Source organism: Lepus europaeus, chromosome 13, assembly GCF_033115175.1.
Source record: "Lepus europaeus isolate LE1 chromosome 13, mLepTim1.pri, whole genome shotgun sequence".
In the NCBI taxonomy this organism is placed as follows: Eukaryota; Metazoa; Chordata; class Mammalia; order Lagomorpha; family Leporidae; genus Lepus; species Lepus europaeus.
Window position 1 is genome coordinate 25,484,176 of NC_084839.1, and position 65,986 is coordinate 25,550,161.

Consider the following 65,986-nt stretch of genomic DNA (forward strand, 5'->3'; position numbering starts at 1 on the left):
AGGCACATTAACAAGGAGCTGGATTGGAAGTAGAGCAGCTGGGACTTGAACTGGCGCTTATATGGGATGCCAGAGTTGCTGGTGGTGGCATAACCTGCTACACCACAGTACTGGCCCCTGTTCAACCAACTTTAATTGCCTTACAGTTAGTTCTACATAGCCAGTTAACTCCTTCAGTTACTAGGCATTTATTTTGCAAATAGTTTATTTTGAAGGGTATTCTAGAGAATTTAAGTTAAAATGCTCCACTTGAGTGTGTGTGTGTGCGTGTGTGTATTGGCAGCTGGGAGCCCAGGAAGGTAATTTGCCAAGAAAGGAAAAGAGGCATTTGGTTATGTTCATTTTGTAAGTTTTGGGGTTACAATGACAGAACAAGTCCTCTGGCTCAGCTGACAACTTTGGCACCCTGATTATTCTCTCATACTGAAATGAAACCATGGCTAAATCTTAAGGGAAAAAAATCTTGATTCTGCCTGGTGTATCATCTAGGCTTGACAGAGGTGGCCTCCTACCCTTGTCTGGTTTGTCAAGTTTCTTGAGTTGAACTGACTACCAAAGCCTTAGGATATTTGATATAAAGAACAACTGCCAGCTGGCGCAGCGGCTCAATAGGCTAATCCTCCGCCTTGCGGCGCTGGCACACCAGGTTCTAGTCCCGGTCGGGGCGCCGGATTCTGTCTTGGTTGCCCCTCTTCCAGGCCAGCTCTCTGCTATGGCCCGGGAGTGCAGTGGAGGATGGCCCAAGTGCTTGGGCCCTGCACTTCATGGGAGACCAGGAGAAGCACCTGGCTCCTGCCTTCAGATCAGCGTGGTGCGCCGGCAGCAGTGCACCAGCCGCGGTGGCCATTGGAGGGTGAACCAATGGCAAAAGGAAGACCTTTCTCTCTCTCTCACTGTGCACTCTGCCTGTTAAAAAAAAAAAAAAAAAAAAAAAAAAAACTGCCCTCCAAGTATACCTAGTAAAATTTAAACTAACTTCCACTTATGACATATGGAAGACATGACTGAGACAGAACATCGATTCATTCATTTGAAAGCTATTTTGGATTAATCAGGGCAGCAGGGCAGCAAGGAGCTTTACAGTACATCACAACCTCCTCATTTTGCTACCTAAACCTACTCATTTTCACACCGTATTAGCTATTGGCCAATAATGAGAGTCACAGAAGAAAAACATCCCTCGCTGGAGTTTTTGCCGCATTTACTATCAGGAGTTGTAGGGCTGCGTCCCACCCTGCCTTCTTTGAGGCCAATCCACAGGGACATCTCCCTAGTCTCACACGGTGATGGTTGGGTCTGCAGCACTCGGGTGTCCTAGGCAGCACCTGCTAGTTAAGTAAACACAGGGTCACAGCTTTAATAAGACCCCCACATCATGGTGCCTTGAGCCTCTAGCAATCAGGAAGTCCACGTAAAGACCAGGGCCTTCCCCTCACAGCTTATTTCTGGCACCACTCATGGACGGTGACACAGTGACCCAGACGTCTCCCTAAACCTAGTGATCTGTTGACAGTTGTTTAACAACCACTATTCAGAAATAAGATTGCAAAGTGGTTAGGGATGGCTGTTGAGATTACGGGTGCTTTTTATATTTTCTTCATTTCAAAGTTTCTGTCAATAAACACATTTTACTCTGGAAAAAAGAGTGGGCTACTTTGGTGGCAGGTCTGACGTGAACTGACATGTGGCTGTGACTGACATGTGGTCTTTATCTTATATGCTGTGAACATTCCTATGATGGTTGGGATTATGGGAAAGCAGCCCAGAAGCTATTGAGTGTTAAGTAACATACAGGTTATGCATCAGTTTGACTTCAAAATCTGAAAGATTCTGAATTCTTCCATAATTCTTTTAGAAGGAGACTCCACCAAAAATGTTGGTTGGGACCTGAATGATAAAGCTGTCTTGTTTTTATTGTGGCCCATTCTTTCCCAGGATTCCAAGGCCCTGGGAAACCTGGTGGGCATGGAGACAGTGACAGCAGCAGGCAGTACTCCCAGCCAGCCACTCCATAGTCTCTTCTGGCCACTAGAGTTCTCCCAAGACTGGCCTCTCCCTGCCCTACTCACAGCAACCCCCCCTCCCAACGATCACTTCTCTGTGTGACCCAGTTTCCTTCGGTGTCTCTTGCCCTTTAAACAAGTCTGCATATACCTGAACCCTAATCCTGGACAGGGTTCAAATTCCATGGGCTTCACGGGCCCTGTAAAAACTGGAGGATAAGCAGACACCTATCTGAGAGCTGGCAAGCAGTCCATCCCCCCTAAAAAGGCTCCTGGAAGAGATCTGAGGAAGTAGCACACAACTCCACAGGCTGTGTATTCCAGCACCAGTCCCAGCTCAGCCAAAACCCCCACTCCACTTGTAACTGATCTTTTCCTTGGTTGCTAGAAAGCTGAGTGTCATATTTGTGACCTGACTCTAAAAAACCAGCAGAGCAGTACCTGATTCTACTCGTTTAATTGCATGTTTTTCACTCTATGGGAGGAGAGATCCTGTTTTTCTCTGTACTTTTATTCATTTACTCGGGGGGGGGGGGGGACAGAGAGAGCTCCTATCCACTGATTTACTTCCAAAACCCAGCAACAAGAGCCCTGGTTTTGCAACTCAATCCAGGTCTCCCCGTGGTGGGAGGGACTCACCTGCTGCCTTCCAGAGTCTGCACTGGCAGGAAGCTGGAACTGGGAGCCAGAGAGAGAGGAATGGTACCCGGGCACTCCAATATGGGACACGGTGTCTTAACTGGAGTCTCAGCCACTAAGCCAAACACCTGCCCCATACTCACTTGTAATTTACCTCACTGCATGCACTTATGTGAAATGTCTTAGATCATTTCTTCTGGAATAAAGCAGGGTAGCATAGATGAACACACATTAACAAAACATGAAAGGGCAATGATAAGCCAGCTCTTCACCCTTAAGCCCCTGAGATAAACTGGCAGAAATCTGCCAAAACTTCAGTGTGGGGGTCGGTGCTGTGGTGTAGTGGTGGGTAAAACCACCACCTGTAGTGCTGGCATCCCATATGGATGCTGGTTCGAGTCCCAGCTGCTGATGTTCTGATCCAGCTCTCTGCTACAGCTAGGGACAGCAGTAGAAGATGGCCTAAGTCCTTGGGCCCCTGCACTAGCGTGGGAGACCCAGAAAAAGCTCCAGGCTCCTGGCTTCAGATCTGCCCAGCTCTGGCTGTTGTGGCCATTTGGGGAGTGAACCAGCAGATGCAAGACCTTTTTCTGCTTCTGCCTCTCTGTAACTCTGCCTTTCAAAGAAATAAATAAATCTTCAAAAAAATTCAGTGCAACAGGACCAGTAGCATAGCTTGTAATTTGTTTTATGTTTACCATCAATTTACAAGCTATATCCTGAAATGAAGAGTAAACTAGGAAAAAAAAAAAAAGAAAGAAAGCATTAGCTCTGTTAAGTCAGCTGCACATTACAAGGTACTTGGTTGGACAACGGTTCTCTCCTCTTACAGAGCCACAGTTCCTATTCTATAAGCATGTGTATGTCTCTCCACTCATATGCATGGAGGCAGAGACACACATACATACATGGAGAGGAGTATATGCATACGCACATGGAATTGGAGCATTTCACAACTGTTGAAAGTACAGATTCTGGGGCCGGATGTGTGGGTTTGAATCCCAGCTCCACAGCTCCCGTGTGTGTCTGGGGCCAGGTATTCAATGCCTCAATTAATACCATCCGCAAGGCAAACTAACACCTACCCAGCAGGGCTGTTGTAGACTGCGTGAGCAAATACCTGCATAACATTTAAAGCTGTTCCAGCCTGCCTACCCTTTGGCGTGACCCTCTCTCTCCCTTCCGTGGCTGGAAGGAAGCCGGGTGACAACCTTTCCGGGGCCCCACGCTTCCCTCCCTCCTCCGTGTCAGACACTCGACGGGGGCTGCACTTCTGTCCCCCAGGAGCTGAGTCGATTGTGGGAGACAGATGCAGTCACACAGTAGGATGAGTAAGCACAGGAGGAGGTATGGATGAAAAGCCCCTGTGGAACAGCGATCTCCAGGCTGTTTATGGGTACTAACCAGACAGGAGGAGAGGGCTAGGCAGGTACTTTCATGACCTCTGGCCCTTCCCGGACCCACGTGAACGCATCTTCCACCGGGGACAGCGGGGAACCCGCCTTACGGGACGGTAGGGTATAAAACCCTTGTTGGCAATGTCAAACTTATGCAGCCTAAGTAACCCTCGCCTCCTCCACGGGCAGACCCGCCTGTCAAACACCGGCCCCTGCAGCCCGGATTCCCCGGTTAACGGAAACGTGAGGAGCGGCTTGCAAACCCACAGCGAAGCCAAGAAGAGAGAACGGAGGCGCGGAGGGCGCAACGACTACGCCGGCCGGGCGGCGGGGGCCCACTGAGCAGGGCAAGGCCAAAGCCCGCCCCGCTACGCGCGCTCTGCGTGACGGCAACCCCTTCGGCGCGGCCAAGCCCGGGCCCCTCCCGGGCGCCTGCGCCGCCGTGGGGAGTCGGCGCAGTGCGCGCCGAGAGGCAGGACCCGGCACCTGCGCGAGGGCGGCGGCGGGAGAACGGCGCCCAGCGCGCCTGCGCGGAGGCCGGTGCGGCGCGGCGGGGGGCGCCGGAGAGGACGCGCCAGGGAGCGCGCGGTGCGCCTGCGCAAAGGGCTGCGTGGCGCGGCGGCGGGCAGGGGCCGTGCCGAGTGAGTGGCGCTGCGGGTGGGGCCGTCGGCGGCGCTGGTGAGCTTTGCGGAGCTGGGCGGTGCCGAGGAGGAGGAGGTGGAGGAGGAGGAGGTGGTGGCGGCGGCCGGGGTCTGACGCGGCCCGGTTCGTGGGGGCCTCGCTTGTTTATTGATTTATTTGGTGTGGGTCCCTCCGAGTGTGCGCGCGCTCCCGCTCCTCGGCGGGGCGGGGTGGGGGGAGGGCCCGGGACCTGGGGGAGCCGCAGCCGGGGTCGAAACGCCGCGTGACTCGTAGGTGAGAGAACGCCGAGCCGCCGCCGCCGCCGCCGAGCCCTTGTTCCCGCTGCGGGGAAGGAGCGTCTGGAGCCGACAAGATGGCGGACGGGGAGCTGAACGTGGACAGCCTCATCACCCGCCTGCTGGAGGGTGAGTCGGGCGCGGGCGCCGGCGACCCCCGCCCGCCCGGGGCGGCCCCCGGGCGCCGAGGAGGGGGCGGGCGGCCGGTGGGCGCGGGCGGCGGGCTCCCGGCGAGTGGGGCCGGCGTGCGGGAGGCGGCCTCCGCGAGGGGCCCGGGCGAGGATGCCTGCGCCGGCCTGCTGTGTCCTGGACAGGTGCGCGTCTCCTCGGCGCTCTTTGTGCATTGCCCTTGGCCGCCGCCGACTGCTGTTGCGGGAGTGCGTTTTATTTTATTTTTTATTATTTTTTGAAAAAAGCCCATTCGGCTGGACTGTTTGATCTGCTCTACATTTCCACACGATGTCCTGGAGCAGGCTCTCCTAAGCCTTTGAGGACAAAATTAGCCACAGTTTACTTAGTATTCATTATGAGGCGAGCAGAAAGGGGTAGGATAACCAAATCTTGGGTCGGCTTGAAGATGCCCGTAAGAAATAGGAAATACGTGGATGGCGTTTGCTGAAGAGGTAGGCGTCTGGGTTTAGGATTTTTAGTAGGTTCTGCACAAACTTCGGACAGGGCTGTTGCAAAGCCGCTCAGATCCTCGCAGCGTTTGAGGTCTCTGAGCCCTCGTCTTTTTATTTGGAGTGGTTTTGTGGTGCTGGTGAGGAGGGGAAGAGGTGGCGGCCGGGAGTTGGATGGACTGATTCATTGCGGGATATCGGTCGACGTCCAACGCCGTCCCTTTACCCTAAAATGTGTGTCGACACCAATTGTTTGGTGTGTGGGGAGAAATTTACGCCTTTTAACAATTGAGAGTACCCGTGTCCGACACCGTGTTAAGGATTGCATGCGCGCTGCTACTATTGTTGCGATTACCTGAAGGTAATTGTTTACTACGAGGAAGCAGTGTAGTGTACTTATTTTGGAAAATCAGCAGATTGTGTGATTGGGGTGAGGGAGGATCAGTTCCTGTTCCTGCTTCCGCGGCGTTGCTATCTGAAACATCAGTTCTGAGTGTACCTGTTGGGTCGCTAAATACAGTGGACTTGCTGCAGCCGGGAGAGCCTTCCAGCATGGGAGCCAACATTTCGGCAGAAGTCTTCCTTACCTGTTCTTCACTGGTCGCGTCGTTCCTGGGCTGCCCCTGGTGCTGACGTCGCATTCGCCGCCTGGGAGTCTGTGGTCTTGTAACAGATGTGAACATCTTGACCAGGGCTTTGAAAAAAATTATGTTTCTGTAATTGTGAATTTTCTCCATTAGAAAATCATAGTTATTAAAATTTTCTATTTGTTAAATCTTGGGGAAAATAGTGGGCCTGCCACCATTATTTTTTATGTATTTTAAACTTAGCTTGTAAATTTCTACATTTTTAAAATGATATTTGTGTCGCACGTTCAGATTTTGTTTTGCATATGTTGATGTGCTTTCTAGGCATACTACACAGTAGATTTCGGGTGCTTTTTAAATGTTCTGGCTGGAATATTTTAAGTCAGATGCAATGTGTTTTGTTTTTATGATTACATATCACAAGAACCCACTTGTAGATTGTTCAACGTTGCGGGAGAAGAGGATGCTGGGGAAAGTTGTTTTGTAAATTCCGACTACATTTTAGTTGAAGTTTTTGGACAGTTTTTTGCTTTTTTTGGGAAGAATTCTAGTCCAGTCGTGTTTTCTTCTTTCACTTTGGTAGGTGTTTGCTGACCCCGCTGCCAGTCACCAGGAATGCAAAGATAAGACAGTTGAGGAGTTCCGAGTGAAGCCAGTGGCTCTCGGGCCTTTTCCTGCCTCCTGTCGGTTTCTCAATTCAGCACACTCTGTGTCAGTCAAGAGTGTCATTACTTCTGAACCTTGAGGAAGTAGATTGAGTTCAGCAGTGCCTCCCTGGGATCTTAAATATTCCTGGTTCTTCCTCAGTCTAGTCTTGTTCAATAACTTACCCACGGCAGAGTTCGAATTTTTAGTCTTCAAGGAAAGTCCTTCTTGGCCTTGCATTTCAGTGTTATTTACCTGCAATTAAATTTAACTCAAATTTAAGTGATGTTATTTTATAAAGCTGCCTAGCAGAACAGCTATGATTTTTTGTGGGATTTTTTTTTCATTTAATTAAAATTGCAAGTCGGGATTTTGCCAGCAAAGGATACATAATTATAGTCAGGAGGAATAAATTTCAAATAATTCATTGTACAGCAAAGTAACTGTTTAGCTAAGGGTGATATACTGTATTCTTGAAAAATGTGAAGAAGATACATGGGCCGGTGCCGTGGCTTAACAGGCTAATCCTCCGCCTTGCGGCGCCGGCACACCCGGTTCTAGTCCCGGTTGGGGCGCCGGATTCTATCCCGATTGCCCCTCTTCCAGGCCAGCTCCCTGCTATGGCCCGGGAAGGCAGTGGAGGATGGCCCAAGTGCTTTGGCCCTGCACCCACATGGGAGACCAGGAGAAGCACCTGGCTCCTGGCTTCGGATCAGCGTGATGCGCCGGCCGCAGTGGCCATTGGAGGGTGAACCAACGGCAAAAAGGAAGACCTTTCTCTCTGTCTCTCTCTCACTATCCACTCTGCCTGTCAAAAATAAAAAAAATTAAAAAAAAAAGAAGATACATGCTGCCCTCACAGAAATGGTAACTCTGTTGCATTTATTCGTTAGATGTGGCCACTTCACAACCATGTGCGCTTCAAAACAGGATCGTTTTACCTGCCAGTTAAACTTGGGGGGGGGGGGGGGGGACGGAATTCAGCAAGACCTGATCTCTTTTGTGGCTCGACCCTGTACTCCTGATTCTTTTTCCCATATCATATTGCCAATCAGCTTATACATGCTTTTAGTAGCTACATTGTATGAGTTGTTTTGTGTGTTTCTTTTTTAGGTGGGCATATCATTGCTGTTTTATTTGTATTTTTGAAGAGCTTTTAGGACAATTTATGCTATTATTTAATGTAAAATAATTTGAGCATTGTTTGGATTATGTATACTCTTCCAATATATGTTCTAGTGTCAGCCCTGTTCCCAGTCATAGACTTGATCCAAATATTTAAAAACTGCTGTGCCAGTTGATAATAATGTGTAGTTATTATGTATCATATATTTGGTAATTCATATGAACTGTGTTTAGCCTTTGCTTTTTTCTGATTATAAAAGTAAGATATTCTTATTGTAGAAACCTTGTGATATAGAGAAGTATAAAAAAAAAACTCCCATAATTGCACTGATGAAATTTTGACATTTTTGTGTTCACATACTTTGTAGAATTAAAATATTCCTTGCATAGCTTTAATTTTTCATCGTGAACGTTTCCCTTTGTCATTGAAATACCTTGAGAAATATCTCAAAAGCTATTTGTGTGATAGAGCAGTTTTCTTTGGTTGTCCTTTTTTGTCACAAAGGGTAATAGAATATTAGCATTGTATAAACTCCCATGACAGAGTGTGATCAGGTTTGTTTTGGGGCCACTAATGGCTTTATGAAAATCTTAGAATGTGTACTTATTTTAGTAATCCATTTTTCACTTGATTTTGACCTGTCAGATGATTGAGTTTGTGAACTGCTCTAATAACTTAGTGAGCTTTCCCTTTCCCTACTTGTGGACCATGTACTCTTTAAAATTTGGTTAGATTGACCAAGCAAATAGGAAATTTTCCTCTTTTGTGTCCTTTTGAAGGTTAAAAATGAAGGAACGCACCTGAAAAATGAACTGAATTAATAAGGCCAGTGAATCCACCCCCCCTTCTTCAATGACAGCTTTATTGCTGTGTAATGTACATACCACGCAGTTTACCTATTTGAAGTGTGTGTGTGATTCAGTGTTTTTTTAAGTGTAGCCACAAAGCTCTGCCGCCATCACCACAGTCAACTTAGAACATTTTCTCTGCCCCTCTCTTTCTCATACTTGCACCTCAAAAAGTCCTGTTTTCAGTAGCAGGCACTCCCCTTTTCCCTTCCCTCCAACCCTAACTAAGGCAGCCATTATTCTGTTTTGTTGCTGTAGATTTGCCGCTGCTTTTCACATAAATGAAATTGTGCAGTGTGTGGTGTTTGTCACTGTTTTTCTGTGTTTCCGGGTTTGTACATGTTGTAACATGCACTTCATTTTTGTGTGTGTGTGGCTGTGTAATATCCCATGGTATGTATTTACCACATTTTTAATGTGTCCATCAATTAACGAATATTTGAATTGTTTTCCCTTTTTGGCTGTTGTAAGTAGTGCTGGTCTCAACCTTTGTATTTAAGTTTTTGTGTGGACTATGTTTTTTATTCCAGAGAGAGAATATATATGGGAGTGAAATTGCTGGATCATATAGTAACTCTCTTTAGCCTTTTGAGAACTGATTAAACTGTTCGATTATAGCCCGGCCATCTAGAGGTTAGGCAGTTTGAAGGAAGTGCTAGTTGTTCCTGGCAGCCTCAACTTCCACAGGAACAATGTTGGTACAGATCCAAGGGCCAGACCCGTTAGAAAAGAGCAAGTGGGGCCAGAGGGGAGGTCGCCTGAAGGGTCTTCTCCTCTATTGATGCTTCTCCACCAGAGGCTGGAGGAAGCATATTTTTTGGCTAATCAGAACTGGGTGGGGGAGGGTCCCTCCTTAATTAGTTCCAGCCGTGTGAGGGAAACTTCAGAGATGTTTTTGTTTGATTGTTTGAATGCAGAACTGGAGCTTTTCTGTTACATGTTTAAATCCAAGAAAAGAATTCATTGGGATTTAGAAATTTAAATTTGAGTCTGGATATATAGAGTTATCTTTAGAATTAGTGATGAAGATAGTAAATTGCATGCATAGTTTTTTCTCATGCTTTTATTATCCATATTTATCATTTAACAGATTTGTGCATTCCAATGTTGTAACAGAGGTAAAATAATATTGGTGTTTAGGAATGTCAGGATAGTTGGAAATATTGATTGAAATCCTGTTTATGTATTTCTGAAACAAGAGTATTCTGGAAGTCTTGAGATGTAGGAAGGTAAAAGAAAGCAATGATTTGTAAACGTCAGTAGGCTTTGTGGTGATGTGTTGGTGGATGGGGACTCCCAAGGGAGCCTCCTGAGTGAGTTTTTGGTTTGCTCCAAATTTATACCCTCAGGCAGTGAGCAGTGTTCTAATAACTGTGAATAGCCAGTTCAGTGATTACTCTTCCTGGAAATATGGAGGATAGTGAGACGAAGGGAGAACAAGATCAAGGTCACAGCTCTTCTTCCTGTAGCCCCTTCTCTCTCCCTCTCTCTCTCTCTCTCTCTCTCTCTCTCTCTCTCACACACACACACACACACACACATGCACGCACTTTAACTTCCAAGATTGTATCAGATTACCTCTGAAGTTGTGGTTATTAATAGGTGAAATGTAATTTTTTTACACCGCATCCTCTGAAATATATCCAACAGCAGGGACTTTCCATCTGATTGAAAAGATGAACATATTTTTGAAGACAGAGTCTTATTCTGCAATTAGAAGATTGAAATTAAATTCATCTTGAAGTTACTTAAGGATAAATAACCAGTAGCTAGCCTTTTCCTGGTTTGGTGGAAAAAATCGGTCCTTGGTATAGGTGGGCCTTCCCCTCTCTTTTTCAAATGAGAGGCAGAGAGACACACACAAAGCTGCCTTCCACTTGTTTGTTTCCCCAAATGCCCACAATGACCCTATGCCAGTGGTGGGGGCTGGGAACTCAGTCCAGGTTTTCCACATGGGTGGCGGGGACTCAATTGCTTGAGCCATCACTGCTGCCTTCCATGGTCTGCATGAGCAGGAAGCTGGAGCCAGGAGCCAATTATCAAATCAGGCACTCCAGTATGGGGTGCAGGCATCTTGATCACTAGATCAAATGTCTGCCTGCCCATGCTAATTTTTTGAGCAGGCCTGTCCTTGTGGGTACCGGACAGATACTGTGTCCTGTACTTCCTATTGTATACAGTCAGCATTCTCATATCTATGTATATTTTAAAATTTCTGTTGTTTTTCCATTATCCAGACTTTATTGTTTGACATACATATAATGTTGGTGCTAGCAGATATTTCTTTTTTTAAGACAGTTCTACATATTCAAATGTCTTTTTTTTTTTTTTTTTTTTTTAAGATTTTATTTATTTGAGAGGTAGAGTTACAGTGAGAGGGAGAGTCAGAGAGGTCTTCCATCCGCTGGGTCAACTCCCAAATGGCCACAACAGCTGGAGCCGAGCCGCTCTGTAGCCAAGAACCAGGAGCTTCTTCCAGGTCTCCCATGTGGGTGCAGGGGCCCAAACACGTGGGCCATCTTCTACTGCTTTCCTAGGCCACAGCAGAGAGCTGGATCAGAAGAGGAACAGCCAGGACTAGAACTGGTGCCCATATGGGATGCCGGCGCCCCAGGCAGAGGATTAACCTATTGCGCCACAGAGCCAGCCTGCTAGGAGGTATTTCTAGTCAGAATAAAGTGGTGAAAAGTGATTCTGGGAGATCTGTCATATGCTTTTCTTTTGGCTATGAACTAGGATAGTGGATCTCAGGCTTTGAGTGTGGAGGCCATTTACACACAACTTTCTCACATTTTTTAGAATAATTGAGGACACAAACTTTTACTTATGGGATACTTATAAATACTGTGTTAGAAATTGAAAATGAGAATTCTAAAATTTCTTAGCTTTTTTTTGTCTTCCTATTTTTTTTTAAAGCTTTTATTTAATGAATATAAATTTCCAAAGTACAGCTTATGGATTACAATGGCTCCCCTCCCCCCCATAACTTCCCTCCCACCCGCAACCCTCCCCTTTCCCGCTCCCTCTCCCCTTCCATTCATATCAACATTCTTTTTTTTTTTTTTTTTTTTTTTTTTTTGACAGAGTGGATAGTGAGAGAGAGAGACAGAGAGAAAGGTCTTCCTTTTTGCCATTGGTTCACCCTCCAATGGCCGCTGCGGCCGGCGCATCACGCTGATCCGAAGCCAGGAGCCAGGTGCTTCTCCTGGTCTCCCATGCGGGTGCAGGGCCAAAGCACTTGGGCCATCCTCCACTGCCTTCCTGGGCCATAGCAGAGAGCTGGCCTGGAAGAGGGGCAATCGGGATAGAATCCGGCGCCCTGACAGGGACTAGAACCCAGTGTGCCGGCGCCGCAAGGCGGAGGATTAGCCTGTTAAGCCAAGGCGCCGGCCAACATTCATTTTCAATTCTCTATATACAGAAGATCAGTTTAGTATGTATTAAGTAAAGATGTCAACAGTTTGCCCTCACATAGCAACACAAAGTGAAAAATACTGTTGGAGTACTAGTTATAGTATTAAATCACAACGTACAGCACATTAAGGACAGAGATCCTACATGATATTTTTTTAAAAATTGATTAATTTTCTATGCAGTTTACAATTTAACACCAAGTTTTTTTTTTTCATTTTCAATTATCTTTATATACAGAAGATCCATTCAGTATATACTAAATAAGAATTTCATCAGTTTGCACCCACACAGAAACACAGTGTAAAAATACTGTTTCAGTACTAGTTATAGCATTACTTCACATTGGACAACCCATTAAGGACAGATCCCACATGAGACGTAACTACACAATGACTCCTGATGTTGATTTAACAATTTGACACTCTTGTTTATGGCGTCAGTAATCTCCCTAGGCTCTAGTCATCGAGGCTATGGAAACCTTTAGGGTTCGCCAACTTCGATCTTATTCTGACAGGGTCATAGTCAAAGTGGAAGTTCTCTCCTCCCTTCAGAGAAAGGTACCTCCTTCTTTGATGGCTCCATTCTTTCCACTGGGATCTCACTTGCTGAGATCTTTCATTTAGGTTTGTGTTTTTGTTTTTTTTTTTTTTTTTCCCCAGAGTGTCTTGGCTTTCCATGCCTAAAATACTCTCATGGGCTCTTCAGCCAGATCCGAATGCCTTGAGGGCTGATTCTGAGGCCAGAGTGCTATTTAGGACATCTGCCATTCTATGAGTCTGCTGTGTCTCCCACTTCCCATGCTGGATCATTCTCTCCCTTTTTTATTCTATCAATTAGTATTAGCAGACACTTGTCTTGTTTGTGTGATCCCATTGACTCTTAGACCTATCAGAGTGATCAATTGTGAACTGAAATTGATCACTTGGACTAGTGAGATGGCATTGGTATATGCCACCTTGATGGGATTGTATTGGAATCCCCTGGCACATTTCTAACTCCGTCATTTGGGGCAAGTCCGATTGAGCATGTCCCAAATTGTGGTAGCTTTTTTTTTTTTAACTTACTTGAAAAGCAGAGTTGAGATTGAGTTGTGCTGGTTCACTCCCCAAATGACTGCAATGGATGGGGTGGACCCAGGCTGAAGCCAGGATCCTGGAACTCCATCCAGGCCTCCCATGTGGGTTGCAAGGGCCTAGGTACTTGGGCCATCTTGAGCTGCTTTCCCACTGGCATTAGCAAAGAGCTGGATCAGAAGCAGAGCAGCTTAGACTCAAATCTATGCTTAGAAGTCCTTAGCTGATTTAAAGCAACTTCACTATTACATTTTAGCATGATGTTTTTATGAAAAAACTTTCTATACAAAATTGATGAGAAGAGTGCATCATTGTTTTACATTTAGGCTAATCTTTTTAATGTCTTTGTTAGAAAGCAATTGAATTCTCATCTCTACTTTGCTTCAGTATTGAAGAAAATCTATATTCATATAAACAGTTGGGAAAGGAAGATGTATTTTCATAGTCTCTTTAGCTAATTGTGAATATTCTCTGAATATTATGCCAAAAATCAGTGAGTGGTAAGTTTTTAAAGGCTACTTGCACTGTGTAATCTGAAATTATATCTGAAATTTTTTGTTGTTCTCTTAAAACCCATTGCTCTGTCTTGTACTCTAAATGGATCTTACTCATGACTTTGGAACATGCATTAGTCATTTGGAAAATACTGGTTCAGCTGAACTGTGTGGTGTTTTTACTACACAGTAGCTGAGTTTCCCCCCCACCACCACCCTTACCCCAATCACATTGTTAGTATTATATCATGATCTCTTCAAAGAATCCTTGAGTATTGAGGAGCTATCAGATTTGTGGTTCTGAATACAAGGTTTCCCAAATTTTAATTTTCACTTGAAAACTTTATCATTGGCAACAGATACTGTCAGTTGTTTTCCTTGAAAGGACAGACTCAGTTGGCTACTTTTCGATGTGTCTGTTGATTAAATAGGAACAACCATAGTTTATAAATTGTGCTTTCCGGTAAGAAGGTATTTGTGGGAGATTGCTAGATCAGCTTGAAATTAAACAGAAAAGTACTCTTCTTTAAGACAGCCATTCTACTTTGGTATGCAGCAAAAGTGCTTTATGGGTACTTTCCATTCAGTCACATGGGATATTAAAAAGATGTCTTAGTCAAGGGTTGAGATTTAATAAAATGGATTATATGTGATAACTTCAGGTGTGTGGTTGCAGTGCACAGCTTAGTGACTTCCAGGACATTTGGGTGCCATTGACTCACTGTTTTAAGGCACCAACAGTTTTACCCACCATTGCTTTTGCACTGTCAGTGAGATGTCAACACAGTGAACAAGAAGCTTATACTTTGAGAACTGTTGGATTAGAGCACTCTTTGTTCTGTTCCTGAAAAGTATCTGTCACTTTCTTCTTTTCTCATTATAAGTGACTGTTTGTTTGCTAGTGCACCTGGAAAGATTTACTACTTACCGTGAGCCACAGACCCCTTTGAGAATTTGAGAAGGCCACAGGCCTTCACAGAAAAATACCCATGTAGATAAAAGTGTCACAATTTGAAGTATGATACAGAATCCCTCAGGGCCATCTGTGGGTTTGAATCCATATGAATCAGTTCCTATCAGTTTAAAGTATGGCAGCTACCTAAATCCAGAAATGCCCATTTTAGTCAGTTGTTACGACTGTGAGTTTTCATTTTTGCTCTTTTCTTTTCCTTAAAGGCAGAGTTTGTGTTAAATATGGGGAAAAAATTGCCAGGAAATAATTTAGGAAATTACATTTAACATTGCCATTAATTAGTATATAATTAGTATATAACATTGAGTGAATCTTAGGGTGGAGGATGTAGAATGAGAGTGAAAATATCAATGGTTGTTCTGGCACCCGCAACACCAGCATCCTCTATGGCGGCCTGTTCAAGCCCCAGCTGCTCCACTTCTGCTGTAGCTCCTTGCCACTGCACCTGGGAAAGCAGAAGATGGCCCAAGTGCTTGCGATCCTGCCATTCACTTGGGAGATCCAGATCGAGTTCCTAGCTTCTGGCTTCAGCCTGGCCATTGTGGCCGTTGGGAGTGAACCAGCAGATGGAAGATCTCTCTCTGCCTCTTTCTCTGTAACTCTGCCTTTCAAATAAATTTTTTTTTAAATAAGAAAATTCCGATGATTAATAAATATAATTAAGAGTTCCTGTAACAGACATGTATAATTGGTAGAACATGTTCTTTTTCTTTCATCTTTTCTCCTTTACAGAAAGCAATTATAAACTTACTGGAAAAAATACATGGTTAATAAAAGATAAAATACGGGACACATACATAGACATATATACATATATAAATTACTAATGGTAAGTTTAAAAGAAACCTACATTGGAAAAATTTTTACACAAGTAAAAATTCGAAATTGTGTACAGTTCTTTCAATCATGAGAGGAAAGAGATTCTTACCATTTTGCCTAATTGAGGTTTAAAGTTAGTGTTCTCTACCATCAAAATTGATTGCAGTTGATCATCTGATGCTGATCTGTAATGAGATTTTATGTATTTCATCTTGGAAAATGTCTTCAAACATACAGGTACTGCCAGGTACTAACGTCCGTTCAGAAGCGTGTGATTTTAGTTGATTGTATTAAAGCATTTATAAAATTCTCTTGATATTTACCTGAAGCATGGCAGAGTAGTAACTTTCTATAGAAACTTGAGTGTAAGTGGCCGGCGCCGCGGCTCACTAGGCTAATCCTCCGCCTTGCGGCGCCGGCACACCGGGTTCTAGTCCCGGTCGGGGCACCGATCCTGTCCCGGTTGCCCCTCTTCCAGGCCAGCTCTCTGCTGTGGCCAGGGAGTGCAGTGGAGGATGGCCCAAGTGCTTGGGCCCTGCACCCCATGGGAGACCAGGAGAAGCACCTGGCTCCTGCCATCGGATCAGCGTGGTGCGCCGGCCGCAGCGCGCTACCACGGTGGCCATTGGAGGGTGAACCAACGGCAAAGGAAGACCTTTCTCTCTGTCTCGCTCTCTCTCACTGTCCACTCTGCCTGTCAAAAATAAAAAAATAAAATAAAATAAAAAATAAAGAAAAAGAAAAAAAAAAAGAAACTTGAGTGTAAGCCCCTCATATACACAGTCTCATCAGTTTGATATATGGAAGTGTCTTTTGTACTTAGGTTGCTGTCTGAAGAATGCTGTAGTTTGAGTTTGGAAATTTGCTGCAGATTTGTGTAGGACTGAAGATCTCGCTTGTTTCAGTTTGTTTGTTTGTTTTTAAGGTTTATTCTATTTATTTGAAAGAATGATGGAGGGACTGGCACTGTGGTGTAGTGGGTGAAGTCACTGCCTGCAGTGCAGGAGTCCCATATGGGTGGGGGTTCGAATCCCAGCTATTTTACAGATCTAGCTCTTTACTGTGGCCTGTGAAAGTAGAAGATGGCCCAAGTCCTTGGGCCCCTGCACCAGCATAAGAGACCCGGAAGAAGCTCCTGGTTCCTGGCTTTGGATCGGCTCAGCTTGGGCCATTGCAGCCATTTGGGAAGTGAACCAGCAAATGGAAGACCTCTCTTTCTCTGCTTCTGCCTCTCTGTAACTCTGCCTTTCAAATAAATAAATAAATCTTTATTTTAAAAAAAATTTATTTATTTGAAAGGCAGAGTTACACACACAGAGAGAGGTCTTCTATCTAATAGTTCACTCCCCAATTGGCTGCAACGGCCAGAGCTGTGCCAACCTGAAGCCAGGAGCCAAGAGCTTCTTCCGGGTCTCCAACGCAGGTGCAGGGGCCCAAGGACTTGGGCCATCTTCTCCTGCTTTCCCAGGCCATAGCAGAAAGCTGGATTGGAAGTGGAGTAGCTGGGACTTGAACTGGCGCCCATATGGGATACCAGCGCTTCAGACCAGGGTGTTAACCCACTGCGCCATAGCGCCAGCCCCAATAAATAAATTAAAAAAAAAAAAAGTGACGGAGACAGAGATCTTCCATCTGCTGATTTACTCCCCAGATAGACACAACAGCCAAAGCTGGTCCAGGCTGAAGCCATAAGCCTGGAACTCTTATCTGGGTCTCCCAGTAACTGGCAGGGCCAAAGAACTTGGGCCATCTTCTGCTGCTTTCTCAGCTGCATTGGCAGGGAGCTGGACCAGAAGCAGAGCAGTAGGGACTTGAACCTGGCACTCTGATTTGGGAGATAGGATGTAGTTGTTGCAGGGGGGGTGGCTTAATCCATTGTACCACAGTACCAGCCTCACTAGTTTTAACTTTTGACAGCATGGAAATAAGTATTAAGTAGCTTGCTTGTTATTCAAACAAAATAAGATGACTATATATTTTGCAAAAAAATGTTTTGGCTGATTATTTTTATTGTTGACGTCATTAAAAAACAGCATATTTGCCCCAAAAATCTAGTTTCTTTTTTTTTTTTTAATTTATTTATTTATTTGAAAGTCAGAGTTAAACAGAGAGAAAAGAGTCAGAGAGAGAGAGGTCTTCCATCCAATGGTTCACTCCCCAATTGGCCGCAACAGCCGGAGCTGTACTGATCCGAAGCCAGGAGCCAGGAGCTTCTTCCAGGTCTCCCACACTGGTGTAGGGTCCCAAGGACTTGAGCCATCTTCTACTGCTTTCCCAGGCCATAGGAGAGAGCTGGACAGGAAGTGGAGCAGTCAGGTCTCAAACCAGCGCCCATATGGGATGCCGGCACATCACGCCACAGCGCCAGCTCCCAAAATCTAGTTTTAAAATGATTCTGTGTTTGGTAGTCATGATTAAGAGTAATTTCTGGCCGGCGCCGTGGCTCAACAGGCTAATCCTCTGCCTTGCGGTGCTGGCACACTGGGTTCTAGTCCTGGTCGGGGCGCCGGATTCTGTCCTGGTTGCCCCTCTTCCAGGCCAGCTTTCTGCTATGACCTGGGAGTGCAGTGGAAGATGGCCCAAGTGCTTGGGCCCTGCACCTGCATGGGAGACCAGGAGAAGCACCTGGCTCCTGCCTTGGGATCAGCACGGTGCGCCGGCCGCAGCGGCCATTGGAGGGTGAACCAATGGCAAAAGGAAGACCTTTCTCTCTGTCTCTCTCACTGTCCACTCTGCCTGTCAAAAATAAAGAAAAAAGTAATTTCTTCTCATTCAGTAAAATTTCGTTATTAACCCTGAGCTCAAAAACAAATCACAAGTTATCACTGCTGGGACTGCTATTGTGGTGCAGCAGATTAACCACTGCTTGTGAAGCCACCATCTATCTGTATTGGAGCGCCAATTGGCGTCCTGACTGCCACACTTCCTATCCAGGTCTAGCAGAAGAGGATGGTCCAAGTGTTTGGCCCCTGCCACCCATTTGGGAGACCAGGTGTGATTCTAGGCTGCTGCTGCTTCTTTTTTTTTCTTTTTTTTTGACAGGCAGAGTGGACAGTGAGAGAGAGACAGAGAGAAAGGTCTTCCTTTTGCCGTTGGTTCACCCTTTAATGGCCGCCGGCGGCTGGTGCGCTGCAGCCAGCGCACCGTGCTGATCCGAAGGCAGGAGCCAGGTGCTTCTCCTGGTCTCCCATGGGGTGCAGGGCCCAAGGACTTGGGCCATCCTCCACTGCACTCCCTGGCCACAGCAGAGAGCTGGCCTGGAAGAGGGGCAACCGGGACAGGATCGGTGCCCCGACCGGGACTAGAACCCGGTGTGCCGGCGCCGCAAGGCAGAGGATTAGCCTGTTGAGCCATGGTGCCAGCCGGTTGTAGGCTTCTGACTTCAGCCTGGCCCAGGGCTGGCTGTTGTGACCTTTGGGGGAATGAACCAATGAATGGAAGCTCGCTCTCTCGCTCGCGCGTGCTCTCTCTCTCTCTCTCTTGCTCTGCCTTTGAAATAAATAGATATTAAGCCAAAACAAAAAATTATCACTGCTAAGCCAGTAAACTGTTGTGTGGTAAGGCAAGTCAGGATATTCGGTGCTATTATTGATAAGTGTTCACAAAACTGTCAGTGTTTGTGAGAGCAAAGTTCACTGATACATGATAGATTAAAGTTCAGTAATACATGATAAATTAATAAACTTTCCCTCAGAATAACTGCACCATAGACTTCAAACACCTTACACTTTTTTACAGCCTTTGTAGAATTGTCCAACTAATTTTTTTCTGCTCTTGCGTGTTTACTGTAATCAGACATAACATGTCTTAGCAGGTTTCCTATCAGGTTCTATTAAGTTAGTTTCTCTCAGCTACTTTGAAAATATTCTTGCCTTTAGTTGTTCCTCGCAGGCTATTCATAGAGCCTGGCTTTCTAGTCACCTCAGATTTAGGATTGACAACTTACAAGTATTGATTGATGACATCGGCCAACTAAGCAGAAGCCAAGAAAAGGCACTCAAGGGGCTGGCGCCATGGCACAGTGGGTTAACACCCTGGCCTGAAGCGCTGACATCCCATATGGGCACTGGTTCGAGTCTCGGCTGCTCTACTTCCAATCCAGCTTTCTGCTGTGGCCTGGGAAAACAGAAGATGGCCTATGTCCACCCACATGGGAGACCCGGAAGAAGCTCCTGGCTCCTGGCTTCAGATCGGTGCAGCTCCGGCCATTGTGGCCATCTAGGGAGTGAACCAGTGGATGGAAGACCTCTCTCTGTAACTTGTCGTTCAAATAAAATTAAAAAAAAAAAAAAAGAAAGAAAGAAAGAAAAGGCACTCAAAATCATTTCTTATTTTTTGTCTGTTGATATTGCTCCCAGTGTCCTTGACTGTTTAAGCACTGTTCTTTAAGAAAGCCTGATGGTCTTTTTAAAAGTTTATTTACTAGTGGTTTAACACCCACAGTAAAGTGACTGACCTCGCTTGGGTAACAAATAAGCTAGTTGGAAACTTCTTTAGTTGCAGACTCTTTTTTGTGTGTGAAGGGTTCTGTGATGAGATATATACTGGTTTTGTTTTTTTTTTTTCCCCCAGAATTTTTTTACTGTTGCTTTTCTGTGAATTGGGAATATTAGGATAACTACTTAGACTGGTAATAACATAAATTCTGTTGTTTTGGCATGCTATGATGTCATTACGTAATAAATACAATGCCAAGCCACCTGATTAATAAGAAGATAATCCACACAGTATAATGTCTTCGAAGTACAACATTCAGAGCCTACTTTTCTTTCATATGATGAGTATGCACTGATAATAAAAGTAAAATAAAAAAATCGCAGTACAGCGATAACATACTGTTCAAGATGCTGTGACAGGGGCCAGCACAGTGGTGTAGCAGGTAAAGCCACTGCCTGCAACACCAACATCCCATGTAGGTACCAATTTGAGTCCCAGATGCTCTACCTCCAATCCATCTCTCTGCAGAAGATGACCCAAGTGCATGGGCCCCTCCAACCAGGTCGGAGACCTGGAAGAAGCTCCCGGCTTCTGGCTTTGGCTTGGCTCAGCCCTGGACATTATAGCCATTTTTGGGAATGAACCAGTGGGTGGAAGACCTCTCTCTCTGCTTCTGCCTCTCCCACTTTGTAACTCTGATTTTTTCAAATAAGTAAATAATATTTTTAAAAGATGCTGTGATGTAATTGTAATATGAAGCAGTGAGAGTACCAAACCTGGTGTCTCATATCTGTGAAACTCTGCTATTGTAGTGTGAACCATGATGATATGTGAACAAATGAGAGCAGTTGTATTTTAGTAAAACTTTATGGATACTAAAATTTGAATTCCAAGCAGTTTCTGTTTGTCACAAAGTATTGTTCTTATTTCCTATTGTTTTCCCACAGTCATTGAAAGAAATGTAGAAATCATTCTTAGGTCACAAGCCATGCAAATGCTGGTCTTAGACCAGATTTGACCTGCAGACCTTAGTTTGCTGAAATGAGGTGTAATTTTTCCACCTTTCTGAAGTAAACATGGTTGTGTAGAATGATAATCTTACTAGAAGTAAGAAAACCTTGGGGCTCCTACCAAAATTGTGTAAGTCAGGTAAAATAATGGGATTTAAGCCCATGGTTATAATCCTTGCCAAGGTATTCTTCAAAATTCTTTATGTAATCACCTACGTTTCTAGTGTGTACCCAGTAATCACATATGTGCTTTTTTTCTTCCCATATGGGCTGCTGGCGCCACAGGCAGAGGATTAACTTACTATACTCCAGCACTGGCCCCGAAAGATAAACTCTTAAAGCTTCCAGAGGAAAGAGGTTATTACTGTCAGGGAACAGTAGGAATAATGGTTATCTGTCACCTGAAACCACAGAAGCCAGAACCTATAAAGCCCGGGAAGAAAGAGGAAAAAAAAGACACATACACACACAAATTTTAAATCCAGTGAGCATATTCTTCAAAAGTAAAGCCAAATTAAAACTGAGAAAATTTATTGCTAATAGATGGGCACTAGAAAATACTAAAGGAAGTTATTCATGTTGAAAGAAAATGATGCCAGATAAAAGCAGAGAACTGCAGAAAGAAATGGTAAATGTGAGTAAATATCAGTTAATTCTGTTTAAAATAGGGGGTGGAATTTTGGTGCAGCTACTTAAGTTCCTGCTTGTGCCACCAGCACTTCCCATATCAAAGTGCCAGGTTCAAGTCTTGGCTACTCCACTTCTGATCCAGCTTCCTGTGGCATCCTGCAGAGGCAACAGATGATTTTTCAAGTTGCTGGGTTCCTGCCATGAACATGGGAGACCCAAATGGAGTTCTTGCCTCCTGGCTTCACCCTGGCTCAGCCCCAAATAAGGCAGGGATTTGAGGAGTGAACTAGCAAATGGAAGATTTCTGTCTTTCTTTCAAATAAAAGAAAAATAATTTTGGCCTATGGGGTTTAAAATGTGTGGCAACAGTGTATGCAGTGGTAGAACAAAAGGCTGGAGAGTAGTAATAAGTCAAAAGAACATTTGCAGTCTCTAGAATTATTACTAAGTGAAAAAATAAAAGAATAAAGCTAAGATAGGAGAAAATGGAAGAATAATAAAAACTGATTACTCAAAAATGGAAGAAAAGAGAAATAAAGATTAGGGAAACAAGTGACAGAATGATAGACTTGCAGTCAACCTGGTTAGTAATTAAAGTAAATGCAAAAAGATCAAACACTGAAATTACACAAAGCTCAGAGGACCTAACCGTATAACATTTGCAAGGAACTTGTTTTAAGTTTGAAGACATAGAGAAGTAAAACAAGGAAGAATGAATCAGGCCCCATCAAGCAAGTGAAACTTGAGTTGACTGTATTTATGTTGGGAAAAGCTGTAAGGCAGGAAGTATCACTAGAGATAAAGAAAGGCATTATATAATGCCAAGAGGACAAATTCAACAGGAAGGTATGTAACTGCCTGGAACTCTGTCACCTATGTGGAGGACCTGGATGAAGTTCCTGGCTCCTGGCTTCTATCAGCCAGACCTGACTGTTGCAGCCATTTGGGTAGTAAACCAGCAGATGGAACATCTCTCTCCCTCTGTCACTCTGCCTTTCAAATAAATTATCTTTAAAATATATGGAACATTTATAAAAATATACTATATGCTACCATAAAGCAAACTTCAGTACATTTGGAAGAAAGGAAATCAGATTTATTGACTTCAGTGGTAATAAACTAGAAGTTGAAAACAGAACTGGAAATCCTCAGTTGGAAATTAATCATCATTTATTTTAGATCTTTTATGAACCAAAGAAGAACTAGCAACAAAAATTATAAAGTATTTTCAACTGAAGGATAATGAAAATACATGTAAAAACGTGCAATTGCAGCTAAAAACAGTGCTTAGAGTGTTTAGCTTTATATGTCTTTAGAAAAAAAAAAAAAAATGGGGCCGGTGCCGTGGCTCACTTGGCTAATCCTCCGCCTGCGGCGCCAGCACCCCAGGTTCTAGTCCTGGTTGGGGCACCAGGTACTAGCCCTGGTTGCTCCTCTTCCAGTCCAGCTCTCTGCTGTGGCCCAGGAAGGCAGTGGAGAATGGCCCAAGTGCTTGGGCCCTGTGCCTGCATGGGAGACCAGGAGGAGGAATGTGGCTCCTGGCTTCAGATCCCCGTAGCTCCGGCCGTAGTGGCCATTTGGGGGGTGAACCAACAGACCAACACTGAACTTTAAGCTCTGTTTTGAAACAATAGAATATTAAAGTACAAAAATCAAATAAAGAGCAGATGTGCATGGATTTTAAAATTTTGGCACCAAAATAAATTTACCTTTTAATTCCATTTCCATGAACTTTTTGAAGTACTCACATGGTTTTTTAAATGAAATCATGAAAGGTTAATAATTGGTAAACCTCTAGAAAAACTGATAATGTAAACAATAGAAAATAAATTACCAATATCAGGAAGGATAAAGTAGACAAGAGATGGGACAAATAAATGTAATGCATAATCCCAGGTTGACCTTTTTTTTTTTTTTTTAAGATTTATTTTATTTATTCAAAAGACAGAGTTACAGAGAGAGGTAGAGACAGAGAGGTCTTCCATCCGCTGGTTTACTCCCCAGATGGCCACAGCAGCCAAGGCTGGGCTAGACTGAAGCCAGGAGCCAGGAGCTTCTTCTGGGTCTCCCACGTGAATGCATGGGCCCAAGGACTTGGGCCATCCTCTGCTGCTTTCCGAGGCCATAGCAGAGAGCTGGATCAGAAAAGGAGCAGCCGGAACTCGAACTGGCGCCCATATAGGATGCTGGCGCTTCAGGCCAGAGCTTTAACCCACTGCGCCACAGCACTGGCCCCCCAGGTTGACTTTTGTACTAGAGAGAAAGACGGTGCTACAGAGGATATAATTGGGACAGTTAATGAAATTGTTATGTGTTCTTAATCTCTCTCTTTTTTTTTTTTTTTTTAAGATTTTTGTTTGTTTGTTTGTTTGAAAGGCAGAGTTAACAACAGAGAGGCCTTCTGTCTGCTGGTTCACTCTCCAAATGGCCACAATAACCACAGCTGGCCTGGCTGAAGCCAGGAGCCAGGAGCTTCTTCCAGGTCTCCCACATGGGTACAGGTGCCAAAGCAAATGGGACATCTTCTGCTGCTAAGTTGCATTAGCAGGGAGTTGGATTGGAAGTAGAGTAGCTGGGACACATACCAACGCCCATTTGGGATGCGGGCGCTGCAGGCCAGGGCTTTGACCTGCTGGGCCACAGTGCCAGACCTTGCAGTGTGTTCTTTAGAGATTTGTGTCAATGTTACATTCCCTGAATCTGAGAACTTGTGCTGTGGCTGTATAAGAGAATATTTTTAGGAAACATGTACTGGTTTACTGAGGGCCTGATGTGTGCAGTCTACTCTCAGATGGTTCAGAGGGAGAAAAATGTACATTTATAAAGGATAATAAGCTTCATCCAGGTCTTCCACATGGTTACAGAGGTCCAAGCACTTGGGCCATCTTCTGCTGCTTTCCCAGGTGAATTAGCAGGGAGCTGGATCAGAAGTAGAGCAGGTGGGACATGAACCATCACCCATATGGGATGCTGATGTTGAGGCTTAATCTGTTAAGCCATAGCATTGGCCTAAGTTGATAATTTTGTGTGGCCTGAGAATGATGTTGTAAGTATCTAAATGGCCCTTGGCAGAAAAAAGGTTCCCCACTCCTGATTTAAACTAATCCCCAAAAAGTAGAAGAAAACTCAAATAGTCACATTCATTAATTGAGTTTGTATTGAAATACTCATCAAAAAGAAAATTCCAGGCCCAGATGAGTCTCTGGTTATCTTAAATATTTAAAAACAAATGCCAGTTTTATACAGTCCGCTACAGAAAACAGAAATAGAACACTTCTCAGCTTGCCAACATAACCTGTATACCAAAATCTGACTAATAAATAACAAGGAAAGGAAGTTACTGACCATTATCTCTCATGAATACAGCCAAAAAAATCTTGATGATAATTCTAGTAAGTGTATTGGTACTGTAACCTGTAAGAAAGATAGTCAAAAAGTGGTGGGGTTTATTCTCAGAATCTAAGATTAGCTCAGAAATCAATCAAGTTAAATGACATTAGCAGACTAAAAGGGAAGAAAATCATGATTATCTCAGTAGATGAGAAAAGATACTGGGTAAATTTTGGTATCCCCTTTGTGATAAAAGTTCTTAGTAAACTAGTCATAGGAGGTAATTTTCCTCAATATGCCGAGATGAACACAGCTAGTATCTGTCGTACTTAGTTCTAAAATATTGAATGCCTTACCCTCCAATTCAGGAACAAGACAGGTGAAGCCACTAGTGCCACAGCTACTTAGCATTGTCCTGGATGTCCTCACCAATTCAGTGAGGGGAAAAAAAAAAAATAAAAGCTAAAAATATTGGAAAAGAAGTAGAGCTGTTTTCATGGGTAAAACAGTTGTATAGTTGGAAAATGTAAAGGAATCTACAAAATATTAGAGAAGGTTACAAAATCAGTATTTGCAAACCAATTGTATATAAAACATTTTTTCTTATTTTCATTTTTTAAAAAAAATTATTGGAAAGGCAGTGTTATAGAGAGGCAGAGAGAGAGAGAGAGGTCTTTCATTCACTGGTTCATTCCCCAAATGGCCGCAACGGCCAGAGCTGGGCCAATCTGAAGCCAGGAGCCAGGAGCTTCCAGTGGATCTCCCACACTGGTACAGGTGCTCAAGGACTTGGGCCATCTTCCACTGCTTTCGCAGGCCACAGCAGAGAGCTGAATCGCAAGTGGAGCGGCCAGGCCTCAAACCGGTGCCTATATGGGATGCTGACACTGCAGGTGGGGGCCTTACCTGCTATGCCACAGCACTGGTCCCATTATTCTCATTTTATTTGAAAGAAACCTTCCATTTGCTGGTTCCCCATGTGGGTGTCCTGATCCCAAGTACCTGAACCGTCATCTACTTCTTTCCAGGAAGCACATTAAGAGAAAGCTGGATGAGAAGTAGAGGAGCCAGAGCTTGAACCAGGCACTCTGGTATGGGATGCAGGTATCCCAGATGGCAACTTAACTGCTGTACCAAATGCCTGCGCCAAATTATATTTCTGTATATTAACATCACACAATTGGAAATGAAATAGGAAAGCATAGGTTTATGATAGCAACCCCAAAATCAATTTGAAAAATGTTTAAGACATCCACACTGAAAACTACAATACATTGCTGAGGGAAATGACAAATAAAAGGAGAAATCACGATAGATTTGAAGACTTAAAATTGTTAAAATGTCAGTTCTTCTCATACTTATTTTTCTCCAATTAAAACCCCTACAAGGCGGGACAAGTGTTTTTGTGCAACTGTTAAGTGCTGCTTGAGACACACCTGCAGGAAACCCTGGAGGGCTGGCGCTGTGGCGTAGCAAGTAAAGCTGCTTCCTGCAGTGCCGGTATCCTATATGGGCGCCAGTTCAAGTCCTGGCTGCTCCAATTCCAATCCAGCTCTCTGCTATGGCCTGGGAAAGCAGTAGAAGATGGCCCAAGTCCTTGGGCTCCTGCACCTGCATGGGAGACCTGAAAGAAGCTCCTGGCTTCAGATCGGCACAGCTCCGGCCTTTGCAGCCAATTGGGGAGTGAACCAGTGATGGAAGACCTCTCTCTGTATCTCTCTATCTCAATTTCTTTCTGTCTCTCCTTCTCTCTGTGTAACTCTGACTTTCAAATAAATTAATAAAAGATTTATTTATTTATTTATTTGAAAGTCAGAGTTACACAGAGAGAAGAGAGGCAGAGGGCGGGGATCTTCCATCCGATGATTCACTCCCCAGATGGCTGCAAGGGCTGGAGCTGCGCCGATCTAAAGCAGGTGCAGGGGCCCAAGGACTTGGGCCATCTTCTACTGCTTTCCCAGGCCATAGCAGAGAGCTGGATCGGAAGTGGAGCAGCCAGGACTTGAACCAGTACTCGTATGGGATGCCGGTGCTTCAGGCCAGGGTGTTAACGCACTGCGCCACAGCACTGGCCCCAACAAATAAATCTTTAAAAAAAAAAAAAAAGAAACATGGCCGGCACCGCGGCTCACTAGGCTAATCCTCCGCCTTGCGGCGCCAGCACACCGGGTTCTAGTCCCGGTCGGGGCACCGATCCTGTCCCGGTTGCCCCTCTTCCAGGCCAGCTCTCTGCTGTGGCCAGGGAGTGCAGTGGAGGATGGCCCAAGTGCTTGGGCCCTGCACCCCATGGGAGACCAGGATAAGCACCTGGCTCCTGCCATCGGATCAGCGCGGTGCGCCAGCCGCAGCGTGCTACCGCGGTGGCCATTGGAGGGTGAACCAACGGCAAAGGAAGACCTTTCTCTCTGTCTCTCTCTCACTGTCCACTCTGCCTGTTAAAAATTAAAAAAAAAACAAAAACAAAAACAAAAACAAAAAAAAACATTGGAGTGTCTGGGTTCCAGTGCTGGGCTCCATTTCTGATTCCAGCTGCCTGCATCTAGGGTGCAGCAGGTGATGACTCAGTACCTGGGTCCCTGCCACCCACATAAGAGACCTGAATTGAGTTCCTGGCTTTGGCTGGCCCGGCCTCAATTTATTTATTTATTTTTTATTTATTTATTTTTTTTTGCAGGCAGAGTTAGAGAGAGAGAAAGGTTTCCTTCTGCTGGTTCACCCCCCAAATGGCTGCTATGGCCGGCACGCTGTGCCGATCCAAAGCCAGGAGCCAGGTGCTTCCTCCTGGTTCCCATGCGGGTGCAGGGCTCAAGCACTTGGGCCATCCTCCACTGCCCTCCCGGGCCACAGCAGAGAGCTGGATTGGAAGAGGAGCAACTGGGACTAGAACTTGCAGTACCGGCACCGCAGGCAGAGGATTAGCCTAGTGAGCTGCAGCACTGTCCCCATCCTCAATTGTTACAGACATTTGAGGAATGAACAGCTGATAGAAGAGGTATCTTTTTGCTTTGCAAATAAAATGAAATTTTAAAAAATATAACCAAAGAAAGAAAAGATTGATTAAATTTAATTGAGGTTGTTTTGTGTTTAAATTCATTAAATAGCTATCTGTTCATCACAAGACAGCATTAAGAGACAGAAAAAAGATAATCTAGTGTTCAAAAATGGACAGACAGTTCAAAATGAGCTTTTCGGTAAAAGGATAGCCAGGTGGTTTGTTAAGCAGATGAAAAGGCAGGCATTTAACATAGTGAATAGGATGCCCATATCCACATCCAAGTACCCGTTTCAAGTCATGATTTCGATTCAATTCCTGGCTCCCAGCTTCTGCCTGGCCCAGTCTTGGGCATTGGGTATGTGAGGAGTGAACCAGGGTATGGGAGCTCTCTTTCTGTCTCTCTTCCTCAAATTTACAAGCAAATCAGAACACAAAAAGTTCATGGAAAATAGAGTTAAAAGATAAGTTTATTTTTATGCAGAAAAATTCGAAATCCATATATGATTTTTTTCATAGTACTCATTTTCCACAAGCTTCTTGGGATTTGTGTGTGTGTATGTATACACTTTTTCTATTTATCTGAAATTCAAAAGCAAGGAAAATTAATTGATAGTGAAGGAAATAAGAATAGTAACCTTGGGTAGAATGTTATTGGTTAGTTTACACAGGAGTCTTCGGGGTTGCCGGAAGCCTTCTGTATCTTCATCTGAATGGTAGTATTTTATATAAGAAGGATTCTTGGAAATCTGGGAGTTCATAGGGAGCAAGTCTTTGAATTAGAGGATAGCTGGAATTGTCCTGGGTATCTGTTTATCCTCCCAAACATGTGGCTCAGTCACTTCTAAGTTTTGGTCACTTGGCAGAGGCTTACTCTTTGGCAAAATTTATAGCTTCTCTAACTGCATTTTTTATCAACTTATGATGTGATAATTATGAAATGTATATTTGTGTCCCACCAACAAAGTAAAAACCACTTCCAGTTATAATTGTAAGAATCTATTGATTACAAGATATTTTACAACTTCAGAGATACTAATTGGAAAATAATGCATCTTAGAATCAGGGAAATGTAAGATGTTTTTTGTGGTATGATTTTGGTTTTTGGTAAATTTTTAGTTTCTCTGGATTGGCATTACTGATAAGTTGAAACATTTTTATAGCAATTTAAGAATGTTAGAGTTACTTGGGAATTATGTAGACACATAATTTACAGAGAAAATAAATATGTGGTAAAAGATTCACTGCTGTAATTTAGACACTTTGAATTGGCACATTAAAGTGACCCATACCTGTCTTTGGCTTCATAATGATTGGATTAAGTTATATCCAAATTTTGGTGACCCACCCAGGTTTTATTACTATCAAATCACAACATAAATTGTGAAAATTTTTTATAAGGGCCAAATGGATGAGCTGTTTCTCTGCCTTTCAAATAAAATTTTTTAAATTAATTAATTTATTTAAAAAAGCAGTGATTGCCTGCACATTAGGTTGTAGGGGATGGAGGAAATATCCTCCATCTGCTGGTTCTTTCCCCAAATGGCCACGATGGCTGGGTGTGTTCCAGGCTGAGGCCTGGAGCCCAGAACTCTGTCTGGGTCTCATGTGGGCAGCAAGGGTCCCAGTACTTGGACCATCTTCCACTGCCTTCCCAAACACATTAGCAGGGAGCTGGATGAGAAGTAGAGCAGTCAGGACTTGAACCAATGCTCCAATATGGGATGCCAGTGTTGCAGGTGGCAGCGTAGTTCACTAAGCCACAATGCTGACCCCTTTCAAATAAATTTGTCTTTAGAAAAAAACCTGTGTCAAGATTAAGAATTGTTCCTCAATCTAAGTGAGTAGTCTAGATACTTAATTGAAGGTTCAAGACTGATACCCTTTTTGGTATTAGAAAAACCCAGATGTGCATCAGAAGTGGATAATTAGTGTTTGAGAGCTATGTTAAGTTCCCATAATAGTGGTTTTGCTGATCATTGTTTTGAATTTCAGGGATAGTTTTATTAACTGGCATGTTTGGTAACACATATTTGAATGTTGTTTCTGTTTCTTCTTTCATCTCCTGTGGCTTTTTTTTCTCTTATAAGCCTTTCTTGTTGACCTTACAAAATAATCTGTGATTTTTAGCAAGAAATGTGTGGACTTAGTTGTAAATGGGAAGTAGTAGGGGGGGTGTAGAAAGATAATCTGTGTTCTTTATTTAACTATCTTTTCAGTTAAACCTAATTGAGAGCTTACCAGTGTATTTAAAGATTAAAGGGAAAAAACAGTGAAGATAATGATGAATACAAGTTCAGTTCATTGGGCAAATCATGAACGCCCCTCTCCCCACTCACTGTCCTATTCCATCCCATCCCAGAAGTTACTGAATATCATATTTGTGAATTTTTATTGCTTGTTCATGTGAAAAATGCTTTATTCCATTTAAATAGCATTTAGATGTTTTCCAAAGATGCCTTATTATGAATATAGTAACATTTAATAAATATCTTCCACTTTTGAAATACTGTCAATCAGAAAATGGGGGTGGTAATTGCCAAAGTTCTTGAGACTGCTGATTTTTTTTTTTTTTGGCAGGCAGAGTTAGAGAGAAAGGTCTTCCTTTTCTGTTGGTTCACCCCTGAAATGGCCACCATGGCTGGCGCTGCACCGATCCAAAGCCAGGAGCCAGGTGCTTCCTCCTGGTTCCCATGCGGGTGCAGGGCCCAAGGACCTGGGCCATCCTCCACTGCCTTCCCAGGTCACAGCAGAGAGCTGGACTGGAAGAGGAGCAACCGAGACAGAACCAGCGCCCCAACCGGGACTAGAACCTGGAGTGCTGGTGCTGCAGGTGGTGGATTAGCCTAGTGAGCCATGGCGCCGGCCAAGACTGCTGATATTATTAAAGAAAGGTTTTTTTTGTTTTTGTTTTTGTTTTTAAGATTTATGTATTTACTTGAAAGGCAGAGTTACAGAGAGGCAGAGGCAGAGAGAAAGAGATCTTCCATCTGCTGGTTACTCCCCAAATGGTCCCAGGGGCCCAAGGACTTGGACCCCTTCCACTGCTTTCCCAGGCCATATCAGAGAGCTGGATCAGAAGTAGAGCAACCAAGCCTCATATGGGATGCTGGCACTGCAGGCGGCAGCTTTACCTGTTAAGCCACAGCGCCTACCCCTAAAGGAAGTTTTTAATTTCCCTTTCTTCATAGCTGTTGGTGTCATTAGAAATATTATACTGGCCTCCTACTTTGAAGATTTGTTTTGGTGGGATAGTAGGCCAGACCCTCAAGGGTGTTGTCCTTGGAACCTTTTAGGTCTCCAGGACTGTTGGACCAGTTGGCCATTGGAGAGCAAAGATGAGGACTGTATTTCATCGACAGCAGACTTGAGGAGCATCATCAAGAACCAGCAACAGTGGAGATAGAAGCCAGAAATCATTGGAATAACTTTAATGTTAGTTTAAGGACCCAACAGAATAATTTGATGCCTGTGTGACTCTTCTGCTTTAAAATGAGCTCTTTTTAAAGAATTACTGTTTTATGGGTAAGTTTAAGAAAACTGACTGGCGTATTTGTTGTTTTTCAGTACGAGGATGTCGTCCAGGAAAGATTGTGCAGATGACTGAAGCAGAAGTGCGGGGCCTTTGTATCAAGTCTCGGGAGATCTTCCTCAGCCAGCCTATTCTCTTGGAATTGGAAGCACCACTGAAAATTTGTGGTATGTAAATGGGTAAAGTTGGAAACAACTCTTCTGAGTCACAGTTTATATAAAAGAGATAGATATATTAAATAAAATTATAAACATTAAACTTCCATAAGAATGACATTTTGTTATATAAAACAAGTGTTTGCCACATATATAACTGATGAAAAGTTTGCTATACATAATATATGAGTTCTTAGAAATAAGTAAGAAAAAGATAATACATTACAAAATTAAGAAGTATTAGCTCTTAGAGGAAATTCAAGTGACCAGTAAATGTAAGGTCCTCATCCTCTCCGGGAATGGCTAAAAAGCAATTTAAAGTAAGTCCCCAACTTTATCAGATTACAGAAAAAAAAAAAAAACTAAGGATTAGTGTTTACTGTTGTCAAGGGTGTGGAGAAATAGCCATTCAAGTACACTGGCTAGAAAGCATAGATACAAGTTTTGGGGGTCAATATGGTAATATCTGTGGTCTTCTAACTTTGTTGTGATTGTTCAATTTATTTTGAATACTAGATTATTTCACAATTTCTATTTTTTTTTTTTAAATCATTTGATGTTGGCCAGAAGCAAAAGTTTGTAAGTTGAGTTGATAATCAGAAAAATTGTTGCATGGAAAGTAACATTTTTCTGTAGTTCACATGACAGGGGGAAATGATATAAATAATGTACCATGCTGGCTTTTGATTTGATAATTAGGTGTTCTTCAGTTATTAGTGTTTATAGATAGCTTTTGGACTTACCATCAACTTTCACTCAAAGTCTTCTGCATGATTCTCAGTGATCTGTATTCATACCATGTAATCTGCAGATGCTCAGTGTATTCTTTAAATATTTCCCATTTCCTTTTATTCATGTGGCTTATTAAATCATTTGCTTGGTACTCCTTTGTACTGCACTGGGCAAATAATAGAGATATTAGCTGAGGCAAATATTTGTTGAATATTAACTTCAAGAGATAGTAGTTTAGAATTTTTAGAAATGACCGATCCTTTCTAAGAATTTAAATGATGCCAATGTAAATTGATAATTTTGTATGGCCTGTGAATGATGTTATAAATACCCAAGTGACCCTTGGCAGAAAAAAGGCTCCCCACCCCTGCTGTAGAGTATCAGTTTATTACCCTCATGATCTTGTGGCTGACCAGGAGCCAGGGCCAAGTGCCACTGCCCAACATGTCAAGAGAGTATCAGACCATGTATCACTATCAGGAAAAGATGAAAATTAAAGTGTGATTTCTACTGAATATATATCATTTTCATGAAGAATCATAGATTGAACTGTCATAAGTAGTGCCTGTGGTACTTTTCTTTAGAATTTTTAATATGAAAATAACTTCAAGATAATAGTTACTTATAGTACATATTTCTAAATTCTTGCCATTTTTCCTGTATTTGTTAACAAATTGCCCTAAGCCACTAAAATGCTAAGAGTACCTGTGTAATCTATTATTTTTATTATTCTTGCTAAGTATAATTATATTATTATATGATTGTTTTATTATTTATATTATTATCATATTAACAAATTATCCCTAAAACTGGCTTACAGCAACATTAGTTTACCATCTCAAGTTTGAGGGTCAGGAATTCAGGCACAGCTTATCTGGGTCCTCTAGTTCTGGGGCTGTCACACTTTGTCTAGTCAAAGTGTGATCTGGGGCTGCAGTCATCTATCTGAAGGCTCAGCTGTGGAGGATTCAGTTCCTCATGCCCTGAATGGACTGAGAACCTCTTCAAAATGAGTACTGGCCAGAGGCCACCTTCATTTCTTTGCGGGTAAAGCTATTGGCTTTAGCAGTGAGCACTGAAGATGTGAGAGTGCCAGCAAGACAGAAGTCACAGTCTTTTAACCTTATCTTGGAAGTGACAGCCCATCTGACTTTTGCTACATCGTGTTAGTAACAAGTCGCTAGGTGTAACCCTCACTCCAGGGGAGGGGATTGCGTAAGGTCCTGAACACTGGCAACTGCTTACAGTGACAGCCAGTTTTAATAGAAGCTGTTTAGTAATCAATTTTTCTAAAACTGACTTTTTCTTTTTTTTTAGGAGATATTCATGGACAGTATACAGATTTACTGAGATTATTTGAATATGGAGGTTTCCCACCAGAAGCCAACTATCTTTTCTTAGGAGATTATGTGGATAGAGGAAAACAGTCTTTGGAAACCATTTGTTTGCTATTGGCTTACAAAATCAAATATCCAGAGAACTTCTTTCTCTTAAGAGGAAACCATGAGTGTGCTAGCATCAATCGCATTTATGGATTCTATGATGAATGTAAGTGAAAATAAAAATTATTTAATTAATGAAAACATTTCATAATAATTTTCTGGTCAAAGGGGTTTTTCAATTCAGTATTTTGTTTTTGTTTTTGTTTTTTTTTTAAAGATTTATTTATTTGAAAGGCAGAGATCCAGAGAAAGAGAGAGAGAGGCAGAGACAGAAATCTTCCATCCACTGGTTCACTCCCCAGATAGCTACAACGTCCAGAGCTGGGCTGATGTGAAGCCAGGAGTTTTCCAGGTTCCCACATGGGTGGAGAGGCCCAAGTACATGGGCCATTCTCTGCTACAGCCAGGACTTAAACCAGCACCCATATGGGATGGTGGCAGCGGCTTTACTCACTACGCAACAGCATCAGCCCTGTTGTTGTGTCTTTTAAAAATATAATCTATGAGACATAGACCCAGGAAGAGGAATCTGCAACTGAAAAACGTTACTAATTAAATTGATTTCCTTGAGTGCTTCTTGGTCATGTTGTTTTAGACTGACAACAGCATCCTAGGCTGGAGAGCTCCTCTTTTAATTAGTTCTTCTACTAAAATATCAAGTGAAACAGAGGTCACTGTAAACAATGGCTTCTGGTTTTCCAGCATCAATTAGAGTTTTAATTCCCTGCATTCTTGTGATGTATCAGAAGCCCTTAATAATGATGTGTTGGGGGGCTGGCACTATGATGTAGAGTAGAGCCGCCACCTGCAGTGCCAGCATCCCATATGGGCGCCAGTTCGAGTCCCAGCTGCTCCACTTCCAAACCAGCTCTCTGTATTGCCTGGGAAAGCAGTAGAAGATAGCCCAACTCCTTGAGCCCCTGCACCCGTGTGGGAAGACCCAGAGGAAGCTCCTGGCTCCTGGCTTTGGATTGGTGCAGCTCTGGCCATTAAGGCCAATTGGAGAACCATTGAATGGAAGACCTCTCTCTTTCTCTCTGCCTCTCCTCTCTCTGTGTAACTCTGCCTTTCAAATAAATAAATAATAATGTGTTGGGGCTGGCGCTGTGCCATAGCAGGTAAAGCTGCCGCCTGCAATGCCTGCATGCCTTATGGGCACCAGTTCGAGTCCAGGCTGCTCCACTTCTGATCCAGTTCTCTGCTGTGGCCTGGGAAAGCAGTAGAAGATGGCCCAAATCGTTTGGCCCCTGCACCCGTGTGGGATACCCAGAAGAAGCTCCTGGCTCCTGGCTTCGCATCAGCGCAGCTGCAGCTGTCGTGGCCAATTGGGGAGTGAACCAGTGAATAGAAGACCTTTCTCTCTCTTTCCCTCTCTCCTCTCCCCCCCCCCCCCCGTGTAACTCTTTCAAATAAATAAATAAATCTTTAAAAAATAATAGTAATGATAATGTGTCATGAGAACTATTGAAAAGTTCTATGAAACTGTTTAAAAACTAGTTTATTATTAAAATTTTAATCTATGTGTACAAATCTAGAAATACTAGGATACTGAATATTTTGGGTTATCCATATTTCATTATATTTTATCAGTAGGAAAACACAGATTTACTATTGTATAATAGTGTTTCTTAGTGTTATTACTAAATTTCTAAATATACATTTGGTCTTGTGGCTTTGTTGGATTAAGTATGGAAGCAAATGTGTTAATTGACTAATTAACATTTAGAATCACTGTTATTTTGAAATTGAATTTATTTTTTACTCCTAAATTTGCCATTATAATCTTCTTTTGCTTTTTTCCATCCTTAAATATCAGAGTTCTTCTCAAATTTGTATCTCCTTAATTCATATAATGATTTGACAAAACTTTGAGAATGTGTTACGTATGCTAGTCACTCTTCTCACTAAACGCTGGGAATGCATCAGTATGTAAAACTTACCTGTTCTTTTAACACTTATACTCCAGTGGGAATGATTCTGTATCTGATTTTATATTGCATTTTTATTTCTGAAATGTAATAAATACAGTGTAAATTGCTTAAACCAGACCAGTAGCTCAGAGTGAGTGAGTTGGAATACAGTGTCCCTCAGTAATTCTGGGACACTAGTTCTAGAACCTCCAGGAAACATGCCAAAATCTGTAGATACTTAAGATCTTTGTATGTGGGATTTTTATATAACTTATGCACGTTCTCCTGTATACTTTAAGTCATCTCTAAATTACTTATCTCATATAATGTCAATGCTCTGTTACCAGTTACTACACTGTATTGTTTAGGGAATAATGACAATAACAGACATGGATTGTTTTTGTTTTTGTTTCCATTTGTGGTTGATTGAATCTGTGATTATGGAGCCCTCAGGAATGGATTCAGGGGACCAACGGTACATCATACTAAAGACTAAGGGGGGCTGGCATAGTGGCGGAGCAAGTAAAGCCACCACTTGTGATTGTGGCATCCCACAGGAGCACCAATTCAAGTCCCTGCTGCTCCACTTCTGATCTGTCTCCCTGCTAATGGCCTGGGAAAAGCAGTAGAAGATGGGCCATCATACCCATATAGGAGACCAGGAAGCTCCTGACTTCAGCCTGGCCCAGTCCCAGCTGTTGCAGCCATGCAGGGAATGAACTAGCAGATGCAATATCTCTGTCTTTTCTCTGTCTCTGTAACTCTAATTTTCAAATAAACAACTTTTTTTTTTTTCAAGATTTATTTATTTATTTGAAAGGCAGAGTTATAGAGGAAGAGTCAGATCTTCCATCCACTGGTTCACTCCCCAAATGGCTGCTACAACCAGAGGTGGGCCAGCCTGAAGTCAGGAACCAGGAGCTTCATCTATCTCTCCCATGTGGGTACAGGGTCCCAAAGACCTGGGCCACCCTCCATCCTCCATCCTCTGTCCTCCACTATTTTCCCATGTACATTAGCAGGGAGTTGGATTGGAAATGGAGCATCCAGGACTCCTAGCTGGTACCCATATGGGATAACAACACTGCACGTAATGGCTTTACCCACTATACCACAGCACCAGCCCCATAAATAAATCTTAGAAAGAAAAAAAAAAAAAAGAATAAAATAAGGTTCTGAATACTCTTGAGTATAGACATGACATTAAGTGAACTAATGTATGGGAGAGCAGCTTGTAAACAGAGCTTTGAGTTAAGAGACAGGCTATAGCATAGAAGCCTAGAGAATTAGTATTTGTATGTTTTTCCTTCTTCCTGGCTTAGGTGCAACTTGGCAAATTCAAGAGTAACTCTGTAAAGGTATAGCTGTTTATGCTAGGCTACAGAAAAATTACAGACTTCGTATCCTTATTTATACTTGTTCTAGTGCCAAATTGTAATTTGCTCAAAAGCGAAGACCAGTTGAGCACTTTGAAATTTTCTTTCTTGGCAGTGAGCTGTGGTTGCTCAAGGCATTAGAGTTAAAAAACAAAGTCTTCAGAGGGAAGCAACCCTTTTGCTTCTATTGGCTTATTTGGCTAGGTGTTAAACTCAAAGTGAGCTGCTAGCCTGTTAAACTATTTCAAAATTGCTATATTACACTGATCTTTAAAAGACAAAATTGTTTGATGTATTTGTTTCATAAAACACCTAGCACAGTCTTTGAAATTACTTGCAACTTTACTGAAGGTGCTGAATGTTTTTTATCTATTACTTTTTCTAAAGTATACAAATAACACATAAAAAATGAAGTGCTCAATAAGCATAAAGAAAATTAAAATCATAATGTGGATTTAAATAACCAATAAAAACAGTTTTATATTTTTAAAAATTCTGTCTGCTTGTTCTTTTTATAGGCAAACGAAGGTTTAATATTAAATTGTGGAAGACCTTCACTGATTGTTTTAACTGTCTGCCTATAGCTGCCATTGTGGATGAGAAGATCTTCTGTTGTCATGGAGGTAGACTAGTAAATTTTTAATGAATTTGCCTTACTACTATTCAGAAAAGATCTACAATAAGATGCTGTGGGGAAACAAAGCAGTGCTTGTATGAGAACTCACGTGATTAAAACTTTTACTATTATTAAAAATACTAAAATGAGAGGATCATTGTCTTCCTGCCTATAACAAAATCTTTCATCAGCATCCAGATGTGATTGATACATATCTTAACATTTGTCCAGAGTTGGCTTCATGCAATGTGTCTGCTTTATTCCTAAAAATAACTTTTCATACAATGGTAAGTTCTGTATGATTTGTGGGGAAAAAAAATGAAGACATAAGTTAGCAGTTGGCTAGATGCCTTGCAAATATGTATAGTATGTGATCTGATAATTTAATGAATTTAAAAATCTGCTAATAAAATAGATTTATGAAACAGAAACAGATATGACTAATAAGAGACTTGATTATGTTGGTACTTCTAGAGAAAATAATTATTGAAAAGTCCAAAAAAGGAGGACTGTTGGACAAATATTGATGGAGGCATGGGTTTTAGGGGAAAAACAGACTTTGGAGAGGTAAGAGGGACTTGAGACAGTCTTCGTTTGTTGTGCAGTTTTAGGAACATGCAAGGACTGACTGTCAAGTGGAATGGGATTATAGAGATATGAATACTGAGCAAAGGAAATTGATGAATGCTCTAATTGTTTTGGGTTATTAGAAATTAATTTAATGGAAATAACATAAGAAAATTAGTTTATCAACATACAGGAAGAATTCAAATGGAGAAACGTGGAAAGGTTAGATTCATTTACCTACATCTGAGCTAATAAGTGGCTCATTTTCTTTCTTTTTCTTTTTTTTTTTTTTTTTAAAGATTGATTTATTTATTTGCAAGAGTTACAGAGAGAGAAGAGGCAGAGAGAGGGAGAGGTATTCCATTCACTGGTTCACTCCCCAACTAGCTGCAAAGCTGGAGCTGCACAGATCTGAAGCCAGGAGCCTCCTCCGGGTCTCCCAGCCCGGGTGCAAGGGCCCAAGGACTTGGGCCATTTTCTACTGCTTTCCCAGGCCACAGCAGAGAGCTGGATCAGAAGTGGAGCAGCCGGGACTAGAACTGGCCTCCCATATGAGATGCCAGCCCTTCAGGCCAGGGCATTAACCTGCTGTGCCACAGCGCCGGCTCCTAGTGGCTCATTTTCTGACAACATAATTCACCATATAAATGTTTTTCAGTATATATTAAACACCAGAGGAATTATAGTTCTTATACAGTATAGCTAAGAATAGAAATACAGCTTTATGAAATAATATTTAGTTCTGTTCCTTGTGATGATAGTTGGATTACCTAACAAAAGGAAATAAAAGCTTACATTTTATGTACCACTTTAAAGATTGCAAAGTGTTTTTATGCGCTTTCTTCTTTATCTTTGTGGTCAAGAATTTGTACTTTGATGAAGGTAGTGAGCCAGTTGAAGTGGGATGTGAGAATGGCTTAGAGGCCCAACTGAAGCATTTTAACTTGGAAGTAAAAATTTTTAGATCAAGTGGTGAGAAATGACCGTAGCAGTGGGAAAGTTTGTAACTGGGCATGTTCCTATGAAGGGCAGGGAATGATTGGACAGAAAGATTGCTGTAGCTCCCATCTGTGGAAAATCTTCTGAAATGTAAGGGGATGTCATTTCCCTGGTTGGGAAAAATGGAGAGGGTGACATAATCATGATGCTGTATCGGGGAATTCATAAAAGTTCAATAGACTGATCTCTTAAGATGACATTAAAAAGACCACTTTTAAGGATTTTAATTTCATGTAGTGAATCTGTGTTGATTAAATACTTTTTTTATTGACTTGAAATTTTATGGACATGAAGACTAAGTCTCACCTATTTATTTCTAGGACTGTCACCAGACCTACAATCTATGGAGCAGATTCGGAGAATTATGAGGCCCACTGATGTCCCTGATACAGGTAAGTGTAGAGAGAAATTTAATTATTTTTATGTGTTAATGTATTTCAGCCTAATTATATTTAATGGAAATGAGATTAATTCATCTAATATATATAATAGAGCCCCTTGTGTAGAAAACCAACTAGCTATATTACTTTATTTGCAATACTGAAGTTCACTTTGTGCTAATTATCCCACAAAACCTGGAACTGTGAGGTTCTATGTACAACCATAATAGGGTTCTGTTAAACTTATTTTATCACAAAAAAAGATCTTGCTATTGATTCTCTTTACCTTCCTATTTTTTAATTCTTTTGTTCATATTGGCATGATTATATCTTTTTAAAAAACTGTTGGATTTGTCCAAACATTTTTAAAATTAAAATTATTCTTTGATTCTTAGCAAAGAATATAATTACCTTCTTTAAAATTATCAAGTAGTTCTCCATTATTTTCAGTATCTGTCTTTAGAGTTTTAGAGCTCTTAAGTTTCTAGAGATGTGGCTGATTTTATGAAATTCTGCAAAATATGTGAAAAAACGAAAATTGGCTATTTAGACAGTAAAACTGTCTCTTAAGTTGGCTAAGCAAGTCAAAACAATAGGCAGGGCCGGCGCCGCGGCTCACTGGGCTAATCGTCCGCCTGAGGCGCCGGCACACCGGGTTCTAGTCCCAGTTGGGGCGCCGGTTCTGTTCCGGATGCTCCTCTTCCAGTCCAGCTCTCTGCTGTGGCCCAGGAAGGTAGTGGAGTATGGCCCAAGTGCTTAGGCCCTGCCACCACCCGCATGGGAGACCGGGAAGAAGCACCTGGCTCCTGGCTTCAGATCAGTGCAGCGTGCCGGCCGTAGCGGCCATTTGGGGGGTGAACCAACAGAAAGGAAGACCTTTCTCTCTCTCTCACTGTCTAACTCTGCCTGTCCAAAAAGAAAAAAAAGGGCAGTAGATTCTGGTCGAAGATAAAATGTGAATTGATAACAGTGAATCCTAATGTAATTTTGTAAATAAATGGTAGACACAGTTGTCACTTACCCTGACCTTTCTATTGGCTTTAAAATGTTTTTCCCTGGAGCAGGCATTTGGTGTAGCAGTTAAGATGCTGGTTGGGACACCTTGTATCAGAGTGATTAGTTTGAGTTCCAGTTCCTTTGCTTTTTTTTTTTTTTTTTTTTAAGACTTATTTATTTCAGAGGCAGAGACAGATAGAAAGGGAAGTCTTACATCCACTGATTCTTTCCCTGATGGCCAGAGCTGGGCTGATCTGAAGCCAGGAGCTTCTTCTGGGTCTTCCATGTGGGTGCAGGGGCCCAAGTCCTTGGGCCATTCTCCACTGTTTTCTCAGGCCATAGCAGAGAGCTGGATCGGAAGTGGAGCAGCCGGGACACGAACCGACACCCATATGGGTTGCCAGCACTGCAGGCGGCAGCTTTACCCACTAGGCCACAGCACTGGCCCTTCCTTTACTTCTGATCCAGCTTCCCTCTAATGTGCACCCAGGAAGCAGCAGATGATGGTTCAACTGCTTGAGTCTCTGCCATTTGTGTGGGAAACCTGCATTAAGTTCTGGCTCCTGGCTTTAGCCAGCCCCAGCCCCGGCAAATACAGGCATCTGGGGAGTGAATGGGAGATCTCTACTTTCAAATAAAGTGAAAATAAGTTTTTGTAAATGTTTACTTGTATTTTAGTACTAGTATATATTTTGAAGTATCTAATCATGGCATTTGTAATGTTAAATGTCATTATGTATAGGCAAGTTGCTTTGCTTCCTTTTGCCTAAAAATCAGTACTTTCTTTGTGGTGTTTTCTGATACCAAATGTGTGTGGTTTTTCCACCAACAACCAATTCTCTTGACACCAGCTAGGTGTCTGATTCAAGTCTGACACTGGCTCCTGAAATTACCACAGAGTGCGCAGACTAAAGGCTCCATTCTGCATTACTGATACAAGTAAGATCTGCCCAGCCACCTACAAATGGGGAGGTTTCACAACCCCCTCCTTGGGTGCTTTACCCACATTTATTCATTTGTTACAAAGGCTATAACTTGGGGCCAGTGCTATGGCCTAGCATGTAAAGCCCCGTACCTACAGTGCCAGCATCCCATATGAGTGCCAGTTGAAGTCCAGTTGTTCCACATCTGATCCATCTCCCTGCTAGTGCGCCTGGGAAGGCAGTGGAGAATGCCCTAAGTGCTTGGGCCCTTCTACTCACATGGGAAACATGGTTGAAGCTCCTGGATACTGACTTTGGCCTTGCCCAGCCTAAGCCATTTGCATCCATTTGGGAAGTGAACCAACGGATAGATCAATCTTTCTCTCTTTGCCCCTCCTCTCTTTGAAACTCTTTCAAATAAAATAAAATATTTTAAAAATAAAGGGGGGCTGGTGCTGTGGCATAGCAGGTTAAAGCCCCAGCCTGCAGTGCCGGCAACCCACATGGGCACCGGTTCGAGTCCTGGGTGCTTCTCTTCTGATCCAGCTCTCTGCTATGGCCTGGGAAAGCAGTAGAAGATGGCCCAAGTCCTTGGGCCCCTGCACCCGTATGGGAGACCTGAAAGATGCTCCTGGCTCCTGGCTCCTGGCTTCGGATCAGCATAGCTCCAGCCATTGTGGCCAATTTGGGAGTGAACCAGCGGAATGGAAGACCTCTCTACCTCTCCCTCTCTCTCCATGTAACTCTTTGAAATAAATAATTCTTAAAAAAAACATAATAAAAAAATAAATGATTAAAAACATAACTCAGGATTAGTCAAGTGAAAGGTATACATAGAGGAAGGTACTGGGAATAGGAATTGTTAGCCCAGAACTCCATGCCCTCTTTGAACTGAATCCATGTAGGTGCTCAAGGACTTAAGCTGTTTTCTACTGCTTTCCCAGGCCATAGCAGGGAGCTGGATCAGAAGTGGAGCAGCTGAGACTCGAACCAGTGCCCATATAGGGATGCTGGCGGCACAAGCAGCAGCTTTAACCGCTGTGCCACAGCGCTGGCCCCAAGAATTGTTGTTTTTAATAGAAATTCGTATTTAGCACCACCACCACCAATAAATGAGGGGAAAGACAGGTCTGAAAATTCCAGCCCTCTGCTCAGATGTTTGGTCTTTGGGTGAATAGCTCTGTCTTGAAGCCATGAATCACTTTTTTACTACAGGCTTAGTTGTGGTAGAAAGGAGCCCATTATGAGTAACAAAAGACATTACTGTCTTTCAGCAAATTGCAAGAATTTTGGGAGGCAGGACAGAACAGTTACAAAGACCAAATATATTTTTTTATTATATAACACATGTTCATACTGTTAGAAACATTAACATAAGCAAAACTACCCTTTCTCTTTTCCTGACAAAAAATATATCTTAAAAAAACGAGACTCGGGCCGGTGCCGTGGCTTACTCGGTTAATCCTCCGCCTGTGGCGCCGCATCCCATGTGGACGCCAGGTTCTAGTCCCAGTTGCTCCTCTTCCAGGCCAGCTCTCTGCTATAGCCCGGGAGGGCAGTGGAGGATGGCCCAAGTGCTTGGGCCCCAATACCCTTATGGGAGACCGGGAAGAAGCACCTGGCTCCTAGCTTCAGATCGGCACAGCGCCGGCCGTAGCGGCCATTTGGGGAGTGAAGCAACAGACGGAAGACCTTTCTGTCTGTCTCTCCCTCTCACTGTCTATAACTCTACCTGTCAAATAAAAAAAAAAAAAAAAAGAGAGACTCACCTTTTTGGATAGATTGTCCCAGTGATATTTGTATAATCTGATCCACCCTTATACATACTATACTCATCAGTTCCCAGCAAACTTACATGTGTTAACACTGGAGATTCTCAGGCATGACATAGGATCCAGAAATCCTGTTACATATTGTGAACAAAATACGTATTGGGAGGGACTGATAAGATTGCTTATTGTTAAAAGGAAATTGATTATTCATTATATAAGTATTGGAGGGGCCAGCACTGTGGCATAGTGGATAAAGCCACCACCTGCAGTGCTGGCATTCCATATGGGTACCAGTTTGATTTCTGGCTGCTTAATTTCCGATCCAGCTTTTTGCTATGGCCTGGGAAAGCAGTGGAAGATGGCCCAAATCTTTGGGCCCTGCACCTGGAAGAAGCTCCTGGTTCCTGGCTTTGGATTGGCCCAGCTGTGGCCATTGCAGCCATGTGGGGAGTGAACCAGCAAATGGGAGACACTTCTCTTTCTCTCTCTCTCTCTCTCTCTCTCTCTCTCTCTCTCTCTCTCTCTGCCCTTCTCTCCCCTTCTCTCTCTGCGCAACTCTGCCATTCAAATAAATAAATAAGTCTTTTTTTAAAAAGTATTGGAGTGGATGATGGGTGATTTCGTTTCCCATTATCCATAAAGATTCGTTGGATAAACATTGAAAACTATTAATGACCAAGTGCAGAATTTATTTATTTGGAAGAGTTACTGAAAGATGTAGAAACAGAGAGGTTCTCCATCCACTGGTTCACTCCCCAAATGGACACAGTTGCCAGAGCTGAGCTGATTCTAAGCCAGGAGCTTCTTCCAGGTCTCCCATGTGGGTGCAGGGGCCCAAAGACTTGGGCCATCTTCTGCTGCTTTCCAGGTGCATTAGCAAGGAGCTGGATTGGAAGCTGAGCAGCCAGGACACTAACTGGTACCCATATAGGATGTCAGCACTATGGGCTGGGGCTTTAACCCACAGCGCCACAGCACTGCCTTCCCTCTCTTCTTTTTTTAAGATTCTTATTTGAGAGGGAAAGACAGAGAGAGAGAATGAATGCAAGTGAGAGAGTGCTTCCATCCCTGGGTTCACTCCCTAAATGGCTCCAACAGCCAGGCGTGGACCAGACCAAAGCCAGGAGCCTGGAACTCCAGCCATGTTTCCCACATGAGTGGCAGAGGCCCAAGTATTTGTGCCATCTTTCTTCTGCTTTCCCAGGTTCATTAACAGGGACTGGATCGACAGTGGACCAACCAGGACTCAAACTGGCACTCACAGGGGATGCTGGCATCACCCACTACATCACAGTGCCATCCCTGGGATTGCTTTCTTTCAAGTGTCATTGAGTTATTTTGCTCACTGTACTGGAAGTCTGGTAATGCCACTTTGAATGCTCCTCATGACCGTATATTAACCATTGGAAATAGCTGTGTAGATCCTCTGGTATCAGCCTGCTCAAACACTGTATTGTAGTAATAAGTTGCCCCAGAACTTCTTAGATAACACAGCTGATTTTTGGCAAATAAAAAAGGTAAGAAAGCGGAGATTTTTGCCATAACTTCTTTATTTGAAAGAGATGTCCCATCCACTGATTCACTCCTCAGATGCCTGCAGCAGCCAGGGCTGGCCCAAGTCAAAGCTCAAGCTAGAAACTCCAGAACTCCATTCTAGTCTCCCACATGGGTGACAAGGACCCAGTACTTGGGCCATCATTTGCTACCTTCCCAGGTGCATTAGCAGGGAGCAGGATTGGAACTGTCACTTCAGTATGAGATGCTGGCATTGTAAGTAGCAGCTTAACCTACTGCACCCATCCCACCCTGGCTTTTAATTTTCATTATAAAATATATTTGACCCAATATAATAGAAAGTACTACTTAAAACTTATTTATTCCAAAGGTAGAGTAGAGGGAGAGAATGAGAGGAGCAGAGAGAAAAAAGAGAGAGCTTCTATTCACTGGTTCACTGCCTAGATGGCTGTACCAGGCAGGGCTGAGCCAGACCGAAGCCAGGAATCAAGAGCTTCATGCCAGGTCTCATGCATGGGTGACAGGGTCCCAAACACTTTGGCCGTCTTCCACTGCTTTTCCTGGGCCATTAGCAGGAACCTGGATTGAAAGTGGAGCAGCCAAGACATGAACCAGCCCCCATATGGGATGCTGGTGTCACAGGCATTTTCATCCACTATGCCACAGTGCCAACCTCAATACTTAAAGTAAGGTATAAAATATATATTCATTCTTTAAAGTTTCTGTGTACAGGTCAGGAATAAATCAGTTTCGAGGGTGACATGTAAGGTTTCTGTTTTCAGCATGTTGTAATGGGAAATTTCTGAAACGTTTCTGATAGTTATTTTGATCTTGCTTTGGTGTTCCATATAACATATAGAAATTTAATTTATAAATTAATATAATCTTTGAAATAGTAGCCAAATTAATTCTGATGCTTGTTCTTTAAACATTGAATCTTGACTCTGAAATTCTTATCTGAACTCCATTAAGGTTGTGGAATTCCAGATTGTTGTTGCTGTTATTATTTTAGATTGTATGCATCCACACTCAAAAATCTGGAAGCCAGCTACTTTGTGGTTTTACAGTTTGTCGCTGAAATTATAGTCTTAGTATCTTGGTGCCTTTTTTTTTTTTTTTTTTTTTAAGCTTTATTTTAAAGGCAGAGTGTTACTGAGAGACGGGGAGAGAGAGAAATTTTCCTGTGTGCTGGTTCAGTCCCCCCTAAATGGCTTCCAAGCCTGGGATGTCCAGGCTAAAGCTAGGAGTTAGAAACTCCATCCGGGTGGGTCTCTCATGTGAGTGACAGAGACTTAAGTACTTGATCTGCCCTCTGCTGCTTTCCCAAGAACGTTAATAGGGAGCCGGATAGGAAATAGAGCAGCCAGAGCTCAAACCAGCTCTCTGTTATAGGATGCCAGCATTGTAGGCAGCAGCTTAGCTTACTGCCATGCTGGCCGCAGTATCTTGGCTTTCTACTCACTGTTTTCATCTCAAGAAACAGACTGGAAAGTGGGAAGCATTATAGAGCGCTGGAGATGTATGTAAGAGCTTCAGCCAGAAAGGGTTTATGAATTGAGACTACCTATTCCAGTTGATTTTTTTGTTGGTGAATTTCTTAAAACATAATAGCAGGAGCTTAGGAAATATCAATGATGGAAATTGAATAACATTGCCATTAATTCTGTTTAGGGTTTTAGATAATTCTCCTATGGAGATCTTTCAGGATAAGCTGTATTACGGAGTTTGATGCAGTGGTTAAGACATTACCCAGGATGTCCATGTTCCTTATTGAAGTTCCTGGGTTCAAGTCCTGACCCTACTTCTGATTTCAGCTTCCTGCTAATTTGCACTCTGGGAGGCAGCTGATGATGGTCTTGGGGCTTGGGTCCTGCCACCCATGTGGGAGACCCAAGTTGAGTTCCCAGCTCCTGGCTTTAGCCTGGACTAGCCCCAGCTGTTTTGGGCATTTGAAGAGTAAACCAACAGATAATCTGTCTGCCTGTCTTTCAAATAAATATAACTAAAATTTTTTAAGAATAAAAGATAATAAATTTTAAAAATCTTAAACCCTCTCATTGTATTAAAAACACCTTCCCTGGGGTAGACATTTGGTCCAGTGGTTAAAAACTTCATTAGACACTGTAATTCTTAAAAAATTATTTAATATCACCATTTCATTGTCCCCTCCTGATGTCACTACAATTCGACTTTTACTTACTATCCTACCCTGAACCATCAAATCTGCTTTCATTAGGGTCTTATAATTTATTATAATTGGCCTATATTTGTTCTTTGTCTTACTCCATATATTTGTGGCATTGAAACTTAACCATTTCCTACTTCTAAACAATTCTTTATCCTTTTAGGAAATCTTTGCCAATTTTTGTTGTTGTTTGTTTTGATCATTCCTTCTCACTATTTTTTTGATCATTCCCTGGTCTTCTCACTTTATGGTTTCAAGGTGGTTTGAATTCTAAGATTTCCATTACTGTTTATCTATTGAAGATGCTAAGATAAGTATTTCTAGTTCTGACCTTTTTTTATTTATTTAAAGATTTTTATTTATTTTATTTGAGAGGTAGAGTTATAGACCATGAGAGAGAGAGACAGAGAGAAAGGTCTTCCGTCCGTTGGTTCACTCCTCAAATGGCTGCAATGGCCGGAGCTGAGCTGATCCGAAGCCAGGAGCCAGGAGCTTCTTCCCAGTCTCCCACGTGGGTGCAGGGGCCCAAGGACTTGGGCCATCTACTGCTGCTTTCCCAGGCCATAGCAGAGAGCTGGATTGGAAGAGGAGCAGCCAGGACTAGAACCAGCGCCCTGTGGGATGCCGGCACCGCAGGCGGAGGATCAACCTACTGCGCCACTGTGTCAGTCCAGTTCTGACCTCTTTTGACCAAAACATTACTAAAGTTAAAGATTAGTCTGGTTTTGTTCCACCATACTTTCCTTTGAAATCCTTCAGATGTAAGTAGAAAATATTTTTCTTTCCTCAGATTGGTCTGTAGGTCAAATGCAATCCCAATGATATTACAGTTGAGTTTTCGTGGACTTAAGCAAGCTGGTTCTGAACTTTATGTGGAAGAACAAAGGAGTCAAAGTAACCAAGACAGTCCTGAAGAGAAAAAAAATGTGGGGATACTAGCCCCATGAGCTTTTTATAAAGACTTACTGAAAACCTCTGGTGTGTTATTGGCTCAGGGATAAATTAGTCTAGTGGAGTAGATTATAGTGCTCAGTAACAGCATAACTCCATAAGGAAGGGATGAAAAATGCTACAAGGGCCAGCACTGTGGCTCAGCAAGTTAAAGCTGTGGCCTGCAGTGCTAGAGCCCCAGCTGCTCCACTTCTAACCCAGCTCCCTGCAGTTGTGCCTGGGAAGGCAGTGGAAGTTGGCCCAAGCCCTAGGCTCTTGCACTCACATGGGAGACCCAGATGAAGCTCCCAGCTTATTCCTGGCACAGCCTCAGTCGTTGTGGCCATTTGGGGAGTAAACCAGCAGATGGACGATCTCTGTGTCTCTCCTCTCTCTGACTGCCTCTCAAATAAATAAATAAGTAAATATCCTGAAGAAAGAAAAATGCTGCTGAGTCAATCATTTATTCATTGGAAAAATCATGCAGAAAAAATGAACTTAGAGCATGTCATATAGATTTCCTCTCTGTAGGACTGGTTCCAGCACTTCTCTTAAAAGAGGCCAGGCAGTCTTGTTGAATGAGTTAGCTAGGCTGAGCTACTTGGGGGCAAATAATTACCATTGTTTATTGAAGGGTAAAAGGGCAGGAAAAGAGATTTGATGTAGATATCCTTTAGTTGAAGTTTTTGTGTTTTGTTTTTCCTTTTTTCTTTTTCATTGCTGTATTTCTGTTCTTTAAAGGTTTGCTCTGTGATTTACTGTGGTCTGACCCAGACAAGGACGTGCAAGGCTGGGGAGAAAATGACCGTGGTGTTTCCTTCACTTTTGGCGCTGATGTAGTCAGTAAATTTCTGAATCGTCATGATTTAGACTTGATTTGTCGAGCTCATCAGGTATGAACTATAAGAATCATGGATAGCTTAATATTTGCTAACCTCACACAGTCCCTCTCATTTTATTTTTGAGACACCTGAATGACTTGTGTAAAGAAGGCAATGGGAGAGACAAAGCCATTACCTAGATTGTACCATTGTAAATGCTTTGGAGCCAGCATTGTGTCATTGTGGGTAAAGCTTCTGCCTGCAAAGCCGGCATCCCAATGGGTGCCAATTCAAGTTAGGGCTGTTCCACTTTTGATCCAGCTCCCTGCTAATGTCCTGGGAAAAGCTGAGGAAGATGGCCCAGGTGCTTGGGTCCCTACTACCCACATAGGAGACCTGAAAGAAGTTCCTGGCTCCTGGCATTGGCCTGCTTCCGCCCTAGCCGTTGTAACCATCTAGGGAGTGAACGAGCAGATGGAAGTTCGCTCTCTGTCTCTCCCTCAATCTGTAGCTCCTTCAAATAGATAATCTTAAATTAATAAAAACAAATGCTTTGTTAACCTTTTCTCACTGTACAAGAAGAAATGTTTCAAAAGGATATATTCAATATTGTATGCAACTCTAGCAAAATTTTTAGTGCTTTTCTGAAGCTTTCTAGATATAATCTAGATTTTTTTTTTATATGATCTATAATGGGCTACAATCCCGTGTTATTAGTCATTGTATGGATATTGTTTGGAGTTTGATAAAATCAAAATGCTCTTTAAGAAGGCATTTTTGAGACCATTGGGGGATTTGACTACAGATTGCGTTGTATCATTAATTATTTCTGCTGTGATAAAACCATTATTATAAGAATACTGTTCATATTTTTCCAGAAACACTCTCTAAAACATAACTGATATACTTTTCAATCGATGTAATTTTTAAAAATAATTTTTGGCTACTTTTAAGATTATATTAGTGATTATTATTTTTTAAAGCAAGATATATTAATCATATTCTGTTCGAAATTCCATTTTGTCTGAAGCTTTATTCCCTATGACACTTGAGTGCTGTGATCCTAACTCATAAAAATGATTGGCTTCCCACCCTCTGCATGTTAGGTATTATGTGCTTCTCTCCTGTCACTCAGTTGAAATGAAGTTATGTTCCTAAAGCCTTTGCTGTAAGCAAATTTGTCTTCTAATCAGTACATATCATGTTTATGATTTTGATAAAAGAGCAGGGTTGCTAAGTTACCTAACTGAAATCCCCGTGGATAAGTTGTTTCAGCCATAGATCTCCATTCATTGATCTTTTCAAAAATAGGTGATGATTTTAAAATGTGAAGTTAGTTACTAAACTAACTTAGTTTATGTATGTGGACTTTTCCAGAAACTTTCAAAATTCTATGTTTATTTATTTATTTATTTATTTTAAGATTTACTTACTTATTTGAAAGGCAGAGTTAGAGGCAGAGGCAAAGAAGTCTTCCATCTGCTGCTGACTACCCAGATGGCTGCAATGGCCAGAACTGCACTCATCTGAAGCCAGGAGCTTTTCTGAGTCTCCCACGTGGATGCAGAGGCCAAAAGACTTGGGCCATCTTTTACTGCTTTCCCAGGCCATAGCGGAGAGCTGGATTAAAAGTGGAGCAGCCGGACTCAAACCGGCATCGATATAGGACACTGGCACTGCAAGCTGGGGCTTTAACCCCCTGTGCCACAGCACTGGCCCCTCTATTCTTTTTATTTTCAAACATGTTATCTCTAAAATTATGAGACTTAACAGTAGGAAACAACACAAACTGCTAATATTTCCTTTTTAAAAAATTTAAGGGACTTTCTACCTGTGACACTGGCCTCCCATATGCGCACTTCAAATCCAGCTCCCGCCGGCGCCGTGGCTCAACAGGCTAATCCTCCGCCTTGCGGCGCCGGCACACCGGGTTCTAGTCCCGGTCGGGGCACCGATCCTGTCCCGGTTGCCCCTCTTCCAGGCCAGCTCTCTGCTGTGGCCAGGGAGTGCAGTGGAGAATAGCCCAAGTGTTTGGGCTCTGCACCCCATGGGAGACCAGGATAAGCACCTGGCTCCTGCCATCGGAACAGCGCGGTGCGCCGGCCGCAGCGCACTACCGCGGCAGCCATTGGAGGGTGAACCAACGGCAAAAGGAAGACCTTTCTCTCTGTCTCTCTCTCTCACTGTCCACTCTGCCTGTCAAAAAAAAATAAATAAATAACAAATCCAGCTCCCTACTAATGGCTAGGGAAGAGCAGCAGAAGATGGCCCAAGTGTTCGGGCCCCTGCCACCTGTGTGGGAGACCCAGATGAAGCACCTGGGTCCTTGCGCCATCTGAGGAGTGAACCAGCGGATGGAAGATCTCTCTGCTCTACCTCTCTCTGTAACTCTGACTTGCAAATAAATAAATCTTTAAAAAGAGTGTTTGAAAGAATGAACAAAAACTGAAAACTAGAAACCATAGATAAAGTATTCCAGTCTTAACCAAAAAGATTACTATCTAAATTGTGCTGTGAGGTAAATTTCAACAGAGAAACATTCCCAGCAGTGAGGTATGATATATTTTAAAAAGTAAATAATTGTAATTCTATGCAAGTATTATAGGATAATTTTGCTTATCAAAAAGGATACCTAAAATAGACTTTAAGATTTATTTATTTATTTGAAAGAGTTACACAGAGAAGGAGAGGCAGAGAGAACCATCCAAAGGTTCACTCCCCAGTTGGCCACAAGGCCAGGAGCCAGGAGCTTCTTCCAGGTCTCCCACTCAGGGCGGGGGCCCAAGGACTTGGGCCATCTTCTACTGCTTTCCCAGGCCATGACAGCAGAATTGGAAGAGGAGCAGCCGGGACTCCAAGCGGCACCGATATAGGATGCCAGCACTGCCGACAGCAGCTTTACCTGTTAATGCCATAGTGCCGCCCCTAAAATAGACTTTAACAAGTAATCTTGGAGGTTGGCACCACGGCTCACTAGGCTAATCCTCTGCCTGTGGCGCCGGCACCCCAGTTGGGACGCTGGATTCTGTCCTGGTTGCTCCTCTTCCAGGCCAGCTCTCTGCTGTGGCCCGGGAGTGCAGTGGAGGATGGCCCAAGTCCTTGGGCCCTGCACCCACATGGGAGACCAGGAGAAGCACCTGGCTCCTGGCTTCAGATCGGCATAGCGCGCCAGCCGTAGCAGCCATTTGGGGGGGGTGAACCAATACAAAGGAAGACCTTTCTGTCTCTCTCTCTTTCTGTCTAACTCTGCCTGTCAAAACAAACAAAGTAATCTTGGATGGGCCGGCGCTGTGGCTCACGTGGTTAATCCTCCACCTGCGGTGCTGCATCCTACATGAGCGCCGGGTTCTAGTCCCGGTTGCTCCTCTTCCAGTCCAGCTCTCTGCTGTGGCCTGGGAGGGCAGTGAAGGATAGCCCAAGTCCTTGGACCCCATCACCAGCACCTGGTTCCTGGCTTTGGATCGGTGTAGCGCCGGCCGAGCGGCCATTTGTGGGGTGAACCAATGGAAGGAAGACCTTTCTCTCTGTTTCTCTCTCACTGTCTGTAATTCTACCTGTCAAATAAATAAATAAAATCTTTAACAAAAAAAGTAATCTTGGTTATTATAAATAAATATAAACTGTTTAACATGTTTTTGTTTACCTCTCATAAACCCAAAAGTTAGAGTCATAAGCTGAGAAATATAAGTTGTTCAAATAACTCAGTAATTGACAATAGAGTCTAGAAATTTAAAACATTAAGGAAAAAAACTACGTGTGGGTATAAAACTTTAGCCTATAATCTTTTAACTTAAGGAGCCTGATCTGTGTAAATTAAACTCAAGTTAGTAATGTTTTCAGTTTGTAGGTATATACCACTGATATGAAGTTTAAAAGCAAAGCAAGCAAAAAGTTTGTGGGGAAGTTTTTTATTGTCTGGCTGTTACTCATTGAAGGGTTCTATAGTGGGATTATATGCTGTCATCACAGTCCCACCTCTTGTCCCAGGTCCCTGTGGTTACTGTACACATTAGGGTATTTCATTTTTGTTTCATGGGAAGCCTTGGAAATATGCTCTTTAGTAATTACAAACCTATTATTCCATTTAAGCTTAATCTCTGCCATTTTACAGAAAAGACACACCAATTTAATGTTCTAAGCAAAGTTTAAGAACAGATAACAAAACTTCCAAAACAAGTGTTTTTTTTAGGCCTTTACCGTATTAATCTTAATTAATATAGATAGCTGACAATTGCCTGCTAATAAATGCTGTTTTCTTTTGACATCTCCTTTGACAGGTGGTAGAAGATGGATATGAATTTTTTGCTAAGCGACAATTGGTAACCCTATTTTCAGCCCCAAATTACTGTGGCGAGTTTGATAATGCTGGTGGAATGATGAGTGTGGATGAGACTTTGATGTGTTCATTTCAGGTATGATAGAGATCTAAATTTATAACAACTAGAAATCTAGTTAAAACTGTTGTCAGTACAATTTTACTTTTAGGTTTATTGAAAGTTTAATTAGGAAATGATTACCATTGACACTCATTAAAGATTTCTGTTTTTCATCACAAAAGTTTCTAACTTTTGGTACCCATCAATATTTGAATTTTAGGGAACCTAAAATATCAGTCATCCTTGACTGAGATGTTTAAAATGTAAAATTCCCTCTGTGCTGTAAGGTAGTGGCTTACCTACTAAAACAATATGACTGGAATGAATGAATGAGTCTTTCTGTAGTAAAGTAATTTCTGTGTATGATCAAGAGTAATTGGTGGGATGGACATTGGGGAAAGAAAACAGTGTAAACACAGATGAGGAAAAAAACAGAATATTTACCTAAATGAAAATCTTTCCAAAGAATTTTAAAGTATCCACTTATAGAGAAGTGTTCACTTTTTTTTTTTAAAGCAGAAATGGGGAAAGAGGAAGCATTCTCATCTGCTGGTTCACTCCTGAATGCCCACCAGTGGCTAACGTGGTGGCTAGAGCCAGAAGCTGGGAATCCAATCTAGAATATCTCCCATGTGGGTGGCATGAACCCAGTTACTTCAGCCTTTACTGCTGCCTCCAAGGTCTGTATTGGCAGGAAGCTGGAGTCAGGAGCTGGAGCTATCAGACCAGGTAGTGCAGTGTTGGGACTGAAATGTCTTGGGGCTGGCATTGTGGCATAGCGGGTAAAGCCACCACCTGCAATGCCAGCATACCATAGGGGCACTGGTTCAAAACCTTGCTGCTGCACTTCCAATCCAGCTCCCTGCTAATGCACCTGGAAGGCAGCAGAAGATGGCCCAGTGCTTGGGCCCCTGCACTCATGTGGAAGATCTGGAAGAAGCTCCTGACATTTGGGGAGTGAACTGGTAGATGGAAGATCTGTCTCCTCCTCTCTGTGTAACTCTTTCAAATAAATCTTTAAAAAAAAAACAAAAAGAAGGCCGGCTCTGCAGCTCACTAGGCTAATCCTCCGCCTGCGGCGCCGGCACACCAGGTTCTAGTCCCGGTTGGGGCGCCGGTTCTGTCCCGGTTGCTCCTCTTCCAGTCCAGCTCTCTGCTGTGGCCCAGGAAGGCAGTGGAGAATGGCCCAAGTCCTTGGACCCTGCACTTACATGGGCTCCTGGCTTCAGATCTGCGCAGCATGCCTGCTGTAGTGGCCATTTGGGAGGTGAACCAACGGAAGGAAGATCTTTATCTCTAACTGCCTGTCAAAAAAAAAAAAGAAGAAAAAGACTGGAAGGTCTTAACGATTAAGTCCAAAATAGACAAATCTGTAGAGACATAAGGTAAGTTAGTACTTGCCTTTTAGAGTTGGAGGGGTTATGGAAAGGTAGAGAGCAGGAATGAGAAATGATTGATAACAGGAACAAATATTGTTTTGGGGTAACAAAAATGAGCTAAATTTCAATTATGATAATTGTTTGGCTGAATATATGCACTAAAAACTGTTGACTTGTACATTTTGAATAGTTGAGCTTTAAGGTTTGTAATCAAATATATCAATATTCATTTGTACACAAAAAAATAAGACCTGAAGAGTTTGACATGTTGAAGGTTAATTGCCCTGCTAAGTAAATATGTCAGAATTATGATGAGAACCTACATCTTTTGATTCTTAAACTGGTGTTCTTTTCCTCACCAGAGGTAAATTTGGAAAAAATTTTACTGAAATTAAGGATTAGGTAGTTGAGTTATTGTGCTCACGTTTTATTAACTAAAATATTAATGGGATGATAAATAATAGTGTTCACACTTATGTACTCTCTTTAAATGAGAAATGTTAGTGGAATTTTGTTGTTCTACATTTGTGTTGCCCTTTTTCTCAATTTGTATGCCTCTTATTGAGAAAAAGACCCACCCTATCACAGTTTTCTTAAACTTGCTACATTTGAAAGAGTAACACTGTTTATTCATTTATTATTTACTTTAAGATATTGAAACCTTCTGAAAAGAAAGCTAAATACCAGTATGGTGGACTGAATTCTGGACGCCCTGTCACTCCACCTCGAACAGCTAATCCACCGAAGAAAAGGTGAAGAAGGAATTCTATAAAGAAACCACCAGATTTGTTAAGGACATACTTCATAATATATATAAGTGTGCACTGTAAAACCATCCAGCCATTTGACACCCTTTATGATGTCACACCTTTAACTTAAGGAGACGGGTAAAGGATCTTAAATTTTTTTCTAATAGAAAGATGTGCTACACTGTATTGTAATAAGTATATTCTGTTATATTCAACAAAGTTAAATCCAAATTCAAAATTATCCATTCAAGTTACATCTTCACGTATCACAATTTTTAAAGTTGAAAAGCATCCCAGTTAAACTAGATGTGATAATTAAACCAGATGAAAGCATGATGATCCATCTGTGTAATGTGGTTTTAGTGTTGCTTGGTTGTTTAATTATTTTGGGCTTGTTTTGTTTTGTTTTGTTTGTTTTTGCTAGAATAATGGCAATATTTTTTCCCTAAACATTTTAAAAAGTGAAATATGGGAAGAGCTTTAAAGACATTCACCAACTGTTACTTCTTTTGCTTATCTACTTATATACCTGTTTGATCTTAAGAAAATTTATTCCTCATTACATTAAAAAGGAATTTTAGAGAGTGATAGTTTTTAAAAATATGCAGACTGTCCAATTCATTGGTTTTAATCAGTTTGACTGGGCAAACTTTACAGCTGATAGTGAATATTTTGCTTTATTCAGAAATTGCCACTGATTTGGATTTGTGCACTCTAATTTTTAACTTATTAATGCTCTATTGTGCAGTAGCATTTCATTTAACTTTAAGGTAAGGCTCATATAGTATTACCCAAATAGTTGGTAATGTGATTATGTGGTACCTTGGCTTTAGGTTTTAATTCGCACGAAACACCTTTTGGCATGCTTAACTTTCTGGTAACACCCTCACCTGCATTGGTTTTGTTTTTTGGGATTTTTGTTGTTGTTATTGTTGTTGGTTTTGTTTTTAGATCCACAAAACATGAGAATCCTTTTTTGACAAGCCTTGGAAAGCTGACACTATCTCTTTTTTTCTCCCTTTATACGAAGGATGTATTTAATTGAATGCTGGTCAGTGGGACATTTTGTCAACTATGGGTATTGGGTGCTTAACTGTCTAATATTGCCATGTGAATGTTGTATACGATTGTAAGGCTTATGTCACTAAAGATTTTTATTCTGATTTTTCATAATCAAAGTTCATATGATATTGTATAGATATGCTTTGTAGTGAACTATAGTAGCAATAATTTCTGTATGTGATCAAGAGTTTATTGCAGCATTTCTTTTCCTGTTCTCTCTTTTTTTAAGGGTTAGCATTAACATGGCAAGGAATAGAAAAGTCACCATAAAGATTTTAGAAGGAGAACTTACAGAGCACAGATTTGTGATTGTTTGGATGTGACACTATTGGATGTGACTCTAAAAGCTTTTATTGAGCATTGTCAAATTTGTAAGCTTCATAGGGATGGACATCACATTTATAATGCCCTTCTATATGTGCTACCATAGATGTGAAATTCTTGACCTTAATATTGTCTTTGAAAATGTTAAATTGAGAATTCTGTTAACTTACAGTTTATGAATTGGCGCATTGTATTACTGCAAGAAATATTTGATTTTCAGCACAGTGCAAAGTTTCCTTAAACTGCATATGTCTTTTTTTTTTCTAATTCTACTTTGTTTTAAAGCACATTTTAAATGTAGTTTTCTCATTTAGTAAAAGTTGTCTAATTGATATGAAGCCTGACTGATTATTTTATTCCTTTTTTCTTCAGAGTGACACATTTAAACATACATTTTATTCAAAACAGCACTATGTTTCTGACATTAAATTGATTTCTTTTCTGAAAATAGTCATGAATTGCTTATGGTATGCTAGATTAGGACACACACACACTTTATCAGTTTTGACTTGAACAGCTTGGTTGAAGTATAAGTTGAGCAGTTTCTAAATAGAATTTTAGATAGATTCTTTTAGAAGTCATATTGAAACCTGTGGCGGGGAAAGGGCAGTCTTTATTCATCTCAGTATTAGTTAAACCACATTAATCTGGATTCTACTGATTTTTTGGTCAGTAAGAAATTATTTAGAAATTCATCCAGATAAAAGCCACATATGGGGGGGCCTGCGCCTGCAGTGCTGGCATTCCATGTGGCCGCCTTTTCGAATCCCAGCTGCTCCACTTCCAATCCAGCTTTCAGCTATGGCCTGGGAAAGCAATAGAAGATGGCCCAAGTCCTTGGGCCCCTGCACCCACGTGGGAGACCAGGAAGAAGCTCTTGGCTCCTGGCTTCGGATCGGTGCAAGTCCGGCCATTGGCGGCCACCTGGGAAGTGAACCATTGGATAGAAGACCTCTCTTTCTCTCTCTCTCTCTCTCTCTCTGCCTCTGCCTCTGCCTCTGCCTCTCTATAACCCTGCCTTTCAAATAAATAAATAAATCTTTAAAAAAATCAAATGTGGAAGAAATCACTAATTAGGGAAATTAATATTAATCATTAAAGAATGGAAATTTACCATATTTTAAAATTATGTAGGAACTCTTTAAACCATTTAACTGCTTATAGTCATATGCAGGTAATGTGTTCACTAAATCTGTATTTATTGCTGCTAACATTCATTGTTTCTGCTTTGCCCAACAGCAGCCCCCCCCCCTTTTTTTCCCCTCCTTTTTTTTTTTTTTTTTTTTATGAGAGGCAGAGAGGAAGAACTCCCATCTGCTAGTTCACTCCTCAAATGTCTGCAGCTTCTGGGACTAAGCCAAGGCCAAGCTGGGAACCAGATCGCCTGTGTGACTGTAGGGATCCATTAGCTGGAGCCCCACTGTCTCCCTGGTCTGCACTGGCAGGAAGCTGGAATAGGGCAGTCAAACCCAGGCACTGTGTTACAGGATATGCATGCCTGAACTGCTGGCCTAAATGTCCCCCCAAGGACCAGTTATGATCATCAGCACAGGACTGGTTTGTACTTAGCACCTAACGAAGGACTCTGTAGCTAGCCACATTGTCATCTCCCTTGACTCTGAAGAGGACCTAAATGTTCCTGAAGATAGTTATTTTAACTGGAAAATGCCAGCAAGAAGAATCTTAACATAGGTAGAATGCAGCCATCCTTTGTACATGAAAATGGTCTTGTTACAGTTAGAATAACAGAAATGTGGAGATTGCATAAAAAATTTTAAAAAGCCTAATTTGATACTGTGAATTCTTTACTGAGATCAGACAGGTCCATGGAGGTGGTGACAAAGTGTTGTCAGAGCCCAAGGTTTTCCTCGATTTTGAGACGCTTGACTAGAAGGGAGGAATTGTTAAACTTGGTCTCGGGCTCCCTCCACACTTAACAGACTAGAGCTTGAGTGTGTGTTCAGATGGTGCCTGCCCTACAGTGGTTCCACTTAGAATTTCTCAGCTTTTCAGTGGTGCCAAAACTGTGTATTCAGTGAAAACCATACACTAGATTTTGAATTTGACTCTTTGTCACCAGCTAGCACAATGCGGTCCAGTACAGGCGTGTTGCTAGGCAGCAGTCAGCTGGTCGTGAGGGAACCTGCTGAGACTGCACTGAACCATCACTCAGCTAGGGTGCTCATTAGATTAGGTATATTTCAGTGCATTTTCGGCTTATGATATTTTCACTTTTGAGTGGGGTTGCTGGAGGATGGGACCCCATCGCAAGTTGAGGAGTATCCATTTTTCAGACAAGCAGCCGAGTCTCAGATTTGCAGCAGAGCTTTCAGCCACTCCCAGCTGCAGACAGCCAGAACTTGTTCATAAAAGGTCAGCGGCGAACCGATCAGGCTGTCCATTTGTCAGTCCTTATGTCTGTCTGTAAATCCTGCCTGATCACTTTACTGAGTGGAGATCTCTGAACCTTTACTGGTTCAGGGTGCTGCCTGATGCATGAATCATTACTTTGCCCAGATGAAGTCAGCTGATATTTATTTTAAAAGGAGATAATTTGAAGTAGAAATATGATCAGAGGAAATAAACCCTTCAAAAAAAGAATTTTATCCAAGCAAAACTATAAACATCGTAAGAGACATGTGTCTCTTGAGACTATCAAAGTGTATTACATTGAGTCAAGGAAATGAAATATGTCTGGGTTTAAAAGTTCAGGTATATTCCATTATCTTCATAGCAACCGTAATTTTTGACATCTTTATGCTAAAATGTATTTAGAAAAGGAATATGTTAGATGGAAATTGCTTTTGATATCCAACCTAATCCACCTCTTCTCTTCTTTGTGAATCAAGTGTACACCTGAGAAGACATTGAATATAAATAAATAAGCCTGTCTAGTGGCATCCACTTAGAAACAGTTTGCCCATTTTGCCTGTAGATCTCAATGTTTTGTACCTTTTTTAAAAACAGCTTAAAAGTTAAAGGAATTTTAAAAATAGCATACCTTGCAAAATGAACAGTTACTAGTTAAATGGGAAATAAATTGGTTCCATCTAAGTATATACTAGAGTATTATCTTCTGTTTATAAAGTTTCTTCAACAGAAACAAAACTAAAAAATGGGGCAACAATTTTAGTTTGTCAAAAATTGGATTTTTACCTGTAGATTTGAATGCCAGAGTATCTAAGTCAATCCTTTGATTAGAATATTTAAAAAGTCAAAACTTTAACTTCCTTTAACTTCCACCTTGTTGGAACTACTCTCCAACATATAACTCTGATCATTGGCACAGTTACTGGAAATGCTGCCCCCTATGTATAAGTTACTGAAAGATAACTACTTTCTACTACTCTGATAAACGTGAACTCTTCCCTCTAGCTCTTAATAAGGATTTCTGAGAAGGTGGTAGTGGAGTTACTGAAGAAAGCTTGTCTGTTTTGACTTTGGAAATTAACTCAGTTTCTCAGATTAAAAATGAACAACTTCCCTTATTACCTTAGAAAGTCTGGTGTGATGCCCAGGGTCCAATTCTCAGCATGTATAATGTGATATGTGTGACTTCAGAAGTTGTAGAGGGTCTGGTGCTGTGGCGTAGTAGGCTAAGCCTCTGCCTGTGGCGCCTGCATCCTATATGGGTGCTGGTTCAAGTCTCAGCTGCTCCTCTTCCAATCCAGCTTCTCCGCTAATGGCCTGGGAAAGCAGTGAAAGATGGCCAAGTGCTTGGGCCCCTGCACCCATGGGGAAGACTCAGAAGAAGCTCCTGGCTCCTGGCTTTGGATCAGCCCAACTCCAGCCATTGTGGCCATTTGGGGAGTGAACAAGCAGACGGAAGACCTTTCTATCTTTCTCTCCCTCTCTCTGTAGCTCTGTCTCTCAAATAAATAAATCTTTTTAAAAAATTATAGAGGGGCCGGTGCCTTGGCGCACTAGGTTAATCCTCTGCCTGCAGTGCCAGCATCCCATATGAGCACTGGTTCTAGTCCCAGTTGCTTCTCTTCCAGTCCAGCTCTCTGCTGTGGCCTGGGATAGCAGTGGAGGGTGGCTCAAGTACTTGGGCCCCTGCACCCGCATGGGACACCGGGAAGCACCTGGCTCCTGGCTTCGAATTAGCGCAGCTCCAGCTGTTGCGGCCATTTGGAGAGTGAACCAATGGAAGGAAGACCTTTCTCTCTCTCTCTCTCTCTCTCTCTCTCTCTCTCTCTCTCATTGTCTGTAACTCTACCTGTTAAATAAATAAAATCTTTGAAAAAAAAATGTAGAAACACAAAACTGATTGCTAGGATAATTGCCTTAGGTTTTGTAGCCCTTTTCTAATGGAGACCTAGTAACCCCACTGAAGTTAATTCAGTCAGTCAAAGGATAATCTTTCCTGTTACTCTACTGTGAAGCCTGTTTGGTGAGAGTCCCTAATCTCTTAGCAGGTGACTTCCCTAAACAGTGTGCTCACTGGCAAATTAACGCAAGTTGTAATCCACTCTTTTTTTTTTTTTTTTTTTGAAGACTTACTAAGGCAGAGTGGCGGGTAGAGACATCTCTTATGTCTGCTGCTTCACTCCTCAAATGCCTACCGTGCCTGGGGCTGGTTCAGGCCAGAGCCAGGAGCCAGGAACCCATCTGCATCTCCCATGTGGGTGATGGGTCCCAGGTGCTTGGGACAGTCTTCTGCTACTTTCCCAGGCACCTTAGCAGCAAGCTGGATAGGAGACAGAGTGCTCTGATATGGCCCCATCCATTGCATTTTTAATAGAACATCAATTCTTTATATCAGGTTGTTATATTTAACCCTAAGAACCTTCAGGTCTAGATCAGTCTCATTGTGTGTGACTAGAATGTAAGCTCATATGGGCAGAGGTTCTTTTTTCCTCGTTTGTTCACTGATTACCTCCTATTGGTGCCTGGCACAAAGTAGACTTGGAGATATTTGTTTGATAAATGGCAACCAAGTTTCAAAAATGACTTCTCGTATTACTGTTTTGACACCAACCTTCTGAAGACATTTGCCATAATGATATAGTTCCAATTTTCACATATCCTCATGTAATGCCGTTGTCTCTTAAAACAAGAATGCTGGAGTAGTCTCCAGAGAAAAATTGATTTGAGTCTATCCTGCCAAAAAATAAATGGTTCATTGTCAAAACTGTGGTCCTTATTTTATAAAATATTGGTAAAGATAAGTTGAAATAGTTATTTGAAAAGAGCATTTTTATAACCAGCACCTGAGGGACACATTGAAGTTGTTCAGAGTGTTCCAACATACTTATTTTCTTCCCCCTTTCTGTAGTCCAGGTTGTTTTGTTGGTCTTAAAGTCACCTTTCCAGTGAGCCACTTCACATGTTTAGGAAAGCGGTGTAATATTTTGTCTTTCAGAGTTTACCCAGTAAAGCAGTTCTGAGCACTTAAAATCAGGAATCAAAACTTGTGAGTGCCTCTTTTAACAAATGGGGATTATGTCATAGGCAGAAGCAAGTATGGGAAAGAACAACAAAAAATATTTCCAGTAAGGAATGAAGTGGTACAGTGGAAAAAATTAGTTTTGAAAGAAATTTACTTGTTAGAGTCATTATTCCTGATTCTTCTCAGTGTTTATCTCTCTTCCATTTCAAAGAGCAGTCAACCAGGCTGAATTTTTTTTTATTCCATTGTAAAATTCCACTGAAGGAATTTGGCCCAGCCTGGATCAAGGGCCCTCATGACTCCCAGGAAGTGAAAGGGGAGGGATATTGCATGAACACAGCTGCTGCCCCTCAACCCAAATGGTCTGGGAGTTTGGGTAGAATATTTTCTAGAAAGAGGGTGCTGAAAACAAAATCCAAATTATCCTCTAAGACAGACTTTTACAAGAAAAATCATAAAACACCTGAAAATACAGAATGGGTAAGAAATAGACTGAGAACTCTAAGTTGATAAAACTACTTGAAAAGTGAATGTAGTGTTCATAACCTTGTAGTTAAACACATGTGTACCGTAACCTATTTCACTTTTAAACATTTATAGGAGAGCTTCATGTGTGTACTGCATGATGGAGGCATGTACAAGCAGTAATATTCAAAGCGTGTGACTTTTATGGGCACTGGCCAGTCTGACTACCAGTGAATCAGAACATGCGCTAGCTATAAACAACCATTAAAGCCTTCAGAGGCATTGCAGCTGATGACCAGGTCAATATACAAGAATGTTCCTGGCATTCATAGGAGTGTAAAGAGGACCCGAATGCCCAGCGTCGGGGGTATTGATACATTTAGGACAGAATATGACAATGAAAATGATTCAGAGTGTAATGCACTAGCTTGGTGAACTCCTAAGACAAAGTTTGAGTATTTAAATTCACAAACAAAACTTGGGTATTAAGATACATAGAATAGAGGCAGCACTCTGGCGTAGTGCTGTAAGCCTCTGCCTGTGACACCAGTATCCCATATGGGCGCCAGTTTGTGTCCTGGCTGTGCCTCTTTCCAGTCCAGCTCTCTGCTATGGCTTAGGAAAGCAGTAGAAGATGGCCCAAGCGCTTGGGCCCCTGCACCCACGTGGGAGACCCAGAGGAAGCTCCTGGCTTTAGATCAGTCCAGCTATGGCTCTTGTGGCCATCTGGGGGATGAACCAGCAAATGGAAGACTTTTCTGTCTCTCTCTAACACTACCTCTCAAATTTTAAAAATTAAAAAAATATATATATACATAGAATAAAGAAAAGCAAGGGAATGGGAAAAGCAGGTGTCTCCGGGGTTCCGGAATGGGAGTAGGGGGTGCATACAGACCCAACGGTATTGTTGATGTTGCTGGTTTTGGGGTGTAAGACTCATGTTTTTGGTGAGTGGTGGCTTCACAAGGTCTAGGGTTTTCTGTTTTGGCATTTCTCCTTGTTATATGTATTCTTTTATGCATAGATTTCCTTTTTAAAAGTATGTATTCCCATTTATATCAAATTGTGTCTATAAACAAAGATTTTTCTAAAAGATATCCAGTTGGTAAGATTACATAAATGAGAACTTCAGAAAAAGCTACGGAAATTCAAGAGTGTCTCAGCATCCTGCACTTAGCATTCAAATGATGATGGGCTGATTATGTTGGATCTTCGTGGATACCAGATAAACAAAATTAGGATGATGAAGAGAGCTCATTAAATGCAAGGTCAAAAAGAAAATTCAAGGCCGGCGCCACAGCTCAATTGACTAATCCTCTGCCTTGCGGCGCCGGCACACCGGGTTCTAGTCCCAGTTGCCCCTCTTCCAGGCCAGCTCTCTGCTATGACCCGGGAGTGCAGTGGAGGATGGCCCAAGTCCTTGGGCCCTGCACCCGCATGGGAGACCAGGAGAAGCACCTGGCTTCTGCCTTCGGATCGGCGCGGTGCGCCGGCCGCAGCGTGCCAGCCGCGGCTGCCATTGGGGGGTGAACCAACGGCAAAGGAGGACCTTTCTCTCTCTCTCTCACTGTCCACTCTGTCAAAAAAAAAAATTCAAGACATGTTCAGTAAAAAGCATATTGCTATATGCGGGAGCAGATTTTTATTGGATAATAAAGGGAAGATAGCATTGAGGACAGTAAAGTTGTGACAGATGAAGCACTGCAGACAGTGCGGGAGAGCCTGTTACAGCCAGTCAGTGGTTTTCAGTAAGGGAAAAACCGCCATGTGATGAGAGGAGACGGTAGACTGGATGCGTAAAAGGGAAAGGACTTCAGGCACTAGTTCAAGCTAATCAATTAAATGCCTAATGTGTTATCCAAGTCCCAGATTAAGTGGAGGCAAGAAGTAAACATGTGCTATAGTCCACTGCTAAGACAGTCTACCCTACAATATGAGATGTGTTCAGCTACTTCTACACATGCCTTTACTGAGGCAAAATAGTTTGCCCCATATGATAGCTAATAAAATGGTGGTGTCTGAATTCAAACCAGGTCAGTGACCATAAAGTGTCTTCATTTCACATACCTACAAGGGGTGGGGGTGGGGGGAATCAGTAATGAGAACACTGATGAGGTCCTGCTGGTAGTAATCCTTAATTTGAAACCAAGATGTAGGCAGTATGCTACTTCCCCAAGAGCATTAACGTCCATGCATATCTACTGACTTTATACGCAGATTCTACTTAACAGATTCACTTCTGAAGATTTGAGGAGCCTAAGGAGTACTTTCCAAATACTCTATTTGCAATATATACAAGCAGCTGTGAGCACACAAATCTTTCTCTAAGTCTCATGGAGGAGTCAGGACCTCCCAGGTAGACTTTCCAGGGCTCCGCTCACCACTGTGCTGGGGGAAACAGCCCCACTCCCTGGGTTCCCATTGGCTGCCCTTCCCAGCCTGGTGGGCATTCCCAGAGTCACCTGCGGGTCTTTCCTGCTTTCTGCTGCTCCCAGGTCCTGGGGCCCCATCAAGATGGCCAAGTGCCTGCTGCTGCTGCTAAGCTTTCCGACTGGCTGTAAAAGGTTTCCAGTGAGCTTAAGGCAGTTCCAGTCGGATTTACAGGAGTGGTGAAAGCTGCGGAGACCCAAGGGAGCCAGCAGTGGTTCCCGGAGAAGGTCTATGAAGGTCTAGGTTCCAGTATGAAGACTGGAGTTAGGGGACTTGGGCCTCTCGTCAAAGGAAATGCTTGCATTGATTTGGTGTGCTGCAATGACATCCTGGGCCTTATTCACCCTCTTGTACTGCTGGTGAGCCTTGGCCCTTCTCTACTACTGTAGCCTTGCAACCAGGCTTGATTGTACTAAGCTAAAGGTGTTGACACTGTAACAGTTCAGTCTGACAGAGAGATGCTGTCTCCTTCCCATCACCATTGGTACCCCCCTTCCTCAGATTCTAGTTTGCTTCCTTCTTGCCCTCGATCACTGACTGCTATGTAGAAAAATCTTCCCCTCTCCCTTTCGTCATTCCTTCAACAGATGTTTCCTGTTGAGCAAGTAATTAGGTGCTGATTACACAAGAGTGATTAAAGACAGTCCTGACCCCTGCCTTCAGTGGACTTGGGGTTTAGTGGTTTGTTTCTGCCACTCTGGCAAGGGAACAACATCTTCCCTCCATCTCATCATAGAACCCAGAGCTGGAAGGGGCTCCTCCTCCACCTTCTCCATCTTACACACGCTGCCGTCCTCGGCTTTTCCCCCCTTTTCACTGTTTAACTTTTACTTGATCCCGTAATTTCTGGTGAAAATGCATCTCCCTCAAGCACAACTCACTGTGCCTTGTGTTCTAGTTGTGTGTGTGTCTGCCTGGAAGTTCTACAAGGGCGAGGGCGGTGCCATGGTGTATTCATTGTGCTGCTTTCTCTGCCTCCCTTTTTTCTTCTTTCTGAGATTTAT

At 42.5% G+C, this 65,986-nt stretch overlaps 1 protein-coding gene across 2 annotated transcripts; it reads left to right on the plus strand.

Moving 5' to 3' along the window:
• Positions 1-4,664: 4,664 nt before the first annotated feature.
• PPP1CB (protein phosphatase 1 catalytic subunit beta) lies at positions 4,665-59,185 on the plus strand. Of its 2 annotated transcripts, XM_062209188.1 has the most exons (9): positions 4,665-4,717; positions 4,955-5,085; positions 31,522-31,653; positions 33,691-33,921; positions 37,620-37,724; positions 39,604-39,675; positions 48,726-48,877; positions 53,083-53,217; positions 55,212-59,185. In XM_062209188.1, exons 2-9 carry the CDS (start codon positions 5,034-5,036, stop codon positions 55,314-55,316), a joined length of 984 nt encoding a protein of 327 aa, XP_062065172.1. In that variant the 5' UTR covers positions 4,665-4,717; positions 4,955-5,033; the 3' UTR covers positions 55,317-59,185. The 2 variants fall into 2 exon arrangements, with proteins under 2 accessions (XP_062065172.1, XP_062065171.1); XM_062209187.1 differs by lacking the exon at positions 4,665-4,717 and having other exon boundaries at positions 4,904-5,085.
• The last annotated feature ends 6,801 nt before the right edge of the window (positions 59,186-65,986 follow it).

Excerpts from the sequence above, each read along its gene's own strand:
- PPP1CB (XM_062209188.1), top strand. The coding sequence starts at position 5,034 with ATGGCGGACGGGGAGCTGAACGTGGACAGCCTCATCACCCGCCTGCTG. Across the intron at positions 31,654-33,690 it reads AGCACCACTGAAAATTTGTG|GAGATATTCATGGACAGTAT; the intron begins GTATGTAAATGG and ends CTTTTTTTTTAG. Across the intron at positions 48,878-53,082 it reads TGATTTGTCGAGCTCATCAG|GTGGTAGAAGATGGATATGA; the intron begins GTATGAACTATA and ends CTCCTTTGACAG.